The sequence below is a fragment of the Lytechinus variegatus genome, chromosome 6 (assembly GCF_018143015.1).
Source record: "Lytechinus variegatus isolate NC3 chromosome 6, Lvar_3.0, whole genome shotgun sequence".
Lineage (NCBI taxonomy): Eukaryota > Metazoa > Echinodermata > Echinoidea > Temnopleuroida > Toxopneustidae > Lytechinus > Lytechinus variegatus.
Window position 1 is genome coordinate 40,905,430 of NC_054745.1, and position 72,089 is coordinate 40,977,518.

At 36.2% G+C, this 72,089-nt stretch overlaps 5 protein-coding genes across 5 annotated transcripts in view; 3 read left to right on the forward strand and 2 right to left on the reverse strand.

The window, feature by feature from the left end:
* Positions 1–2,796: 2,796 nt before the first annotated feature.
* Positions 2,797–18,059, forward strand: LOC121417493 (brevican core protein-like). The gene is made up of 5 exons (XM_041611214.1): positions 2,797–2,913; positions 3,715–3,873; positions 7,086–7,193; positions 11,223–11,504; positions 17,822–18,059. The coding sequence occupies exons 1-5, from the start codon at positions 2,802–2,804 to the stop codon at positions 17,974–17,976; spliced, it is 816 nt and encodes a 271-aa protein (XP_041467148.1). The 5' UTR covers positions 2,797–2,801; the 3' UTR covers positions 17,977–18,059.
* Positions 18,060–25,973: 7,914 nt separating this feature from the next.
* Positions 25,974–27,852, forward strand: LOC121417825. The gene is made up of 2 exons (XM_041611559.1): positions 25,974–27,162; positions 27,439–27,852. Exons 1-2 carry the CDS (start codon positions 26,059–26,061, stop codon positions 27,850–27,852), a joined length of 1,518 nt encoding a protein of 505 aa, XP_041467493.1. The 5' UTR covers positions 25,974–26,058.
* Positions 27,853–40,046: 12,194 nt separating this feature from the next.
* Positions 40,047–56,645, forward strand: LOC121417495 (splicing factor 3A subunit 2-like). The gene is made up of 7 exons (XM_041611217.1): positions 40,047–40,199; positions 41,475–41,593; positions 42,722–42,831; positions 43,889–43,938; positions 51,936–52,076; positions 53,576–53,644; positions 55,427–56,645. Exons 1-7 carry the CDS (start codon positions 40,074–40,076, stop codon positions 56,000–56,002), a joined length of 1,191 nt encoding a protein of 396 aa, XP_041467151.1. The 5' UTR covers positions 40,047–40,073; the 3' UTR covers positions 56,003–56,645.
* On the reverse strand, positions 44,953–51,171 carry LOC121417494. The gene is made up of 3 exons (XM_041611216.1): positions 50,887–51,171; positions 45,946–49,933; positions 44,953–44,992 (listed from the first exon to the last, which is right to left on the reverse strand). The coding sequence occupies exon 2, from the start codon at positions 49,792–49,794 to the stop codon at positions 46,636–46,638; it is 3,159 nt and encodes a 1,052-aa protein (XP_041467150.1). The 5' UTR covers positions 49,795–49,933; positions 50,887–51,171; the 3' UTR covers positions 44,953–44,992; positions 45,946–46,635.
* A 9,140-nt stretch (positions 56,646–65,785) lies between the features above and the next one.
* Positions 65,786–72,089, reverse strand: part of LOC121417496 (proton-coupled folate transporter-like) — a 12,326-nt gene continuing 6,022 nt past the window's right edge. Inside the window, exons 4-9 of the mRNA XM_041611218.1 lie at positions 71,982–72,089; positions 69,958–70,288; positions 69,333–69,464; positions 68,566–68,649; positions 67,632–67,788; positions 65,786–66,330 (exon numbers count right to left, since the gene is read on the reverse strand). The exon at positions 71,982–72,089 is cut by the window's right edge and continues 71 nt beyond it. Of these exons, the coding sequence (XP_041467152.1) occupies positions 66,207–66,330; positions 67,632–67,788; positions 68,566–68,649; positions 69,333–69,464; positions 69,958–70,288; positions 71,982–72,089 (936 nt within the window). The 3' untranslated portion in view covers positions 65,786–66,206. The remainder of the gene's footprint in view (positions 66,331–67,631; positions 67,789–68,565; positions 68,650–69,332; positions 69,465–69,957; positions 70,289–71,981) is intronic.

Here is a 72,089-nt window from a genome sequence, read left to right on the forward strand (position 1 = left end):
TTAAATATACTCGGTTGTGCGACGATGTATCTTATTGAAATATTTATAAATCTTGATTTGTATGTTTTTATGAAGATTGTGGTAAATAAAGTTTCAATTTCAATCATGTCATGTAAATTTCTTAAGTATCATGTCATGTCATGTAATGTAAGTTTCCTAAGAATATCATGTCATGTAAGCTATCATCAGGACGCCGTTTCATAAAGCGGTTCGTAAGTTAAAGAGCGACTTTAAGAACGACTGGTAAACCCTTCGTACGCGCTAAACCATCGCCAATTCAATATACCATTTACCACAAGAAAGGATCACCAGTTGTTCTTAAAATCGCTCTTAACTTACGAACAGCTTTATGAAACACCCACCGGGTCATGTAAGTTTCCTAAGTATATCATGTCATGTAAGTTTCCTAAGTATATCATGTCATGTAAGTTTCCTAAGTATGTCATGTCATGTAAGTTTCTTAAGTATGTCATGTCATGTAGGTTTCCTAAGTATATCATGTCATGGATCTCAGAATACCACCCCAGATCAATACATTCTATTCATTTATAATATATAATTTTTTTGTCCTGCAATTCGTATTCATTCTTTCAATATTTAAAATAATGCAAGCGCATGTATGCATTTCAGAAGCTGGTAATATTTTGTCAAAAACGTTAACATGGGGTTTTAATCACTTCGTAAAATCACACGCACCACGTGCACTGTTTAGCAGAACATACTACGGTTTGAACCAGTTCTTAAATACCGTGTTTACACTTAATCAGCTTTTGCATCGGCTTGCGGTTCTGAACCGCAAGCCGATGCAGCATCGACTTTTTCATAGCGGGTAAACGCGATTAACTTGCATCGGTTCGCGGTTCAGAACCGGCAATTCGCACCACCAAAGTAGTAGGTTCTGAACCGCGAGCCTATGCAGAATCGACTTTTTTACTACGTGTAAACAGAAAGCCGATTCTGCATCGGCAATTTGTGCGCATTTCATTTATTTTACATTGTGATGCCCAGAAGGAAAAACCAGTTAGACCAGTAATTTTTTTTACTGGTTTCCAGTATAATTATACTGGTTTCCAGTATATTTTTACTGGGCCAGTTGATTTTTAACTGGACCAGTACAAATCAACTGGAGACCAGTTCCAACAATTGCATTCTAGTTGAAGCAATTAGTAATACCAGTTAAATTGTTTTTCATTAAGCTGGTGTTACTGGTCCAAAAAATGGTTTCCAGTATATGTTTACTGGACCAGTTGATTTTTAACTGGACCAGTAAAAATGAACTGGAGACCAATTCAGACAATTGCATTCTGGTTACTGGTCCAATAAATAATGACTTTAAAGTCAGATCATTTAACAAATTATGAAAAATGAATCTTATAATTCAGAGAAAGTTATGATCGTTATCACTGTTATCATCATTGCTCTTATGATTATCACTATTATTATGATCATTCTTGTAATCATTGTTATTACTGTTATTTTTGATATTGTAATTATCATTATTAATATTATCATAATTATCAATTATTGATATTATAATTAAAATAATCATTTCCTCTAATTGTCATTAAGATCAAAGCAAGATGTATTCCTCTGATATATAGTCAACTGGTCTAAAGTAATTCAATGTTTGAAATTAAACTGGTCAAGACCAGTAATACCAGTAATTCTGATGATGCTGATCACGTGGTTTACCTCATTTGCATATTTCCTGTTTTTTAAAGAAAAATCATAATGGAATATCTTTGCCAAAGCACTCATTGTTGTTTTTGAAAACCTTCAAAATAATTGTGTGAACTAATTCACAATGAAAATGTGTAATTTTATACATCACATTCAAAATAACAGCAGAAAGATTAATTTACTAACCATTTTTTCCATCACATTTCACTGGCCATGGTATATAACAAACCAAATTCATGTAATAAACTGATCCAGTAAGACCAGTACGAGGACCAGTTCGACCAGTTTGAGGACCAGTGAGACCAGTATGACGACCAGTGAGACCAGTATGAAGACCATTGAGACCAGTAACAACCACCAGAAACAAGACCAGTATAAAATTCCAGTACTTCAAGACCAGTTTATTTTTTAGCTGGACCAGTATGACCAGTTAGACCTGTAAACCGATGTTCCAATTTCCAGAGTTACCAGTTAGAATTATATTGGTCTAACTGGTCCAGTGGAACTGGTTTTTCCTTCTGGGTGTAATTGTAAGCGCGCTGATCCAGCGTTGTCTTTATTGTTGGTATGCGTATCATTTCAGGTTTTTGCATCGGCTCGCGGTTCTGAACCGCGCTGTAATTACGTGTAAACGCAATCCAAATGCCGATTCTGCATCGGCATTTGGATCTGAACCAAATGCCGATTAAGTGTAAACACGGAAATATTGTCAAAAAAACCCTTCATGAAAAAGCATTCTTTGTCGAAAATCGATGAATAAAAACATAAGTGTCATCCGTGACTTTGGACAAACGACAGGATATTTGCTATTTTTCGTCAGCGCAGAAATTATTTCAGGAAGATCAGCTGGCCCGTTCACCAAATTTCGACAAAGACCTCAACACCTCTTCAACGTAATTTGATGGACATTTTCAAAAGATTTACTGTGTTGTTGAATCGATCCCCTTTATAATTGCGAAAACTCGTTAATAACTGCGTATCAAACTCCCCGGCATAACACAGCAAAACGGAAACAAGACTCTCATGAATATTAACGAGGCTTCACACGACGTGTTGATGACCGATATAACTGATTTCAAATTTATAATTTGATCACATCAATCGTCACAAGTTCTACTTGAATGAAGTACCAAGCAGCTGTTCGGATTTTTCTTCTCCTTCCTCTTAAACTCAGAATGCGGGATTACTTTGTCACGGTAGCTGTATGTTACTTTTTCGTGATTCAACTTTGCGGTAAGTTTATTTTTTCCTTTTTATATGTTGTATGTTTCTGTTTGTAGTAACTCCCGTAGGAACTCGGCAGGACAGCATTTTTTTGCTGGTAAACGCCAAGCTGGCATATAACCAATTACCTATGAAACGTTTTACGTCTAGGTTAATCAGTCATAGTGGCTGACGTTATAGACGACAGATATCACTCTCTGGCCTTTTTATCAAAGTGGAGACAATGGCAGAGTTGGGATTCGAACTCACAACCTTGCGATTATGAGTCCAATGCTCTAACCACTGGACCACACGACACGTGTAAATTATGTGTAATTAACGATGTTGAGATTTATGAATATATATATATATATACATATATATAATATAGATATATATATATTTATATATATAGAACAAAGACGAATGGAGAATGAAAATAAATTAACACCGCAGGTTTTACAGTATATCACAAGGGTTAGCAATCATCCTAGAACATGTTATACGATTTGTACAATCAATCATGAAAATCAATCGTACGAATAATTACTAGCTTTTGTGTTAAGGGACCCTGACATTGATTGATGAATAAAAAAAGTCGAGATGAGCAAAATGATACCTATTTAGGCCGCAGAATAATAATTGGGAGTAGGCCTACATTGAATTCATAGGCATGTACGTCTACAAACCCAACTTGAAATATAATGGGAATGACATTAATCCGATTTTATACAGCGATTAATACATCGGTACGACTTCTCCCGTGTTTGCAGGGTATGCCCCGAGTGTGTCGGCCGTTTGAGTTTTATTTTCTCAATCTTATTGACCTAGGTGTGTACGCAGTTGGAAAATGTTCTAGCATTTCTCAAGATGTCTGTCCCTATGGAATTTCTGAGGTTGGATTCGTTCCAAAATACCTGACATGGGATCATGACGTCAGGACACCACCGGAAGCACGTGACAAAATGATGTTCTACTGTGCAAAACCAGGTGCGAAATGTTGTATTATTCATTTTATGATGAAAATAATCTTTATCAACTTCTGACCCTTACAGATCCCTGACAGAAGAAAAAATGGGTCCTTTAGATTTCTAGACATGCCCTAAAAATGCCTGGCATTACAAACAAGGTGCGATTACCGGTGACCTGATCAAAAATCTTTGACAAACATGTCCTTTTTTCTTACCTTTTCGTTTTTTTCTGCGGCCCGATGTAGGATTAAAACGTAGTAGAATTTGATGCTAATATTGAGACATGGATATCTTAAACCCCATCACACTAGAGGCGGAATGAGCCGGAATGCCGTCGGAATGAAAATTCTTGGTACATTCCTCGATATTCGAAGCGCATTCTAAAAATTCTAGTGCATTCCAGACATTCAGGTCCATTCTTGTGACCGGCCTGAATGTTTTGCTCATGTTCAAAACTTTCGAAGTGCATTCGAAGTGGAGAAATATCGAACGACATTCGAAGTGCATTCTTACTGCTCTCTGACTGCATTCTAAATGTTCTTACGACATTCTATGAGCATTCGAGGCATTTCGATCGTATTCATGGGAGAATCGAATCGCATAAAAGCACAGCTAGCTGTTGCTGCAACGTTAGTCAGCAATGAAGTCGTCGAACGACATTTTTACAAATTTAGATCAATTCGAAATTCCTCCCGAATGTGGCTCGAATTTTGAAATATTTTCATTCCGGCTGGTTCTGCTCGATTCCTGCTGATTCCGAATAAGTGTGACGGGGGTATAGTGTGCAATGTTCTAAATTATTGTACAAATACCTACATTCAAATCTGTGACTATGCTATAATCCTTATTAGTATAAAAGCAACTTTTGATAACAGTCGTAATGACGTCATTCCAATCGAACTATTGGCTAAGATTTAAAAATTATTTGGCCTTTCCTAAAAAAAAAGGTGTAAAGGCTTGCAATCATCCAAAATTGATATACATGTAGTAGTACACTGCAAAAACCCCGGTGTTGATTTAACACCAGAGAAGTATTGAAACAACGCCAGGTTGGAATCAAACCGATGCTGTTATAGAACTACTTGTGTTGTATAAAGACCTTTCTGGGGTTAGACTAATACCAAACCGGTGTTGTTTTACACTTCTATGCAATGATAATAAGAATGAACATAGTGTTTTTGCTTCTTGCATGGCAATAATAATGGGTGATAATAATGACAATGTTAAAATATTTGACAGTTTCTAGGGAGTAAATCAAAGAATAAGAATAAAGAAAGTTTGAGAAAAATCGGACAAATAATGAGAAAGTTATGAGCATTTGAATATTGCAATCACTAATGCTATGGAGATCCTCCCATTGGCAATGCGACAAGGATGTGTGATGTCACTGATGAACAACTTTCCCTTTGGTGGACTATAAAATACCCTCAAAATGTCTCTTTTTGCTTTTTCTTACGATGATACAAACTCTTTATCCATTATGTATTCTTAAAAAATATGTATTACATGCCCTCATGTAGAAAGAACACATGATCTATGGATAGATGTAATAAAAGAGGCAATTCAAGTGAAATATATACTAAAGTAATGGGGAGAGTTGTTCATCAGTGACATCACACATCTTTGTCGCATTGCCAATTTGCTATCTCCATAGCAATAGTGATCGCAATATTCAAATGCTCATAACTTTCTCATTATTTGTCCGATTTTTCTCAAACTTTTGTTGATCTGTTTCTTTGATTTTTCTGTTTTCACACAAGCTATCTTGTTCCAGTGGTTTCATTCTCCTTTAACTTACAGTTAAATGACCATTGTTAAATGTTTTGTATTGTGTCATGAGTCACCATTCTTAAAGGGGAAGTTCACCCTGAAGAAAACTTTGTTGTAAAAATAGCAGAAAAAGTAGTAAAAAATATTGGTGAAGGTTTCAGGAAAATCCGTTAAAGAGTAAGAAAGTTATTAGAGTTCAAAGTTTTGGATTTGTGACGTCATAAACGAGCAGTTGCCCCATGTATTATGTAATATAAAATGCATGAATTTCAAATTTTGTATGGTTCCTGATGACTTAATTTTGTTTTCTATTCATGATCGGGTGTGAAATGATTTTTCTATTGATATACAAAAAGTACAGTGAAAACCTTTTTAAATTTTCTGAGAAAATGACATTTCATTGATTTTTTACCATTCGCTATGTAGGAATGCTGCTCGCATATGACGTCACAAATCAAATAACTGAAATTCTAATAACTTTTTAATTATTTGATGAATTTTTCTCAAACCTTCGGCAATATTTTTTATTATTTTTTCTGCTATTTTTACCATAAACTTTTTGTCAGGGTGAACTTCCCCTTTAAGCCTACCTCTTATTTACTTACCAGTTTCCACTTCTTGCTTTCCCTTTTCTTTTGACTTACTCTATTTGCGTCCCCTCATCTTTTTCCTCTCCTTTCTCCTCTTTCATCCTAAATCTTTCATTCCCCCTCTTCATTATTGACACCATTATGATATGCCTTATGATACATTTCGTTTTCATCTGCATAAATCTGTATTGTATTTTATATTTATGCAGGGCCTATAATATTTACTTTATATTTTTAAATATAAGCAGTCGCGCATTTCAGTCATTGCCTGCTTGTGATTGTATAGTTTAATTGCAATAAAATCCAATATATATATTTAATTCAAAGTAAAATAGTTCTGACCTCAACTGATATAGTCTCTCACTAAATATACGTTGAAAAAAAACCTAACTAGTCTCGAATTATACCTTTTGGGATAACACCGAGAATAGTTAGCCTAGTTCAGTTTGTATAAAACTGAACGGTTTTTGGTCGAAATTTACTCGTTCGCATGTTTCTTTGGACCGATTCCATACATTTACGTTTACAGTCTCTTACCCGAGTGCTTGCGCAATAAAAAATGTTTTGTCAATGATAAAGTCAAAGCAGGTAGTAGTGTGTAAAACTGACAACCAACAAAAATGTTCGAGTACGAATTTAAGGTGAAAACGTTGTGTGTCATACGGGACTCAGATTTGTCCCGTACAACACGCAACATTTTCACCCCTAAAACCTCAACGGAAACATATTTTGATGGCTGTCATTATTTTATATGACTACCCAGTAGTACAACCAAACGATTTGAAGTTCCTAGTTTGTTTGGACAGCAGGTTGAAAAGTCTTGTCAAAATGGCTGATATTTCAAGCATGTACAATCGCCCTTTGTTTACAGCTTGCTATTCATCCCCTTGTTTAAATGGAGGGTCGTGCACGGAAGAACACTATGGATACATTTGTTCTTGTCAAGGAGGATATGCGGGAGAACGCTGTCAGCGCCAGGGTAAGTATAAAGGAGAGAAGGTATAAACAAATGGTATCGTGAAGTTGGAATAAATACATGCTGTTCACACATTTTAAGAAAAAAAAAGTAATCGTGAATTTGTTATACATTGCATGCGTCTTTATTATTAACTGCTTTTTTTTCTTTACAACTAACTTTTCTTCACTAGCCCCAGACAACTGAAAAATTTTGTACTTCAAAATTTGCCATTTTCACATCACCATTTGGCCTACAATACTTAAAAAAAGCACTGTTAAAGTATTAAACTGAGGGTGCCATAAATGCAATACAGCTTCCATAAAAGGGACTTTCCACTAATTAGTTAATTACGAATCAAATCTTGTCTGATCGAGTAGCCAAGCCTCATTTTTACATTATTGTCAACGACTGAGTCTCATCATTGCCGTCAACATGCGGAGGACAAGGGTGCAATTTGAAAAACAGGGGGAGCATCATCATCCTCACATGTGCACGCACCCCCCCCCCACACACACACTCACAAACACACACTCGGAAGTATGTTTATCCTCTCAATTTATCTGCTCTTTGAAAGAAAAAAAACGATCGAATTATTAAGATACCATGAAATATGCACAAATTGCATTATTTCAAGCCCCCCCCCCAAAAAAAATACAAAGAATCTCAACACCGCAGAATGAGGACACCTGTACGCCGCTCCCCCCCCCCACACACACACACCCGAACTTGCTCGGACTTAGTCACTTTGTTCTCGTCGTTAAAAGTCAAGTCGACCCCAGAAAAATGTTTATTTGAGTGAATAGAGAAAAATCAAACTACCAAAATATTGGAAGTTTTATCAAAATCGGATCTAAAATAAGAAAGTTATGACATTTTACAGATTTGCTTATGTTTCACAAAACAGTGATATGCACAACTAAAGTGAAACAGTCGATGATGTCCCTCACTCACTATTTCTTTTGTCTTTTTATTGTCTGAATTATACAATATTTCATTTTTTATTGATTTGACGATAAGGACCAACTTAAGTGAATCATATAGTATCAAACAATGCTCATTCCACATGTTCAAGGAGGAATTAATCGTTGTTTCACTTGGCAAAGAAGAGAAAAATAGAATATTCCATATTTCATATAATAAAATACAAAAGAAATAGTGAGTCGATGACGTCATCAGTCTCACCATTTGCATACCCACCAGGATGTGCATATAACTGTTTTGTGTAATCAAGCAAAACTTTGAAATGTCATAACTTTCTTATTTTACATCCGATTTTGATTATTTTTTAATGTTATACTTGTTGGATCAAATCAACATTTTTCTTAGAGGGGGGTGGACTTGTCCTTTAATGTTTCCACCCCACTTTCCAGATCCGGTTGACGCCTTTGGGTCTAATCCCGTTACCATAAACGTCCTAAAACTAATTTAGTGCAAACTATTTTAGTGGCAACTAGTTTTACGTGTAATGAGAAAGTGGTCTTCCAAACTGGTTCGTAAAACCACATCCCGATAGAGTTTCAAGATCGCATCGCCGCGTTATACTGGTTTTAGCGTGAGTGGGGACGGCAACCGTTTTTTCAGGAAGCGATCTTCGCACATTAGCGCGCTAATGTACACTCGCTGCGGTTTTAAATTTCAGTTCGCACCAACATTTCACCCCCCCCCCCTCCCTCTCCCCCAAGAGCGTTCCCTTAGCAACGCTTGACGTGAAGTGGGTTTAGAAACCCACTTTTGGGTGAACAAAATAAAATTAATGTGAACTAGTTCTAGGATTGTAATGAGAACGTTGCTTACGTTTTTGTTTTGGAAGAATCTGTCGGACGTGTCCATGCACGGCTGTAAAGATGTCTGGTCTCCAGCGATTCTCTGCAAATGATATTAACGACCGTTTTAATGGGAAATTTAATAGTAGAAAGTTCGATGCGATATAGGTCCACAAATATTGTTCGCTTTCCTCATTCAAGTGAGATAATAAATATAATCACAAGATATAATAGGACAGAATTTAGCATTATTTTTCTGTTTATCATAACGCACAGTACAATGAACTACACTTTTTTCTAGGCAGATGACATCTGAGACCCGTTTCATAAAACTTATTGTGATAACAAATTGGCAATAACAGTTAAAGGCAACTGAAATCATTCAATCTGATTGGCTGATAGTACATTTATTGTAGGGTTTGTGAATATAACAACTTTATGAAATAAGTATCTGGTGCCCATACCATACAGCGTTAATGAAGGTGATGGGTGAACTATCACTTAGGAGGCAAGCTGGATGTTGACATCTCTTTTTTTTCAATCTGAAAATGACTGGCCGAGGTTTCTTCCAAGAAAGTTATGCATTCTTCTAAACATATTTTGAGATTTTGGGCACATTTACTCAAGAGAATATAAAGTACATTATGAACTATTTTTAAAAGTGAAATTAGAAAAGAGAATTATGATTAATCTTAAGTTAAATTGTTAGGTGCGCAGACATGGGATCCCCTTCACAATCTTCTAGTTCAAGCTCAAGTTTATTTATTCAAAACAAAAACATCACATCATAATCAAAATAGATGTACATACAACGTAAATGAGTACATAAACATATATACACCAATTAGACTATAGCATATACGAATTGGTTTTAGGACCCCTTTAAAAGCAAAGCTTGTCAGTAGGGCCCTGGAATACTTATAATTATTAACATAAAAAATAGGATATACTAATCTACAAGATACAAAGGAAAGAGAAAAAAATGTATAATAAGGTTAAGATGCTAAAAATAGAATGGAAAATTAGTACAAACATATATATACACACACGCACACAACCACACATGAACATACTAAACATAGATTCTGAGTAGGTCATCAACTTAAATGCAAATGCATCAACTTAGAATACATCTTGAAGGAAAATAATCATAATCTGTCAAGAAAGTAAGTTTTGGATAATCTTTTGAACATGTAAACTATTGAAAAATTCGGACGATGATATGCGCACTCATATATTTTTTTTTACTGGGTATATATTTCTTATGGAGTTACCATAAAAAAATTCCGGTGTTTGTTCTTAACAAGACACTCCAAATATGGTTCAGAACTGTGATGTAAACAAAAACAAAATAATTAGTTTTTACAGATGCTCGAGTAGTGGCTTACACACGTCCTTCTTTACAGTTACAGGGAAGTTACCATATGCATATTAAAGGGGAAGTTCACCCTGGCAAAAAGTTCGTTGTTAAAATAGCAGGAAAAATATCAACAAATATTTCCGAAGGTTTGAGAAAAATTCATCAAAGAATTAAAAAGTTATTAGAATTTCAATTATTTTATTTATGACGTCATACGCAAGCAGCATTCCTACATTGCGAGTGGTAAAAAATTAATGAAATCTCATTTTCTCAGAAAATTGAAAATGGTTTTTACTGTACCTTTTGTATATCAATGTACAAATCATGTCACATCCGATCATGAATAGAAAACAAAATTAAGTAATCAGGAACCATACAAAATTTGAAATTCATGCATTTCATATTTCATAACATATGGGGCAGCTGCTCGTTTATGACGTCACAAATCCAAAACTTTGAATTCTAATAACTTTCTTAATCTTTAACGGATTTTTCTCAAACCTTCGGCAATACTTTTTTATTATTTTTTTCTGCTATTTTCACAACAAACTTTTCTTTAGGTTGAACTTCCCCTTTAATGGAATAGCGGAAACGGTACCCACTTGCATTCAAATTACCATTATGATAACTTTGCCATGATTCTGATTGGCTGTTGACCATCGTTACCATGGTAGTTCAAAGTTACCATAACACTTTTATGGAACGGGACCTTCCGACAGTCTCTTACCGCCAAAAAAAAATAGAATTAGGACATGTGGGATGACCATTTTGACCGTAAATTTTACTGATCAGCATTATAGTGCTAAGCTCGACCACTCTCCAACCGTTTAATGCTAACACCGTGCACTAAGAATATGCATGCATATTAAATCATGTTAAGCCTGACAAGGATTTAATTGAGTACATCTTTGTCATCTTACGTTAAAGTCTGCCCCGATGGATGGCGGTACGGAGGAACAAAGTGTTTTCTGATCTTGGACAAGCTCCTGAACTGGTATTCCTCTCTGAATTACTGTCATGATCTCGGTGGGGTAACCCTGGCGAACGGCGACGTTGTTGAAACGTCTCTTGTCGTCGTGGAGAGCCATGAAGAGTATGAATTTCTCAAGCATTACATAGGACCTACAGGCAAGATATGGCTGAACTGTGACGCATATGGAACCACGTGTGTTTGCTTCACTGAGCAGGAAAGAATCGTTGAATTCGAACGTAAGTAGCAACATAACAAGCATCGCTATGGGGAGGGGAGCAGTGGCGTCACCAAGGAGGGATTGACCATCAGTAAAGATCCCCCCTCCTCCCTCCAGAAGTTTTGAAAACTGAAAAAAAAAATATTGTAAATGCTGTAATAAGCATCCTACTCAAGGTGCAAAGTTAAATATTAGTCACTAACGTAAATCTGTTAGGACTATACATAAAATTCAATTATTGGCTCACGCTTCGCGATCGCAGTGGCTGTTGATCGAGAAAGTTAAGCAATCGGTAAAATAAGATAACATGAGGTAAAACAATCCAGTGTTCAATTCAATATGCACACATTATTCTTCTCACGATTCGAGTTTTCATTCATGATTTGTTTTAGCGAGATACGCATCTTGTGTGTTCATTATTTGAAAAGAAAATGCTTGTAACAAACAGATTCACGTCGTGTTACACGCTAGCATCAATTGCTAATAGATACCCATCCTGTTTGGTTACAAAAAGTGCACAAGGTAGGCTCTCTATCATCATAACTTGTCGCATACTCCGATCATGGAACCTACACAGCAAAAACTGTGGTGTTAACCGGTGTACATAGAGGACCACACCAGTTATTTTACACCGGTGTTAAATTGGTGGTGTTAGTTTTACACCTATAGGTGTTATTACAACACCTATGGTTGTTACATTTTTTTCATTTCATTTCATTCGTTTATTTCCATTTTCAACAATTACAGTTTCTTCTGTACATGTTGACATATATAAATAACAAAACATATTTCAATTATTCCTGTACAGAAAATTATATTCAAGATTATTACAAATCAGGTTGAAAATGGAGGAGGCTGCTAAAAAGCGGAGCTTGTAGAGTGCAGCCTCCTAATAAATATTCTTGCAGTTGTTTAGCATATAAAAAAAATAAGGTACCAACTTGAGCATGACCAGTTGAATTAAAAAGAAAAATTGGAAATAAAAATAGAAAAGGAAATAAGAAAAAAAGAGATTAAAGGTCTCCAGAATCCAGCCCCAGCACTCACAGACGGACCTCGCCGATCAATAGGAAAACGAAAGAGATGTATAAGTGTACGTGACATAATAAACATGTTTGATTAAAAAAATACCAGAGCTTGAGTGATGAAGAGTTAAATTCAATGGTTATCTTGAAGAAATTTTTTGAACTTATATTTGAAAGAATTAAGGCTTGGAGATTCTTTGATGTTACTATTGATAGTTCCCCAGAGTCTAGGGCCTTCAAAAGTAAAAATTGATTTTGCAAGGATGGTGCGGGGTAGTGGTAAATGAAATTCATCGGATTGACGTGTGGGATATTTGTGAAGGGTTTTGTTTTTGTTAAATGAAAAATTAAATATGGGTGGTAACATATTATTGTTTAACTGATACATGAATTGACCTAAATTATATTGGTACAGTGTTTTTATTTTTAGAATGTTATTGTTTAAAAACAACTCATCTGTGTGAGATCTCCAGGACAAGTTGAAAATAACACGCAATGCCTTCTTTTGTAAAAGCAATATTCTATCTAGGTAGGTTGAGTGTGTGTTTCCCCAAACAATTGCTCCATAATTTAGATATGGTAAAATTAATGTTGAATAAAGCATTTTTAGGGAGGAAGTTGGAAGAAAAAACTTAACTTTGTTGATAACACCAATATTGCGTGAAATTGTGCGACATATAGAGTCAATATGCGATTTCCAAGATAATTTGTTGTCTATTATGAGGCCTAAAAATTTAGTTGTAGTAACAACTTCAATGTCTACATTGTCTAATTTGATATTAAATGGCAATTGTTCTAAAGAATTGCTAAAAAGCATGCATTTCGTTTTTTGAACATTTATTGACAATTTGTTAGCCTTAATCCATTGTACCAATTTATCCAGTTCAGTGTTCAGTACATTAATTAAAATATTGGGGTTAGGATGAGAGTAGAGTACATTTGAATCATCTGCAAAAAGGACATAAGATAATATTTCAGAGGAGTTCTGGATGTCATTTATATAGATAATAAATAAAAGAGGGCCCAGGAGGCTACCTTGGGGAACACCCCAGTTAACATTTTGTAGAGAAGAATTTTGTTCATTTATGCTTACGAATTGTTTGCGATTTACAAGGTAGTTTCTGAACCACTCCAAGGCCTTCCCACGAACTCCATAATTTTCAAGTTTGTAGAGCAGTATCTCATGATTTATGGTGTCGAAGGCCTTGGAGAGGTCCAGAAAAACACCTATTGTATGTTCAAAGTTGTCAATAGCTTTTGTGATTTTGTCAATAAATGAGAGAGTGGCATGAGATGTACTATGTTTTTGTCGAAATCCAAATTGAAAATCGGAAATTATATCATATTTATTCAAAAATTTTAATAATCTTGTGTAGATTACCTTTTCCATAACTTTTGACAAAGTAGGTAATAAGGCTATTGGTCTATAGTTACATACATTAATCTTTTCTCCTTTTTTGTGCACTGGTATTATTTTTGATATTTTCATACTGTCAGGCACTACGCCATTACTTAAAGAAAGGTTGAATATGTATACTAATGGGTCAACAATGTATTCTATAACATTTTTTAATAAAATATTGTCAATACCATCGTGACCACAGCTTTTTTTGTTTTTTAAGTTGTTCACCATATCTATTATTTCATTTCTATGTACAGGTACTAAAAATAAAGAATTTGGATTTGGTTGGTGAATGAAATCCGTATATTTCTTTTGGGTTAAAGGTATATTATCTGCAAGACTTTTTCCAATTTGTGTGAAGTATTGATTGAATATATCAGCTATACGAAAAGAATCGTGTATTTCAACATTATTGTGCTTTATTGTTTTTATGCGTTCTTTTGTGCTTTGTTTATTTATGGCAGTGTTTATTGTTTTCCATGTTTTATTGATGTCGTGTTTGAAACGAATTAATTGATTTGTGAAATATTTTCGTTTTTCACTCCGCAATAGTTTAGTGAGGGTATTTTTATATGTAGTATATTTACGATGTGACTTTTCTGAGCGACTGATTTTATCAGCATAGTACAAGTTATTTTTGCGATTTATTGATCGTAGTATTGATTTCGATATCCATGGAAGTCTTGGACTCTTTTTATAATTATTACATTTACTAACCAATGGTACATGTCTATCTAAATGTGAAGTAAAAATTTTCATAAATATATTATATGCTGCATTAGTATCTTGAGAACTGAACACCTCAGACCAATCCGCGTCTTCAAGACCATCTTTCAAGCTCTGTAAATTATTTGGTGTTAGTCGTCGGAATTTATGTTGCTGGGTATCTTTTTTTGCTAACCTAAAGGGAGTTCTTGAAAATATCGGGAAGTGGTCAGAGATATCAGATAAAATTATTCCAGACTCGGGTAAAGGAGAGACATTACTAAAAATATTATCAATAAGGGTTGCAGATTGGTTAGTAACCCGAGTGGGTTTTGTTATCAATGGTAAAAATGATGATGTAAGCATGATATCCAAAAATTCATGCGATCTATTGTGGTTAGATTTAGATATGTCTATATTAAAGTCACCTACCACATAACAGTCTTTATTATAAAAAACCGGATTTTGTAGAAACTCTTGCAAGTATTCAAAAAAATAATTTGTGTTGGAGTTAGGAGGTCTATAAAATACTGCAATCAGTATGTTTTTAGAGTTAGGTACCCGAATTTCAATGATAAGAGACTCTACAATTTCATTCATACAACTAAGATCATTGTGAGTAAAATATTCTAGCTGTTCATTGATATAGATACCTACCCCTCCTCCCCGTCTATTACCCCTATGGTTGTCTACAAACGTATAACCAGAAAGTGAATATAAACCATCAGATTCCTGAGATAACCATGTCTCAGTTAGCGCGATTATGGACATTTTATTATGTGAAGATGAATCGGATAAAAGGCGTAAATTGTCGAAATTAGAGCTCAAACTCCTTATATTCATGTGCATTATTGAAAGTGTATGTGTAGATTTATCAAGTGAATTAAATTGATTTATTGTAAAGTAATTTGAACTTGGATAATTATTGTCGTTAATTTCATTTAAATCAGTAGCTAAATTCATCTCCATTGATACGAGATTTTCAAACGAAGAATTGCAGTTAGTATCTTGGGTTTCGTTGTTCGGCCTAAACAAATTGAAAAACTCATCATCATTCAACGCTGAAAAGGGGAAATTTTCAATCACTGGGAATTGAAAGAGAAAAACACGAAATGCAAAAAATTCGTTTCCTGTAGAGATCGACGAGACCGCGTGATCGTGTCAGCAAGGCAAAGACCTGGAGAGAATAATAATTAGATAAAGAAAAACTGGTTATACACATTCCTATGAAGAAAAGGAACACAAACACATGAGAAGTCATCAGATAATCATTGGCAATTGTATTATACGATGTCAATTGCATTGTAAATATTTTGTACTAAAATAAGCATAAAAGGGTTGGGTGAGCTCCCGTGAATAAAACAAGCTGGGAAGCCTCCCCTGTATAGAATAGGATAAGGGATAACACAAATTCAAATTATTCAGGGCATGCTTCCCCGAAAACTGAATGAAGGTGGAAAGGCATTCGAATGTAGTTATGGTGTTCGTACATTTAAATATAACTTGAACTCTTACACCTGGTATAACAATTTGTTTGCCTTGTTCGAAATACCGTTGAATTAATGAATAAAAAGAATAATCATCTGAGATCCAGACTATGTTCACACTGTACATTAATCATTGTTGATTTGTCAAAAACATTAATTTTACTAAAGCTATCTGTTTTTTTTAGGTAGAATGGTTGCTGCTTTTACAAAAAAATATGTCTTCTATACGTCCTCAGTGAACAGAATAAACCTACATGACAATTACAAAGTTCTTTCCTCTTTTTACCTTACAGAGCAATGTACACTTATGATTATGATTAATAATTATTTGTTTTCCTTCTTTTTTCTTATTCTCCAAAACAAAAAAAAGTCTTTATAAATAATGGACAAGCATGGCGTGTACGCAAAGGTTAAAACAAGATAGTCATTGAATCCAAAATTTCAAAATAACTCCAATATGAGCAGTTTACAGGATAATTTAGGATTCATCAAAATCACAGGGTTTTTTTTTTAATATAAGATATTCCTTTTTTTTTTACTCCGAAACGAACCGAGAGATTTTATTTTAAGTCCACCGGCAAAATGTTAATCTTGTTTATGTGTATACATTTCCGGAGAAATGAATAAAAGGAATATTTTACTGAGATCTAGGTCATGTTCACATTTACACTCTTTGGTGTTATGTTCAATCTCTAGGGTGTTATTTTGACACCTCAGGGTGTGGTCCTCTTTTAACACCAACTGGTGTCAGTTTTAACACCACAGTTTTTTTTACAGTGTATAGGCCTTTTCTCATACTCCAATAATCTTGTTTATTATAGGGGGGTGTACTAAAGTTTTTGATGGTTGAATGCACTGACGAATAGATAGGGGTCATGGACTCCCAAAAATTTCCAGGACCAACAGAAAGGCGAAAAGAGGAAAACAGAAGGGATGCGGATTCAAATATTACATTTTGAATATTACGTAAAATCTCTTACAAAGACAAGTCCACCCCAACAAAAAAGTTGATTTTAATGAAAAAAAGAGATAACAATCGAACACGCATAACACTGAAAAATTCATCAAAATTGGATGTAAAATATATATAAAAAAAAAGTTATGACGTTTTAAATTTTCGCTTAATTTCACAAAACATTAATATATACATCCTGGTCGGTATGCAAATGAGGAGACTGATGACGCCATCCACTTAGTATTTGTTTTGTTACAGTATTTTTGTATTATATGAAATATTATAATTAACTCCTCATTGTCAAGTAAAACAACGATTAATTTCTTCTTGAACATGTGGAATTAGCATTGTTTAATACTATATTATTCAGTCAAGTTGGTCCTCACTGTCAAATCTGATAAAAAAGAAATATTGTATAATTCAAACAATAAAAATCAAAAGAAAGTTTGAGTGATGGGCATCAGCGACTCAGCATGTCACTGAGTTGTGCATTGTTCACTTTTTTTTCGAAAAATAAGCGAAACTTTAAAAAGCCATGGCATAACTTTATGAAATTGTCAGCACTATGCTAATTTGACTTTTCTCTATTTATTATAATCAACAGTTTAATTCTGGGGTAGACTTGACCGTTAAATTTCTGTGTTAAAAAGGACATCAGCAGATTCGCTCGCTCGCTTCTCTCGCTCGTAGCTCCTTCGAACTTTCAATATTTCTGACTCATACCGCGACTGGTGGAATGTCCTTATTTTTTTCTTTCGACAGATTGGTGTCATGATTCAGAGTTCTACTTCAATTCCTCATCCAACACTAGTGACGATTGTGTGTACGCAAGGATGCACGATGGCTCGTGGTTGATGCAGCCATGTAGGACGTCATGTTTAGGTTCCCATACCGTGTGCCAAGCCCGCATAGCCTAGCCAACGTATCTGCCAAGAAGTTCAAAATTTATTAGAGGCGTTTACATGTTCCCGGACAAGGGTGGAATCAGCATAGGCGGCGAAAGCGGGGGGGACGGGGGGACAGGTCCCCCCTAAACTTGAGGTAGGGGGAAGCCCCCCCATCCCTAAATTTTTAGTTGATGACCTTTTTTTTTTTACTTGTCAAATTTTTTTTACATGTGTCCATCACAAAATTTCAGGTGGACCCCCCTTAAATTTTTTGGCTTCCGCCGCCAATGGGAATCAGGGGATCGTGACTCAAAGTTTAAAGGTCAATTCCACCCCATAAAATATTGATTTTAATCAAAAGAGAAAAATCAAACAAGCATAACGCTTAAAATTTCATCTCATCTGGATGTAAAATAAGAAAATTACAACAATTTAAAGTTTCACTTTTTTCCCAAAACATTTATATGCACAACTCAGGGACATGCAAAATTCGATGATGTTCCTCACTCACTGTTTCTTTTGTTTTTTATCGTTTGAATGATTCAATATTTTCATCTAGTACGATACAAAATAAAAAGTGAGTGAGTGATGTCATCAGTCCCCTCATTTGCATACCAATCAGGGTTTGAATATAACTGTTTTGTAAAATTAAGCAAACTTAAAATTTCATAACCTTCTTATTTTACATCTGATTTTTATGAAAATTTCAATGTTATGCTTGTTGAATTTTTCTTCTTTTATTCAAATCAACTTTTGTTGGGGTGGACTTGTCATCATCGTAGAACATTTTATACGATTGATTGCATTGACTACAATGGATAATCAATCGTAAAAATCAAGCGTACAATTAATCGCTAACCTTTGTGTTACTTACGTGGAGCGTTGTGGCCCAGTGGATTAGTCTTCGGACTTTGAAACAGAGGGTCGTGGGTTCGAATCCCAGCCATGGCGTAATTTCCTTCAGCAAGAAACTGATCCATAATGTGCTGCACTCAACCCAGGTGAGGTAAATGGGTACCGGTAGGAAGTAATTCCTTAAAAAGCTGTGTGCGCTATGAACGCCTAGCTGAGCCGGGTACTATAGGAGCGCCTTGAGCACCTAACAAGGTGGATATGTGCGCAATATAAATATCCTATATTATTATTACGGGACCCTGGAAATCGATTTTTTTTTAATCCCCATTCTCCAATCTATTTTGGCGTTTAGTTATTTGGGTCTAAAGACATGAATATTTCATCAACTCTCGCGGTTCAGATCGCTTTTTTATAGCTTGCCACTTTGTCAGCAAAATCACGATGATTTGCTGATTGTGTGTTAAAGTGATTGGTTAACATTTGTTTGACTTTTAAAAAATCTGAGCTAGAAGGTCACACTTGTCACCTGTGTCTAGGATATGTTACAAAACTGAAGCCCAGAAAAAATTGCGTTCGAAAATAATTATTTAGTGCTTCAAAAATTGAAATATAAAGTGACCGGAAACACCATCTTAATTTCATCCCATACCCTTATGTGTACTATTTAGGCGTCTATAAGACGCCTATTTACAAAAATCGGGGTTTGCCTTGTAGTTTTAGCTTTTCATTCTCAATAATGGTTGTTTTCAAGGTTTATTAGTTCCGATACATGCACTGGTACACATGTTTCATCTTGGTTTGAGAATTTTTTTAAATCGGCTGCTCACAAAGTTAAACAATACCTTTAATTTTTGTTCGATATCTCCCGATATACTTCACATTATTATTAACCATTATTGCCTATCGATGCGTAATACAAGTACATGGCAAGTGGGTTTCTTCATCTTCATTAAGTTTCAGTTATCATGAATTAAAAGTATCATTATCATTAAGTTTCCTGAAAGTATCATGTCAAGTCAGGTCATGTTAGTCATGTTAGTTAATATTTTAAGAATCATTTATGCATTTATTCATTAAGTTATTTGATTATTTATTCATTCATTTCAAATCGTTCATAGGGCCCTGTTAATTATCATGTCATGTAAGTTTCCTAAGTATCATCATGTAAGTTTCTTAATTATCATGTCATGTAAGTTTCCTAAGTATCATAATGTAAGTTTCTTAATTATCATGTCATGTAAGTTTCCTAAGTATCATCATGTAAGTTTCTCAATTATCATGTCATGTAAGTTTCCTAAGTATCATCATGTAAGTTTCTTAAATATCTTGTCATGTAAGCTTCTTAAATATCTTGTCATTTAAGTTTCTTAATTATCATGTCATGTAAGTTTCCTAAGTATCATCATGTAAGTTTCTTAATTATCATGTCATGTAAGTTTCCTAAGTATCATCATGTAAGTTTCTTAAATATCTTGTCATGTAAGTTTCTTAATTATCATGTCATGTAAGTTTCCTAAGTATTATCATGTAAGTTTCTTAAATATCTTGTCATGTAAGTTTCCTAAGTATCATCATGTAAGTTTCTTAATTATCATGTCATGTAAGTTTCCTAAGTATCATCATGTAAGTTTCTTAAATATCTTGTCATGTAAGTTTCTTAAATATTTTGTCAGGTAAGTTTCTTAATTATCATGTCATGTAAGTTTCCTAAGTATCATCATGTAAGTTTCTTAAATATTATATCATATAAGTTTCTTATTTATCACGACTTATAAGATACCTAAGTATCATCATGTAAGTTTCTTAAATATCTTGTCATGTAAGCTTCTTAATTATTTTGTCAGGTAAGTTTCTTAAATATCATGTCATGTAAGTTTCTTAAATATAATATCATGTAAGTTTCAAATATTATTAATTTGAATATTAAACAGTACAAAACCCTTCAAAGCTTTAAAAGACACTCAAAAATATTATATTTAATGCAGAAAGTCTAATAGTAATACTAGATATAGATACAATTGCATACATATTTTGTTTGTTTGTTCTGTATTTCCTGACTGCATTTGTGTTTTTTTCATTGTGTTGTTTTGTATTAATTTTAGGATCACTAATTATAAGTTACTTTTCAGCGATCCTTCCACTATTCTTGAATATACTCAGTTGTGCGATAATGTATTTTATTGAAATATTTGTAATTCTTGATTTGTATGTTTTTTAACGAAGATTGTGGTAAATAAAGTTACAATTTCAATCATGTCATGTAAATTTTTTAAGTATCATGTCATGTAAGTTTCCTAAATATATCATGTCATGTAAGTTTCCTAAGTATATCATGTCATGTAAGTTTCCTAAGTATATCATGTCATGTAAGTTTCTTAAATATCAAGATGTCGTTTTATAAAGCTGTTCGTAAATTAAAGAGCGACTTTAAGAACGACTGGTGAGCCCTTCTTATATGCGCTAAACCATTGCCAATTCAATATACCATTTACCACAAGAAAGGATCACCAGTCGCTCTTAAAATCGCTCTTAAATTACGAACAGCTTTATGAAACACCCACCGGGTCATGTAAGTTTCCTAAGTATATCATGTCTGTAGGTTTCCTAAGTATATCATGTCATGTAAGTTTCCTAAGTATATCATGTCATGTAAGTTTCCTAAGTATATCATATCGTGTAAGTTTATTAAGTATCATGTCAAGCAAGTTTCTTAAGTCTCATGTCATGTAAGTTTCTTAAGTCTCATGTCGTGTGAGTTACTTAAGTGTTACAATATCTCCCGGGGGGCCACTTACATTGACGAGTGGATACCATGCGCGACCAAAAAAACACGTAAAAAGGATGTCTTTTTCACGATAGGGCACGTTACGTACGTAACGTGATGAGGGTGTCAAAAACACAAAAATAATAAAAAAAGGGTATCTATTTCACAAAGAAAATTACGTGTTTAGGGTCGAATTTGCGGGGATGATAAAACAAAATTAAAATGTTTTATAAAGGATGTCCTTTTTGCCCCAACACTTCGTGTTTAGAGTCCGATTTGCGCGAGGTGTAGAAGGTGGGGTCATACTAAACCAAATAAGGTAAGGCCGACGACCGAAGGACCAGTAACAATAAAACATTCCTGTACTTGTTTAGGGGTTCATTTCAGGGAATATTTGCCAAGAATATCGTTTTGTTTCCAATACTTGTTAAGGGTAGGGTTTCACACGCTAATACTTGTTAAGGGGTGCATTTTCAGAATATGGAAATTACGTGTTTGGGGTGCTTGTCGAGACCCCTTGGTCGCGCATGGTATCCACTCGTGAATGGAAGTGCCCCCCCCCCCGGGCAATATCTTCATGTTTATGAGATTTGAGGGGCATGTAATGATCCTGCCAAAGATGGCGCCACAAAAACGTTTAGTACTTATTTAGTACTATTCTTAATACTATGGATGTATTGGTTGCTTCATTTTTTTTCCTGTTTTGTTTTGTTTATTTGTTCAAATACAGATGCAGTTGCACCAGAGCAGGATGTTTCGTTTATGGGTGAACGTGTGTAGATGGATGTGTGAGTTTTGTGACGTGGAGGGGGGCGGAGTTGTGGTTGTTGGTGAGTTTTGAAGTGAGCTTGTGTGAGTGTCTGGGGAGAGAGATGAGGGGGGGGGGGGCGTGGGGTAAGGTTATGAGTGTGTAGGGACGTTTTTAGGGTAATAACCTTCCTCTAATTAATCTTTAAAATGTTCAATTTTTGGTGTGTGTGTCTTGTACAATTATGTGCAAAAAGATTATTTCTATTCTGTCCAGGATAAAAAGTCACCTTTTACAATTTTTTTTATTATTTATTTTTGTCGATTGATTTTTTTTCTTCTCTCGCTTCTCGCTCGCATATTGCTGATTTAGATCTGCCAATCCTGTTGAAAAGTACAAAAAGCTGCTTAGAACGTCCCGCCTTTAAAGGGATGGTCTGGACTGAAAGTATTTATATCTTAATACATGGAGTAGAATTCACTAAGCAAAATACCGAAAATTTCATCAAAATCGGATAACAAATTTATTGAATTCTAAAGTTTAGCAATATTTTGTGAAAACGGTTGTCATGAATATTCATTAGGTGGGCTGATGCTGTCACATTCCCACTTGTTCTTTTTTTATCATATGAAATTAGGTTTATTCAAATCTTTTCCTCCAAGAACAAGAAAATTGGACTGACAACTGATTTAGTGCATTAGATATTTATTGCTGTAACTTGTTTCATTATAAGGGAGACATATTACTCACGCAAGTATGAAATGATGAAAAATTTATAAATTTCTGTAATAACATAAGAAAACGGAAATTGGGAAATGACTTCATCAGCCCACCTAATGAATATTCATGACGAGTATTTTCACAAAATATTGCTAAACTTTAACCGTCAATAACTTAATTATTTGTTTTCCGATTTTGATGAAACTTTCGGGATTTTTTTCAGAGAATTCTACCCTATGTATTAAGATATAAATATTTTCAGCCCGGACAATCCCTTTGAGCTAATTGCCAGAAAATTTAGCTTGCGCTCATACAGAGGCCATATTTGTGCATTATTCATAATTTGCTTAAATAAGCTGTCCATTTTTTTTTTGGTCGAAATATGCCCTATGTCAGTCACCTCTTGATTTTTTTGCAGGATTTTCTGCATTAATTGGAATAATATACAAAACAAATTTACAATGCTTGAGACACAATCATAATATAGCACAAAGTACATAACCAAGTGACTATCTTATATGTAGTGACTGGAGAAAGACATGAATACAATATATTTAAAAATATATATTTAATGAGTAAAATGCAGAGGCAAACTATATAAGCAAATATATGCTTGAATCATAGCAGCTGGGATCGTTTAGTTAGATACTCATCCTGATCATATATGGTACCAAAACAAATGCAGAAAAAGGGATCAGCTCGTGTATTATTACAAGGTTGGTGAGATAATATATTCTCCTCATGAACCACCGCAAACCATTTTAAACATGCACCTTTTCAGGTCAGTAGGCCTACATTACAAATTTTAGCTCGCGCTTTAAGTAGCTTGCATCTGAGAATATCATGTGGCCCTGTGGATTAGTCTCCAGACTTTGAAACAGAGGGTAGTGGGTTCGAATCCCAGCCGTGGCGTAATTTCCTTCAGCAAGAAATGTATCCACATATTGTGCAGCAATCAACCCAGGTGAGGTGAATGGCTGCGGGACCAAAGCCAGGGTAATAATATCCAAGTGAGTTAAGCGCATATGTGCTATACAAGAACTGACTACACTCTTAAAATTGACTAGACCAGTAGTCAGCTGGGTGCAATTAACTGATATGGCAATCACTGATAGTCACATTTCTGACATATATTCTAGTCAGAAATAACTCTGTTCTAGTAAAATACGACTAGAAAATCGTCAAATATGACTAGAATAATAGTTGCACCCAGCTGACCTACTAGTTATTTTTGACTGACTTGTTTTTAGAGTGTATTATTATTATTATTATGTTCGTAAGAAGGTGAAAAAAAGTAGTTTGAACCTTAGCTTAGATATGGGCCCAGATTAAAAAAAAACGATCTTGAAACCATGACGTGGGACTCACATACTTGAACCCATCTATGGTTATCTATCCCTTAATATGGTACCTAGATGGTCTTCATGGGGCCAATCATGATGATGCATGTTCCATGGCACGCATGTAACCCGCATAAACCCGGGGCCGATTGCTCGAAAGGGTCTTTGCAAGGACCGTCTTTCGTGTCGCCCATCTTTTATGATGCGCCATGTGAAAAGCATTTTAAATAAACTACCTGCAAACATGTTTTCTTCATCCGGTGAAGTAAACAAAATATTTGTATATGATATGATGTGATATATCATGAAATCGTATACAAATTGATGTAGATACTAGCTATTGAATTTTATTTGTTTATCATACATTTCAGAAATACCCCGCACACAGCTTAACATAAAAGATGGGCGACACGAAAGATGGTCCATGCAAAGACCCTTTCGTGTAATCGGCCCCTGGTATCCATGGGCCAAATATTTTTTTTGCTACCTGTATATACCTGCTGATATCCGAACTGTAGAGGAATTGATACGAGAGAGAGAGAGGGAGCATGTCGATTGAACCCATGATTTGGGGTTCAAAATTGAACCCTGCGGTTGGGGTTCATTTTTGCAACCTGCGTGTTCAAAACTGCACCCATAGGGGTTTAATTTAAATTTAGAGGTGCAGTTTTTAACCCGCAGGGTGCAAAAATGAACACCAAACAGCATGGATTGATTTTTGAACCCCAAATTAGGGGTTACATTTTTTAACCCATAGGGTGCTGATTTTGCATCAACCTTTTGGGGTTCAATTTTGAACCTTTATTTTTTAGTGTGTGAGTTCATTGTATCTTTACAACTTAATAAAGAACAATTAAATATCTTATATTAAAAAAATGCATGCATTTGTTTTTTGGGTGGAATAAATCTGTTTCAACTTGAAAGCAGCTGAACAATTATTAAAATAGATCATGAACATGACAGTTAAGTATTGAACTATTATCAGTTTATTCTGTCCTGTAAAGTACCAAGAGGGAAAAGGAGTTTTTTGAAGTATAACTTGTATATTTGAAAACAAATATGCGTGCATTTTGGATGATTAATTATTTCAACTTGACAACTTTAAATAATTATTGACGACATTATTTCATTAAATTGTTATTTTCTTCAATTAAATTATGACAGCAAAGATCGTACATACTATATGAACGGTGAAATTAGCTTTAGGTTATCATGATTACATCAATCAAAGTCATCTTTCTTGATTGACATTATAACTTTTCTACACATGTTCTTCGGCTATCTTAAATACTTTATCCCCTGAAAGACTTAACAAAGCAAACAATAGCTTTTGAATCACACTTACATGGCGACATATCAAAGACGCTTATTTACAAAGGCCAGGATGGTTTAATCATGGAGCTAACAGAGATGGTTTAATGACTTTTTTATTGCGTGACAACAGTAATGCTCGAACAATAAGCCTGTGATGAGAAAAAAGTAATGACAATGGGAAAGTAAAGTATAACCATGGAGCTAACTGTTAATAGCTCTATGGTATAACGTGTAACAGTGAAATTGACATGAATTATATCAGTATTACTTGATAATTCGTCACGCTTGGAAGCTATATTTTCGTCACGGTCGTTTCCTATTTTTTCGGAATTCAAGTTATTTTTTTCGCTAGGTCTGTACCAAGTACTATCATGTCTCGTATGACAACTGTCTCTAAACAAAATGCACAGACTTGGGCAAATCTACTTTCTAGATTAATGTCGTCTCCCTTTGACTATTCTCATCTGTTTCCAGAGCGTGTTCGGAACTTTTTTAAAGATCACGCACTCGCGATCAGTACTTGCGAAGGTTATTTAGTGGACAGTGTTCTGGCAACTTCAGCATATCTCATCTCTGAGAAGTCATCCATCGAATACAATGGAATGTCTACAAAGGCCAACATCTACTTGCTCTTCGTAGGACCCCCCTCAACTGGAAAGTCGCAAGCCATACAAGTTAGAACAACGGATCCTCTTCATGCAATAGATACGGCACGAGACAACGCTATATCTCTTTCCATTGGGAAGTCAACTTCCGCCGGACTGTTTTCGAGACTTGCTGAACATGCTGAAGGAGATGGGATGATGGTATCTAGCGAGATACATGATATTCTTCTCAAAATGGCCAAGAATGATGGAGAAAACGCAAGTGGGGACGTTGCAACTTTGTGCCATTTGTTTAGTGGCGAGAAAGTGTCGACGACGTACGCTACCCAAAACAAGAAGGAAATAGAGTCTGGGCGTGCTTTCTCCATTTTAGGTGCCACCCAACCCGGACCAGCCGCACATCTCCTCACAGCTCTTGACACTGGAAACGGGATGATTGAGCGACTACTGATTCATTTCCCAGACTGCTTGCGGCCCTTCCCCAAGGATACAAGACAAGCACGCCGGCGTCTACTGGAGTCAGGGTCGCCAAGTATCACACATGTCCTACAGGTGGTTGAAAATCTTCACGAAAAGGGAGTAAAATATTCCTTTTCAGAAGATTGCGAGGAGGAACTAGACAAACAAAATGAACTGTACATCGAGGCGATTAACCAAGCCATAGTCGACGGAATTTCTCCACCTCAGACGAAAAAGATTGATCTTCTAATTCGACTTGCGGCACCCATTCACGTCCTCAACTCTGTTGTAGAAGACCTGCTGATGGGACGTCAACCAGATGCACCAAACCAACTAATTGGACTGGAGAGTCTAGTGGCAGCCCAAAAGCTGTTGGAACATGTGGAAGGACAGAAAGAGACTTTCTTAACCGTAAGTATATCAATAATTTTTTTAATATTCAATCCCAAAAATGTAAAGAAAGTGCATGTTATATTAATGATTAATTATTTAGTTTTATGTATTTTTTTTCATTTTGTCTCTGAAGAGAAGAAATTATTTTGTATTACTCCATTTGTATTTTAATCCTAGAAGAAAATATAGATGTAGTTTTATTTACTTCGAAATGCTAGTTTATCCAATATTTAATAATGTTAATTATTGCATAAAACCTGTACCTTATCATTTTTTTTTCAATTAATTTTGCAGGAACTTCGAGATATGACAACCCAAGTGACCACTCCAGTGAAGGATCAACCAACACCAATCACTGTGGCCGCTGCCGTCGTCAGGACTCCGGGAAGTGTGTTGACGTACCGGTCTTTCAAGTCAACTTGCGTGAAGTCGATGAGGAGCGTAAGCAGTGTGGAGTTTTCTAGGGCTCTCAATGATCTGAAAGATGTTGGAGAGGCGTCTTCCATCCGCAGTGGAGCTAACAGCAGGACCTCAGTTGTGTTTGTGAAAAAGGACCCCGATATGATCGACTGGGACTCCTTCGGTATTGTTAGTCGAGAGATATACACCGCAGCCTACCTAAAGAATGTGCCTAGCTGTGTCTCAAAGAACATGAGGAATGCACTTATCCAAAGCGGAAAATGTAATGACATGATTTTGAGCGAGTAATTTTGGACTCATATGGAACAGTGGAACTCCTGAACTTGTACCATTCTGCAGTGTTTATATACGCGTTATCATTATTTGTTTGCTTTTACCATACTGTGTTTGAAGTTGACAGGAATTCTTTAAAATTCTTTAGACTCTGTTATATTAAAGTGGAGTAAGCAACAACAACACCAAGAGGTATTTAAAACTGAAAGGAACAGATAAATTTTCTCTTGCCTATGGACAATAATAGAATTTTATACTCAGTGTCTTTCTGAAAAGTTTTGAGGGAACTGCTCGTATAATATGTTATGAAACATAGACAAGTCATGAACCACATGTTAAGGAAGCAATTTCGAAGTGGATGGATCAATGGATCTTGATATTGGACTCTCTTACCTGTAATGACACAATTTAATGACACAATTTGCATTATGTTATTTGATACTAAGTGGTGCTCTTTAAAATGTGAAATATAATGTAGTTTATCAATAAAACTGTTAACCAATAATTAGGATCTGTAAGCATTATGGAATAGTTACATTATACAGTGCGTGTCAAAAAAAAAATTTACACTTTGAAAAAGCCCTGGGAAATAAAAATATACAACATGTGGGTAATTTTTTCACATATAATCTTGGGTTTGGGTCTCATCTATCAAATGAAAGTAAAAGTGTTGACGGAATGTTACACTTGAGTGAGCACTGTCCATAGTTGTAAAGCTCGCAGAAATCTGTTTGCGCAGAAATACTCGTTTTCACGCTGTGTCAAGGGGAACGAGCGAAATCAAACTTACCCTGCGAAAATTTTCATGCATTTCTCTTGCGCTTTTACTCAATTTAGATAAAAATGGATACATTCAAGAATTTTGTAACAATTTTGCCACCCAAATTGAAATGTCAACACTAAGTTTATATCATTTAAAGTGGGTTTACATTTCATTTTTCATTTAATGCTTGTTTCTCCACACTTTTCCCAATTAGCGTTACGATGATTAACAAAATGAAAATCAAGCCTAAGCCATTTTATGTAAATCACAGCTCAGCAAATGTCGTCTTGATGGCCTCGGTTTGTGGGGGAGTGGGGTGGGGCCCAGTGCACTCTTTGAAGTGTTTTAGGCAAGGAAACAAGTTAGAAAAGGTAACTGATATCTTCAAATCAATTTTACCAGCTAAATTTCCCATGTTCTTCATAATTAAGGTGTAATTTTATTCGCATAACTATTTCAAAGTTCTGCGCAAATCATTTTTCACTAACTTTTTAAAAGTAAGTGGTGCTCACTCAAGCGGAAATATTTTTCGTCATATGCTTAAATGGATCTGTACCAATGTAAAAATTTGGAAAAGTCTTCAGGACATTACAAATATATGATTTTACAGGATTTTTTCAAAGTGTAAACTTTTTTTTGATACGCACTATATAAAGTTTTTGGTTACACATTTTTGGCACTCATGCTTAATTTCCTGCTGTAAAGTTAGATGGTGCTTTCCAAAATGTGTTTCATTGCTGTGAATTAAGATGTAAAATGAAGGACTAATTCGATATTATTTTTTTTTTTTTTTACAAATGAGAATCCTTATTGCTATCTTCATTTCCTTCCTTTTACATATGTAGGGGTGTCTTTTGAAAAAAATAGTAAATCAGCCCAAATGTGTTAAAAATGAATGATAAATTCGATGTAGGTTTCAAAATACGATTGAATTACATGTATTTCGTAAAATAATTAATTTTCCTCGCCTTTATTTGGTTTTGAAATGCAAATGAAAAGAAAGTGGGATGGGGGCTGGGGCTGAAGCTATAGCTTCAGCCCACCCCCACTTTCTTTTAAAACCATGTCCAAAAAATACCCAGCCCCTCGCTTCCGCGGCCCCTGAGTATACGGTTAGAGAAGAGGGCCTATGCCCTATAGTCATGAAAGAAATTAGTTTTTAAAATATGTAATCATTAACAAAATCGCATAAAATTTACTAAAATGAGAAAAAAGATAAATGATAAGAAAGAAGAAATGAAATGGCAATGTCTTCATACTTTATTTCTTAATCTTTATTGCATTTACCTGAAACCTTGAAGAATATCAGTTATTATGCCTAATGCTTTTTATATTATTTTAACATATTATTTGTTAAAGCAAAATCAATATTTATATATCATCTCAATCCAATGTAAATATTGGATGGAAACATATTACATTTCCATGGTTGCACTTGTATGATACTAATCACACTTTTTTTGTTGCTCATAGCGAAAAAAAAATTATCTTTCAATAAATCATAATTATATATGTCATAAAAATAAATTAATGTGCAGAAAAAAATGATACAATAACATCAAAGTTTAACGGACAAAAGGACGAATCTGATTACTTATTTTATCTTTGCTCTCTTATTTCTACTTTCGGTGCCTTTTTTATTTGTTGTTTATCTTTTGTTTGATATGTTTATCTTATTATCGTTTCAATCTTTTTTCTTCATTTCCTTGTTAGTACGCCTTGTATCATATTATAAATCTGCAAGTTACCCTTTCTTTAATAATCACAGTCACAAAATAAACGATTAGAGTTTAAGTTGATCCTACAGAATTTATTAGTAAGAATTGCCTAAACAAAAGAAAAAACCCATCGAATTGTAATAACTTTGATGATCTATGATTGTTCCTCAAACCTTCAACACTATCTTATTTCATATATGACCTATTGTTTCTATTAAAGGTCAAGTCCACCTCAGAAATATGTTGATTTGAATCAATAGAGAAAAATCAGACAAGCACAGTGATGAAAATTTCATCAAAATCGGATGTAAGATAAGAAAGTTATGACATTTCAAAGTTTCGCTTATTTTCAACAAAATAGTTATATGAACGAGCCAGTTACATCCAAATCAGAGAGTCGATAATGTCACTCACAATTTCTATTGTTTTTTATTGTTTGAATAATAATAATAATAAAACATTGCTTATATAGCGCATATAACGATGATAAAATAATGTCTCTATGCGCTTAGAAAGAAGAATAGAAAGAATGGAGAAGAAAGAAAAGCCTATTCACAGAGGAGCAAATAAATAATTAATGAATGGGTACATGTATATCTTATTTAACGAAATGGAATGTCTTCAAAGGAGACTTAAAGGATCCTACATTATTAGCTTGTTTAATTATACAATATTTCAATTTTTACGAATTTGATGATAAGGACCTCCTTGCCTGAAGCACAAAATGTTAAAATAATGGAATTCCACGTGTCCAGGGAGGAATAGAACTTCGTTTGACATGACAATGACGAAAAAATATTTCATATAAAATACGCAAGAAATGAGTGAGTGATGTCACCAGTTCCCTCATTTGCATACCGACCGAGTTGTGCATATCACTGTTTTGTGAAATGAAGCGAAACTTGAAAATGTCATAACTTTCTTATTTTACATCGATTTTGATGAAATTTTCAATGTTATGCTTGTTGAATTTTTATCTTTTAATTCAAATCAAGTTTTTGTTGGGGTTGACTTGTCCTTTAATGAAAACATAATTGTTGTCAGTGTAATATTCCAATTGATGAAAAATCACACAAATATTTTCAATAAACGCACAGATAGGAAAGAAAGGTGAAAAACAAAATACGAAATATTTTTTTTCAGACGGAGAAGGGACATGTTTGTTATTTCTTATCAAAATTACAGGTTCAACAATTCAAATGTAATTTCATGCTCGCATGTTTATAGTAATAATTATATAAAATGATTTTTTAAGTTGTAATAAATTCTACAAAATAGTGAAACAATAATTTTCATGGTTTGTTATGAGGTCATGTCTTCCCTATCACTAAAAATAATAAACGAAATGTCCTTTATGAAACTGTTTTTATATGAGACAATTTATAAAGAAAAAACATTTGACTTCTGCTGGATTAAAAGTCAGTAAAAGGTTTCATTATTATGTATTACAAGATTAAACTTCAACGTTTTCTATAACTTAATAATATGGGAAAGGTACAACATAAAGACATAAAAAACAAACCATGGGTATTACATTCATAATATACGAGGTCATCATTATTTTGAAGCAATCCCAGCAAATAACATACGCTTACGTCTTAGTTATGATGCTGGAGCTCCTGCATTTTTTGTTTGTTCGTGAAGTAATTAATTTTAATTTTAAATATTTTGGATAGGCATAGCTGTATCCGGGAGCTGTCAGAAGAGTGTGTGTAGGCCTATATATACCTCTACTATACGTAGCGGTAAATATTTTATATATATATATTTACTTTTACATTATATTATTCTTGTTCTCTTCTTCTTCCAATCCACCTTCCCATTCCTCTTCTTTACCTTTATTCTTCTCCCAACGCCGACTGGGAAAAAAACGATACGAAAAGTCTGAAATATGTACTACGCAGCGGAGGGCGCCTCTGATCTATATTGTGCACATATATTTGCTCAATATAGTAGGCACATCGTAGGTCGTTGGCTCGCCAACGGTATATGCGCGCGAGAGTACGAGTACAAGCATGCGTGTATTCATTCGTGTGGCTCGGAAGTACGGGCCATGTCGTAGAAACTGTCATGAGATATCGAGTCCATCGTGATCACGTCAAAATTGATTCTGATTCTCACATCTCAGGTCGTTGGCTCGCCAACGTTGAGGTAATGATATGTGCGGGGTATTCTGAAGTAGCCCATGTATCTAATCGATTTTTTTTTAACAAGTGACATTAAACTAGAAAGATAGAAACTAAACTTTAATTTTACGTGTCTCTAATATATTTTGAGATCACCGTCTAATTATTTTTCCATGATTTGTTTTAGTACTGAAGGACACCATAATAGTACCGAAATAACCTCTAATTGCGTGATGTTTGCGTCCAAAATCGGGTAGGTTGATCAAAATAACTCTACACCTTCAGTTCAAGCCGTAACGCACGCCGGATTACGATTTAGAATTGTCAACGCGACTAAAAAGTAAGTTTACTGATATGTTTGAGAGTAATTTTAGTGTTTTGGCATGAAAAATATGTTTGCTTGAATCTGTTTAGATGTCTGTCAAAAATCTAGGAATGTGGGCAAGATCTTTACACGGATAGGCTGTAAAGTGTAAGATGCAGTGAAGATTTAGTGAGGATGGCTTTAATTACAGTCCCACGTATTGATATGTGTGTTTTCGTTTAGGGCAAGTCCAAGAATTCGCGCGCGTTACGTGTGGAACATTTCAGAGGCTTCAATGACCTGAAAAATAGTGTCAATTGACTTTGATTAGATTGAATACCCTCATGATGGTAGACATCTAGGAGAAGAATAATCATGGAAAAAATGGTGGCATATGACCTCGACCTTGACCTTTTAGAGAGAAAAGATGGGCCGTTACGTATGCGTATGGGACGCAGAAAAAAGACAATTTTTAAAACAATTTTTTCAAGTTGAGAATTCTCTGAAGTATTTCATTTGACAACTTGTAACTTAGTGTGATAGAAGTCACAATACTCTAGTATATCTAAGGCAAGTTTCATGTCATAAGCCAAATCCCTCTAATTACAGACTCTAAAAACAAATTAATGACATGTTACGTATGGGACAGTTACATATGGGACATTTTGTCCCCATAGAGAACATACACAATTTCCCCCATAATTCAACAAATTGAAATAATTTAAAATATGGAAATAACAAAAGAGTTTCTATCTTTTAAAATGTTCTATTGAGACATATTTGATATGACTGAAAAGGAAATTAGCCATTTCAATTTTTTTTCCTTGTTTTTCATGGTTTCATGAATTTCTTATGTATTTCTGTTGTTTTTATTTTATTCATATTTTTCCATTTTCACAATTTTTTCGCTTCAATTGTTTTCATTAATCAGTATTCATAACAAATCAGTCTTTAAAAACTAAAGAAAAGGTAAATAATCACTTTTTAGAGCACTCTTAGATTTTTTTTCCTCCATTCACTTTGTACACAAATCTCCCCATTGGCATTGTGTGTAAATGTCCCATACGTAACAATTTTTTAATTAACTTTTAATTAAAAAGTAAACTCTATTTTTGAAACTTTTTGGGTATAACATTTTCATACTTTATAAATTAGAACTTCCCAGAGATGCAACAATGCAAGTATTGTATTATGAGAAATAACTTAAAAAAAACATCCTCAAAATGTTACGTATGGGACATTCCATCCTTGGACAAGACCTAATTAGCATAATTAATTAGATGACACCACTTTTTTCCCCTCAAAAGTAATAAGATGTTAGGGGGTCCATGTCCCACCTATGACTAAATCTCAGAAGTTTTGTTTTTATTTTCTATGAGTTTTTATAATTGTCCCATACGTAACGCCCATTTTACCAATTATGCAAATTAGGTGCCCCAAATTAGCATAAATATGCATATTATCAGATTTTTCTTAATGAAATTTTAAAATTTAACATTTGGGCTTTCTTACCCTACCAAAGATAACTTCTTAAATAAAAGATGAAATTTTGCCTTCTCGGGTGACCTTTTCTTGGACTTGCCCTTTTTCATAGGTTGGGTGTCGACTAACCCAGGGAACTCCCGCCCGCGTAGCGGGTGGGAGCCCAGGCCAGGACCGTACATGCAATTTGGCATACTCACCTGACAAGCGTGAAGTAGGCCTATGGTCAAAATAATTCTCAGAATAAATAGTTAAAACAGAAATCAAGCACTTACCACGATTAGAGTCTATATGGATGATGGTCTAACGAGTGGCAGTTTTTCTGACATCTGGGGCCTGCTGGGCACAGACTGGAACCTCAAAAAACGAAAAGTTCTCTCCTACCCCCGTCTCGATCGGCCATTTTGTTACAATTCATGACAAAAATGGACGATCGAGACGGGGGTAGAAGGAGAGAACTTTTCGTTTTTTGAGGTTCCAGTCTGTGCCCAGATGTCAGAAAAACTGCCACTTGTTAGACCATCATCCATATAATCGTGGTAAGTGCTTGATTTCTGTTTTAACAATTTATTCAGAGAATTATTTTGACCATACTTCACGCTTGTCAGGTGAGTATGCCAAATTGCACGTACGATCCTGGGCTCCCGCCGCGTAGCGGGCGCGAGTTCCCTGGGTTAGGTGTCGACGTGTTAAATAGGTGATTTCAACTCCAAGTACACTCAGTGGTAGCCAGGCGGTTTCAATGAAGCCAGGTATTCCTTCCCATTCATGTGAGTGTACATGGGCGCCAGTATAAATGCAGTTTCGCACCGGCCGATTACCAGCACACCTAATCACCAATACCGGTACTTGTTCCCAAATGTCATGACAAGTCTCTCAGTCACATTTCGATGTCAATATATCCACCACTTTTCAAAATATCGTGATCGGGAATGGCTGTATTTCGGCTTCGATCTCAACGTCGTTGATCGACACGGCGTAGACATCGCTTCGCGGATCGCTGGGATTCACCGTGCACTGAAATGTTGATATGAACTGAAGTTAGCAACCAAATCATGCGAACATATTGCGAACAAACTGCCAGCATGCTGCATGCGAATCTATGTTCGCATGATTTGGTTGCTAACTTCAGTTCAACATTACGGTGCAAGGTGAATCCTAACCCAGGGAGCGGGCGGGCGGGATGTCTACGTAGAGCAACGACGTTGAGATCGAAGCCGAAATACAGCCATTCCCGATCACGATATTTTGAAAAGTGGTGGATATATTGACATCGAAATGTGACTGAGAGACTTGTCATGACATTTGGGAACAAATATTGGTGATGAGGTATGCTGGTAACCGGTCGGTGCGAAACTGCATTAGCACCGTGTACATGTACCGCCCAAAAACTGACTTTCGCCCCCGAAATTTCTACTTTACTTCTAAGTAAATCTAAGATCTAGGCCTAAATCATTTGATTTTTCTACGCCATCGATTTTATTTTTAAACAAGAATTCATTAAAAAAATGAGAAAAATATCATGACAAGACGGAAGAGACTTGCCAGATGTTTACGCCGCCATCTTGTTACCTATTGTTCTTCGCCATGTTACAGCAGTAGAGGCGCACGGCCAATATAGGAGACTCTCTCCAATAGGGGAGACAATCTCCCATATTGGAGACTTGCTTTGCAAAAGAACAAAAGAAACAACACCAACAAAAGCGTATTTTTTCCAACCAAAATTTGGTCTCACTAAGGTCAGAAGCCCATTTGTTTTGTGTGTGGATGACAACAAATATCCCCGGAGGGGCCACTTACATTGACGAGTGGATACCATGCGCGACCAAAAAAACACGCAAAAAGGATGTCTTTTTCACGGTAGGGCACGTTAGGTACGTAACGTGATAAGGGTGTCAAAAACACAAAAATAATGAAAAAAGGGTATCTATTTCACTAGGAAAATTACGTGTTTAGGGTAGAATTTGCGGGGGTGATAAAACAAAATTAAAATGTTTTATAAAGGATGTCCTTTTTGCCCCAACACTTCGTGTTTAGAGTCCGATTTGCGCGAGGTGTAGAAGGTGGGTCGTAGTAAACCAAATAAGGTAAAGCCGACGACCGAAGGACCCGTAACAATAAAACATTCCTGTACTTGTTTAGGGGTTCATTTCAGGGAATATTTGCCAAGAGTATCGTTTTGTTTCCAATACTTGTTAAGGGTAGGGTTTCACACGCCAATACTTGTTAAGGGGTGCATTTTCAGAATATAGAAATTACGTGTTTAGGGTGCTTTTCGAGACCCAATGGTCGCGCATGGTATCCACTCATGAATGGAAGTGGCCCCCCCAGGCAAATATCCCTATCATATCAAAACAAAAGTAGACGGTGAAAAGGGGTAATTTTACATGAGAAATCTGCCTATTACATTTTATTTGCTGCCAAGGTAATCCTTTTGCAGCAAATGTAAACAAAGGCAATTGGTCTCCCAAACTGGAGACTCTGAAATTGGAAACCCAAATTATTTACAAAAGTCTCTGATATTGGAGATAATCTCTCTCTTGGGAGATAGTCTCCCATATTGGCCGTGCACCTCTACTGTACATACGCGTGCATCGGGTAACGTTGGCGAAGAACAATAGGATATCCTCATAAACCAAGACAAACCCTGTCTTGATAAATTGAGACTGTCCTTGAAATTAAGGGGACGTTTTTTCACTTCCCCCTGCGGGACAAAGAAATGTAGCAATTACGGAAATTGAGACTAGTTAGTCAGTGCTAAAAATATATTCAGTGACCTCAATTCTCCCCAGTTCACCATCTATTTTTCATGACTTGCCATCTTCTAATAATCTTGTTATGAAACCTGATGGCCCGAATTCACAAAACCCACGGTTGAGTCCATGATTTATGCATATTTCCAGTATAAATTACGCTTAATTATTTAGCGCGTATTGGGCGCGTGTATGAAACATGTCCAATGCTGATGCGCGCATTTGTCACTTTGTGCCAAATTGACGTCTGTTACCATGGTTAGATACGCTATTTTATTCATGAGTCCACTGGGCTCAACCGTGGGTTTTCAAAACCACCTTTGTGAATTCGGGCCGATATGTTTACATTGAGGAGTGTGTGCACTTGACAGGTGAATGAACTTTCCTAGATTTCTTGTGTGGAGAAATCTTTGAAAACTGAGCCAGTCCCTGTAAACTAGGATGATCCCAATTTTCTATTATACATCTAGGCTTACTCCCCATGAAACCTGGGGCGGGATACCATTGGCTCACACGCACCAACGAATTGGGTAACAATAATAATGCGCCAAACTGCTAGTTATCTTTAGAATGTGATGTTAACACTTATGTCAATGGGCGATAATATTGGTTGGCAACGCTTGGCAAAAAAATATTAGTGTTTTTTATAGAATGATGCTTAAAAGAATTGAAATTATTAAAAGTAGAAGAGCGTTTTACTTGCATGTTATTGACGCCATATTGTCTACTTTGTGATTGCATCCTAGCGACGCGACGCGTCTATAGAGGGGGGCAAAATCTGGATGATATTTTATTACTGGATAGAATAGACACAAACTACAGTATCTCCTATGCAGCTTGACAGAATCAATGGTGGAGGTATATGTATCTCTCTCACTACCTCTCTGCTATCTGTCGACAAAGAAAAAGAGGCAAGCCTGAATGGTCCCCTGCTGTTCAAGCTGCCTACAACCGGGCTCAAAGAGCCTGGAGAGATTGGCGTTCTGAAAACAGACCTAAACTAAAACAGGCCATTGTTACCGGAAACATCTACAAAGCAAAAACCCCTTCCGGAGTTGCTTGCGGCAGGCTATTTACCGACACCAGGGATTGGGAAAATCCTGACTTCAAGTAGGAGTGGGCTATACATGGGTCAAAAATACTTTTTTTTAATTTCAATATGGGAACAGTTTTTTTTTTATTCCTTGTAATGTATCTCAACATGAAATGACAATATTTTTTTCTTGGGTCCGAGAAAAAAGTGTGCTGGGCCAAAATCCAAAATGGCCGCCAAAACCACCCAAAATCACAGTTTTGGCCACAACTTCTTTAGTTGGTGGTCTTTTTCTCTGGTTTTGGTGTCTATTCATACATGTATGTTTTAGGGGGCAGGCAGTTTGTTTTTCCTATAATAAGTAATTTTAAACCATTATTTGTAGGGTTAAAAGGTAATTGTACCTAATTTTTCAAATTTTTATAGCCTTTTTTCAGCCAAAAAGTAGGTTTTATAGTCCTGGGGTTCTTGGATATTAGATGGTACGAGGTCAACAATAGCAAGCAGCTTCATAGAGCTATATCGCTTTTATTCCTCTACTATGGGTTTACGGATATTTGTGAAATATATCTTATTAAATAAAAAAAATGTTAATTATCCATAGGGCTATACAGTATACAATGTAATGTACATGCTGCACTGCATAAATGCACTGGCCACCATGACAAGGCCTTTATAAACTATAGTGTTATTCATGTAGAAATGAGCTAAATAATTGAAGATATGTTTTGTCCCAGAAACTGAGGACATGTTTTGTTAAATACATGTATGCTAATTCAGGGGGCGGAGAAATGTAATTAACCCCACATCATGGCATTTACACTGTAGCTATTCTGGGCCCCGTTGCATAAAAATTTACATTATGTTAACTTAACTTAATGGTAACTTGCATGGACTCCTTGGTTCTGATTAGCTGTTGATCAACATTACCATGATAGTTACCTGACCCTATAAACATAGGCCAGTTTGACACAACCAGGTAAAAAAAGCCTCCAAATGAAGAAGATATGGCTACATGTAGATATGTGATGTACGTATATGATATGTGATATTTTATGTGCAATTTACGTTGCTGGTTTCATCATGTACATCAGCTGACAAGCAATCAAATTCACTATTCACAATCTAATTTTAAACCTTAAGAGCTTATTCTATGACACTATAGTTTATATACAGGCCTTGTCATATGTCATGGTGGTCAATGCATGGAAATATGCAGTGTACAGTAACAGTACATTGTATACTGTATTGCCCCTACGGATAATTAACATTTTTTTATTTAATAAGATATATTTCACAAATATCCGTAAAACCCATAGTAGAGGAATAAAAGCAATATAGCTCTATGAAGCTGCTTGCTATTGTTGACCTCGTACCATCTAATATCCAAGAACTCCAGGACGATAAAACCTACATTTGGCTGAAAAAAGGCTATAAAAATTGAAAAATTTAGGTATAATTACCTTTTAACTCTACAAATAATGGTTTAAAAGTGCTAATTATAGGAAAAACAAACTGCCTGCCCCCTAAAACATATGAATAGACACCAAAACCAGAGAAAAAGACCACCAAATAAAGAAGTTGTGGCCAAAATTGTGATTTTGGGGGGTTTTGGCGGCCATTTTGGATTTTGGCCCGGCACACTTTTTTCTCGGACCTGAGACAAAAAATATTGTCATTTCATGTTGAGATAAGGTTAAAGGAACACAAAAAAACTGTTCCCACATTAAAACAAAAAATCACCTATTCATAGCCCACTCCTACTTCAAGTTCGGTGTTGGTGTTCGTTTCTGTATATTACTGTGGTACTATGTATTGTTGCAATGTATTGTATCCGTTTTATGATTGGACATGCTTCACTTTTTTATCAATGAAAGGTAATTTATTTGAAAAAATCTAAAGAAAATTATGATAAATTGACATTTGGCCCTGCATGCATGTAAAAAATATGGTAATGATGCTCAAAGACAGACACTGTTCTGATATTCCTTGAAGTGTTTATATTTTTTTTGTCTTAAACTTTAGCATTCCAAAGGTCTCATTGGCTGTGAGTCAGCATGGACTTCCAAAACCGCGCTGGAGGGAAAACGGGCGGAGGGGGCGTGGCCTCCCAGTCAGAGTCTAACCGCGACAGGAGAGAGAGGCTGAGACAGCTTGCCTTGGAAACCATTGATCTCAATAAGGTTAGTTAAACTCTATGATAAATACCAGTTGTGACGTTCCCAAAATGAGTTTGAACCTTCTTCTTCTTCTTCTTAGTTGTACTTCCCCCGGTATTCGAGGATCAGCGGCTATCCGCAGGTTGGTTGTTGAGTAGAAGTAGTTTCTCTACACGAATATGATGAATTTTAAGAATGTATCTGAGGCAGTGGGTCATAACATTGGCAGCAAGAGTGATAGATAGGTGCGAGGAGGGTAATGAGATATTAGTGGCAAGGATGAGGGGATGAACTGGTATACACATATATTCTCTTATTTCAATTTGAAGGGCATGGGTTTCATGGAAGACCAGCGTGACTGTGCCAGTCAAGCTGAATATGGGCTGTCCACCATATAATTATGCTTTTAATACGGAAATAAATACTACTACTATAAACAGAATCCAATCATATTACCAACCAATTGTTTGTGCATGGAGTCTTATGTATACATGTTGATATCTAAAAAAAAAAATATCTGCCAAATTGAGTAAGAGTAAGCACAAACTTCCATCAAATGTCAGTTAGTTTTCCTACCAATATTTATACACTATCCCACATATGCTTTGCTGTCCTAGTGATTATCAGTTTTGAGCTAAGGTTTCATGAGTTTACAAATTTGATTTTACTTCACACACCAGATCTATATGCATGGTGACAATTAAACTTGATTTATTAAGTTTTCTTATGAAATATTTTTGCTACTTTCTTTTACCTTTTAATAGTCATACTTTATTACCTTATTTTACCATATTTATTGGGAAAAATGCAGTTTCTGCAGTCAACTTCCAGTTCTACCTTGTAGGCTGTACTTGGATAAATTCCTATTCTTTATTGATTGCATTTCAAAACTGTTTCCTAAACAAAGCACTTCTGAACAAGGCTTTCCATTTATTGTAATGATTTGTTTTCACACCCCCTCCCCCTTTCTCTCTCTTAGACTGATTTGTAATTATGTTATGATTATGATTATATTTTTAGTGTTAATTTTACATGTATTAATATGATTTATTCTTACAATGGGTGATTTCAAGTACGGTGTGGCTGGTGTTGGTGTTGTCACAGCACCAACACCAGATTTCAACACCGTACTTGAAATCACCCAATGGGGCCAATTTATAAAAGCAGTTGTAGGTTCTCTGACCCTCCAAATGTAATATCTCTTAATGTCAATGATTTGCATATATGTATATTTTTAACTGTGGAAATAGATTTGAATTTGAATAATTTTACCATTCTTGGGCTTATCAACGTTTTCAGGATCCTTACTTTATGAGGAATCATTTGGGATCTTATGAATGCAAGCTTTGTTTGACGTTACACAACAACGAAGGCAGTTACTTGGCGCATACGCAGGGCAAGAAGCATCAGTCTAATCTGTAAGTGTGTTTATTTTGGTATATTATTATCATTTATTTATTTGTTTATTTCTTAATTTATTGTTTGTCTGTTTGTGAGTTTCTTTTACCATGGTAGCCCCTTCAATTTACAAGAGGGCCCTGGGTATGTTGGGACCTTCCTCCAACACTGATAATAAATTAGTTTTAATATGACCAACAATATTAAAGAAAAAATTTATAGTGCCACTTCAGTGAAAACAAGACTGGTTTTCCAGCGGCCCTGGTATTAGTTTTACCTCAGCTTTAGCTCGGCTACATGTACCTAGGCTAGGCGCTCAAGCATTGGAATTTTTTCCCCCCTGGATACCCATTCACTTCCCACGGGGAGAGTGCCGCACAATGTGGGTAAATTTCTTGCAGAAGGAAAACATGCCATGTCTGGGAATTGAACCCACGTCCCTCAGATTGAAAGACGAGTTTTAACCACTAGACCACGACACCCCCTCTTAAAACATTGGTGAAGGGTTGATGAACATCATTAAGGAGGGACTTTAATAGCTTTTGATTTATGACGTCATCTGCGAGCAACTCCACCATATATCACGATATATGAATTCCACAAAGTGCATATTCTTAATGAAACATGATGAAGAGAAATTAGCCACACCTTCAATTGATATTGTATTTGTGTGCCCAACAGCTTTGTGCTGTAGTTTAACAATGCCTAAAATGGAGTGAGGATGGATATCCGAGAGGGGGGAGGGTACTTAGCTTTGGTTTGGATGGGGGTGTGTGGCTGAAGGTTCAAAACCCGTACCCATATTTACAGGTCATTTTGGCAAAATAGGTACCCATTATTAGGGATTTATTAAAAATTGACGAGCCCACCTCAAAAAAAGAAAGCAAAGGTTCTCACCCAAAATTGGAGGAGAATACGGACCCATGTTTAAAGCCATTATCTAACAATTTGGGCCATGTTAAGGGATTTTCCAGCATGAAACCATATCCAATGTTAAGGGATTTCTTCCAAAAAAAGCAACCCAATCCATCCCCATAGGTGTTATTTCGTGAGTACCCCCCCCCCCCCCCTGGATGGATTGCGCAATGTGCATACATTATTTGTATACCATTGTATTGGAAGAAAGATTTTGTTGTTTTGGTTTTCAGAGCTCGTCGAGCAGCGAAGGAAGCCAAGGATGCACCCGCCCAGCCAGCGCCGGAGAAGTCTCGGGTCGAGATCAGAAAATTTGTCAAGATTGGGAGGCCAGGATATAAAGGTAATGTTCAATGACCATGAATAATGGCAATATTTTGTTTTTAAGAAAAAATAGAGATCCTCCTGAAATTAATTTATCGTGGGTCTGGCAGCTGCTGGGCAGTGCCAGATTAATGTTGCTCTATCCTTCCAATCGTTGAATGCCAATTTTGGGTAGAAACCAGAAATAGAAATTCTGCAAAATTCTCCAATTAATTTTCCAATTAATCACGGGTCTGGGGGGGCATTCTGACCAGTCTCATAAGTTCCTCATTTCATGGATCACTAATGGACATCCAAGTTAATATTCAGAAAACTATTAGCGCTCCATTAACTCCCTATAGACCATACCCCTACTGAACAGAACTGGGCAATCAAATGCGCTCTTACACAGTAAAATTTCCGTGCAGTACTAGTGTCTCTTCGCTTTGTTGGCTTGAAGAAATTAGAAAACATGCAGAAATTCCCCCGAAAATTAATCTTTCCCAATTGATTGTGAGTCTGGCAACCACTGAGCAGCACCCGATCAACGAGGCTCTATCCTTGAACGCCAATTAGGGTAGCAACAAGCCAACAACCCCCAGCTTTTAACATCTTTTGATTGATTTGACATGGCAGGAGCTTGAACCTCCATCTCCCGGTTGTGAGACAGATGCCCTACGAACTGAACCACACCGGCTATCCTGCCTTTCATAATACATGCGCATGTGACATCCCTGTTGATTATCCCTTCACGTTAAAGATAAATGCCAGTTGTGGTAACGATTACAAAATGAGTTTGTATAAAATTTCATTTTAAAATTTACCACCTAAGTGTGTACATGAATAAAACATATTAGCTAAAGGATGAAATGAAATGCTTATTTTGCCAATTCTTCAGCAGTTACATACATTTTTTTTACCAGAATCATTGCTTTGAATATTGGGTTAAGTCACTATATATGTTCTGATATGAGATGGATTTTTAAACAATTTTATGGTCGTTTTGCTGTACTGTGGATGTAGTTTGAACTTTTTAGTTTTTATTATTCTTATATGAGATTGGAAATAACTATTTGTTTTATTTTTTTTCTTTTCAGTTACGAAACAGAAAGACCCTGATAATGACCAGCAAAGCTTATTATTCCAGGTGGGTATTATTCCAAATGCCTGTATCGTATATAACAATGATGTAAATTTCTCCATTGGTAAATTGCCGGTGACACAACATGCATGTAGGCTCCTGCGACATTTGCTCTGGCGACAATTGCTCCGGGCTTTATTCGTATAAGATTCAGGGTGAGGGTTGCAATAGGGTGCTATGTTAGGTTTAGGGTTGCAATAGGGTGCTGTATTAGGTTTAGGGTTGCAATAGGGTGCTGTGTTAGGTTTAGGGTTGCAATAGGGTGCTGTGTTAGGTTTAGGGTTGCAATAGGGTGCTATGTTAGGTTTAGGGTTGCAATAGGGTGCTATGTTAGGTTTAGGGTTGCAATAGGGTGCTGTGTTAGGTTTAGGGTTGCAATAGGGTGCTGTGTTAGGTTTAGGGTTGCAATAGGGTGCTATGTTAGGTTTAGGGTTGCAATAGGGTGCTATGTTAGGTTTAGGGTTGCAATAGGGTGCTGTGTTAGGTTTAGGGTTGCAATAGGGTGCTGTGTTAGGTTTAGGGTTGCAATAGGGTGCTGTGTTAGGTTTAGGGTTGCAATAGGGTGCTGTGTTAGGTTTAGGGTTGCAATAGGGTGCTGTGTTAGGTTTAGGGTTGCAATAGGGTACTATGTTAGGTTTAGGGTTGCAATAGGGTGCTGTGTTAGGTTTAGGGTTGCAATAGGGTGCTGTGTTAGGTTTAGGGTTGCAATAGGGTGCTGTGTTAGGTTTAGGGTTGCAATTGGGTGCTGTGTTAGGTTTAGGGTTGCAATAGGGTGCTGTGTTAGGTTTAGGGTTGCAATAGGGTGCTGTGTTAGGTTTAGGGTTGCAATTGGGTGCTGTGTTAGGTTTAGGGTTGCCATAGGGTGCTGTGTTAGGTTTAGGGTTGCAATAGGGTGCTGTGTTAGGTTTAGGATTGCAATAGGGTGCTGTGTTAGGTTTAGGGTTGCAATAGGGTGCTGTGTGTTAGGTTTAGGGGTGCTGGATAGTCGAAAGAAGGAACACAAACCGTCACATCCCGCCGTACCGATATATAACGTCGTTAAACGTATATTTTATTCGATCTGTTTGAACAAAATATATAAAACAATAATAAGTCTTTGTTTACATAACTGATGTTCAGTTAATAGCATGTTAATAAATAAGATTGTTTTATCACACTGCATCTTGTTTCACGTGTAATTATTTCATTGTTTTTATACACGAACACTCATTGTCTATTGTCCTTTAAAACAGTATAATCATGATTATCAAACCGAATTGTTATCGAAATTATTATAATTTACTGTCTGTTTGATCAAACATGTCGAAAGAACAGAAGCAATATCTGTAAAATTCTTGTAGCTTTGAATAATCACAACTTTCTTCAACTTTGTCAATTTCTTTTAGCTATGCACACGTTGATTTAAAATAACTTTGCTTATCTTGCATATACTTAAATCATAACTAGTCAAGGCTTATATGCATTTGTTTCTAATTCTTTTCACAAACAGTAACAAGTGGCTATACTACATTAAATAATTCTTTTGCCAGCAATTAAAATACGACATGTACTTTTAGAGTAATAGCCAAATACTTTCTTAGTATACATCAATGAAGTTAAACATTCACTTGATTCTGAAATGATTTGATTTCAGATCAAAACTTGTTTTGATTTAGTATCCATTATGTTTATCTGTTTATGTGAATAATAATCTTCTCTGTTATATCAAAATCATAATATCATTATTTTCCTTTTCATTAATTTCGCAAATAAGTTCTTAATACAAACATACAATTTTCACTTTCGTGGATCAACTCTTTCAATTGGCATAATTTATAATGAATCTAGACAAAAAACTGACAACCGGAAATCCGAAACCAGAACCGGGAACCGGGCCGAAAACCGGGTCAAAAACCTACACGCCCTGCTCTCATTCCTAAACCGGGCAAATCGAGACACTACAAATTGACTTTATTTAATTTATCTGACATATATGGAAAACATAAAGGATCTAATGAATTCAAAAACACTTACTCTTTTCTGGCGGGACATAAAACCACGTTTAAATCACATTAAACAACAGAAAGTTTCCCCCAAACTGCGGAGGCCGATACTGGCGTCTGACTCCTGAACCTTTCAAAAATGGAGTGACACGTCAACGTACCTATGCACCGAACTCCACTAAGTGGACTTAATTTGCATAACAAAAATATCGTATGTCATTCTATACGGTGTCCTAAATAAATGAAGGGAAATAAATTCAAATAATCAAACGCTTTCAATATTGATATATAAATTCAAACAATCTTTTCGCTGGGCGAAACATCCTCCCCGCCCTATGAGGAATGTCTTGTTTCCTCATAACAACACATATTACCTGTCCTTAACTTTCAAAGTCAATATTGAATTAAAGTTACATAGTAAATATCAAATTACAAAGTTACATGCTTACTTTCTCTTATTTAGTTAAACTTGCATTGCAATTATCGTCACCATGGTTACATTCAGTGTTGTATTTAACATTATGGTTAGTCTCTTCATTTTGTTAGACTTTGTCACGATTAGTTCGAGATGTTTTAGATATTGTTAGTCTCATGAGTCATACATTACATTAAACGTTACTATTCTTTGTTTTCTTCATCTTCTTTCTTCACCTTTCATCTTCTGATTCTTCTTTTCTTTGAGTTTAGTCTTCATTTCTTCCGCAGGACATATCAGTCCAATTTACGTTATTGGTCGGGGATATTCTGCATTTAATGTCTTTACGTTCACATTGCGAATTTTACCATCTTGTCCTGGATACGCTTGAACGACACGCGCGATTGTCCATTTTCCACGCACTGCGTTGGAGTTTGTCATCATAACCACGTCACCCACGCGAATGTTCTGACGATCCCTGTTCCATTTCCGTCCGGATGTTAGTAGTGGCAGAATAACTATGGTCCATCGACGCCAGAATGAGTCAACAATCCGTTGTACCAGTTCGACGCAATGTCTTTCTCGTTGAGCTACATCAATTGAAGCTCGTCCTAACAGCATGTCATTAGGACTTAAGTAGATCCCCTCATCAGGCTCTATGGGTATTCTGCAAATTGGCCTCTGGTAATTGCAAGATGAGTATTGGAATGGCAGTGGATGCGACTGCAGCCTTCCTCTCTGCAGCTCCGCCATCCCCTGTGATTCTAGTTTGTGTTCAAAAGTTCTGCAAGCTGCACATCCGAACTTTACCTTCTTGACCAGATCATGTGCTTTCAAGATCCAGTACTTTCTCCTGGCCTTTGCTGTAGTCGTACCAACATCGTCATGACCATCATCACGAACATGCCTAATAATCGAGGTTGAGATCCAGTGTTCGCAAGGGAGTAAAGGTGGATGCTTCATTGTAAATGGCTTGTCAGCACTATCTACTTTCCCTCGAACTCGGATAACTCCCGCTTCATCCCTATACGGATTGAGTGCCTTTAGCTCTCCTTTGTCTACTTTGGGCTTCAAAGATACATGAGCACGCTTTATCAAATGGTCCTCTCCTTTCTGCATGTCAGTTGGTGTCAGGTTACCATTGGCGACTTCGACGTCCTCATCTACTATTCTCTTGGACTTTGACTTCAACTTTCCAATAAACTTCAGGACGTATGAAGTCACCCTCACAAGTTTCCTCCAGTTAGAAAATTGCTGACAGTCGATTCTATGTTGGGATTTTGATTCTTGTACAGTCAAAACTGGTCTCTCCATTCGCAATTCCCTGTCTACCTCAGGAAGCTTTTCCTCTAGCTTTGCTTCTGCGGGCCGTTCTGTCACTGTTTTACAAAGAAAGTCAAGACCTTCCATCTCCCTGTCATTCAGCTTGTCCAGGCTAACACATCTGCTGACTTCATCTGCGACATTCACATTCTGGGGAATATGCCGCGACTGGTCTTTCCGCCGAGGATATTGGTCGAGCCATTGCTTTTCCATCTTCTCACATGAAGAACTGATGACTCGAAACTCCTCATCTTCTTGTTCAGTCATCCTACTGTGCTGACATCTCTGTGGATCATTACATACTTTCATTCCTTCTGTTGTCAAGGATTTTCGGAGATCTAAAGGGCTGTTTATCGTGACATGGAGAACTGCTCCTTCTGGGTATCCTTCTGTAGTACTTCCGAAAATGACCCAGCCTAACGGCGAGCGACGGGCCACGAGATTCCCTTGTATTTTCGTGTACCCTACATGCATTTTGGAATGGTCAATTCCTATGAGGATATCAATTGGCCCACTTCCTCTGTGAATTTCATCTTTCCTCAGGTTGAACATCCGTCCCAGTTCTTCAACACTAACTCGGGTAATGCCGTTATTAATTACATCAAGTCCTACCGCAGAAATAGTGTAACTCTGATGACCATTAATCCCTTGAACTTTCACCTTGTACAGCATAGTGTTGTATTCCTCTGTTTCATTTCCGACCTTGGTAACATTCGCGACAATAGGATTCCCTTTCAGTCCTAACTCTTCTGCTACTGCGTTCCTTACGAGACTCATCTGAGATCCCGAGTCTAGGAGACAATTTCCTTCGCAATTTCCATTCGGGCCCGCCATCTTTATCTTAAGTACAGGCAGAAGCACAGGTGTTCCTGTAATACTGGCAACACCCACACTCCCTGTCTCAATCTGCTTATGGAGTAAAGGGTGGTGGTAGGATGAACACTGCTCACCAGTATTGATCACCTCATTACATCTTTTCCTGCGCTTGCATGTCCCCATGTTGTGATCCTTACCAGCTCTCTTGAGACAGCTGAAGCACGCCCTGTTGTCTTTCATCAGTTGAAATCGCTCTTCTTGGGTTTTCGAAAGCACTTTCTTGCACTGATCGATCCAATGATCAGACGTCTCACATAACCAGCATTTAAAATCGGGCTTTCTTTCATTGCTTCCGTCATCCTGAGAGATATGGCCAATCGTAGAACTTCTACTATCACGAAGTGGAGCAGATGCCCTTATTCTAGTCTTCAATTCCAGTTCCATCCAATAAAGTAATGCATGGAGTGATGCATCTGTTCGCTCTCGGTCAATGAATCTCAGCCATAGCTTTCTATCATCACTGCTTAATTTTCTCTCTATCAAAGAAATCATATGATTGTTGTCCATATCATTCGCCCTACCTACTTCTTGCAGTGAGTTGTAACTTCTCCTGATAAGATGAACAAGGTCACAGAATCGGCCATCCTCTCCATCCTTGAGAGGTCGGAACTTCCCCAAGTCATATACGATAGCATCAGCTACCAATCTCGGGTCTCCGTAAATGTTGTCAAGATGAGACCATGCCGAGTCGTAATCGTTCCCCAAACCACGTATGAGATCAAGAGGTTTTCCCACTAGAGAGGATCTCAGAATTGTGATAGCATCTCTCTTGCTATACCTCGATTCGATTAGATGCTTAAAATCCGATTTAAATGTCATGTAGTCTCGTACGTCTCCAGTAAATCGAGGCAGCTTTGGTCGCTCTACCTGAACCTTGCATGACGAAACCTCTTCCGATTTACTGGTAGTAACTTCGGGAGTAGCCGTGTTTACAACTGAATCCTCCGTTGACCTGTCAGACTTAACCTTAGTCTTGCTATAGTCCTTAACCTTTCTCTGCATGTCAAGGAATGATGTCTGACACTCAGACAGCCAGGCATCCTCTGTCATGAATACCTCATCATCTACGATTGTCTCACAATACCTTTCGTGCCTGTCCTCCAATTCCTGATAAGCAACATTCAAATCCTTAAACATATCAGTTACCTCATCAAGATCCCTGTCATCATCCAGTAAATGTTGCAAACCATTCGACAGCCGAGTTAGTTTTGCCTTTGCCGTTCTCCGCTTGATCTTGAGATCCCTAGATGCTTGCTCGGTTGCCATTGTTTCCGGAATTCCCTCTATCTTCTAACCCAGATCAGGAAAAAGAATCGAATGCGATGGATAGTCGAAAGAAGGAACACAAACCGTCACATCCCGCCGTACCGATATATAACGTCGTTAAACGTATATTTTATTCGATCTGTTTGAACAAAATATATAAAACAATAATAAGTCTTTGTTTACATAACTGATGTTCAGTTAATAGCATGTTAATAAATAAGATTGTTTTATCACACTGCATCTTGTTTCACGTGTAATTATTTCATTGTTTTTATACACGAACACTCATTGTCTGTTGTCTTTTAAAACAGTATAATCATGATTATCAAACCGAATTGTTATCGAAATTATTATAATTTACTGTCTGTTTGATCAAACATGTCGAAAGAACAGAAGCAATATTTGTAAAATTCTTGTAGCTTTGAATAATCACAACTTTCTTTAACTTTGTCAATTTCTTTTAGCTATGCACACGTTGATTTAAAATAACTTTGCTTATCTTGCATATACTTAAATCATAACTAGTCAAGGCTTATATGCATTTGTTTCTAATTCTTTTCACAAACAGTAACAAGTGGCTATACTACATTAAATAATTCCTTTGCCAGCAATTAAATTACGACACGTACTTGTAGAGTAATAGCCAAATACTTTCTTAGTATACATCAATGAAGTTAAACATTCACTTGATTCTGAAATGATTTGATTTCAGATCAAAACTTGTTTTGATTTAGTATCCATTATGTTTATCTGTTTATGTGAATAATATTCTTCTCTGTTATATCAAAATCATAATATCATTATTTTCCTTTTCATTAATTTCGCAAATAAGTTCTTAATACAAACATACAATTTTCACTTTCGTGGATCAACTCTTTCAATTGGCATAATTTATAATGAATCTAGACAAAAAACTGACAACCGGAAATCCGAAACCAGAACCGGGAACCGGGCCGAAAACCGGGTCAAAAACCTACACGCCCTGCTCTCATTCCTAAACCGGGCAAATCGAGACACTACAAATTGACTTTATTTATTTTATCTGACATATATGGAAAACATAAAGGATCTAATGAATTCAAAAACACTTACTCTTTTCTGGCGGGACATAAAACCACGTTTAAATCACATTAAACAACAGAAAGTTTCCCCCAAACTGCGGAGGCCGATACTGGCGTCTGACTCCTGAACCTTTCAAAAATGGAGTGACACGTCAACGTACCTATGCACCGAACTCCACTAAGTGGACGTAATTTGCATAACAAAAATATCGTAGGTCATTCTATACGGTGTCCTAAATAAATGAAGGGAAATAAATTCAAATAATCAAACGCTTTCAATATTGATATATAAATTCAAACAATCTTTTCGCTGGGCGAAACAGGTGCAATAGGGTGTTATGTTAGGTTTAGAGTTGCAATAGGGTGCTGTTTTAGGTTTAGGGTGAGGTTGAGGATACGGTATAGTGTTCAATCCAGGGTTGAAGTTGGTCATTCCATTAAAGTATGGAATTTGCACAGTCAGGGTTTGTAACCAGGGTTAGAGATAGGATTGTAAAAACGTTATTTGTTTCAGAATTATGTAGAGATAAGAATTAGGGTTTACTTAGTATTGGAGAAGAAGAAGGCGAAGAAAGGAGAGGATGAAGAGGAAGGAGGAGGAGAAAAAGAAGAATAAGATATGTATGATAATGATCATTTTGACAATGATAATGTTATTATAAGAATGTAGTAACAATACTTGTGATAATAGATAAACTCTCTCTATATACAGATTGATTATCATGAGATATCAGAAGTTACCTGTGATAATAATCATCAAAATGATAATTAAAATACTAATTCTATGATAATAGTGATAATAGATAATCTCTCTCTCTCTCTTGCACTCCATATAGATTGATTATCCCGAGATATCAGAAGTTACCTGTGATAATAATCATCAAAATGATAATTAAAATACTAATTCTATGATAATAATGATAATAGATAATCTCTCTCTCTTGCTCTCCATATAGATTTATTATCCTGAGATATCAGAAGTTACCTGTGATAATAATCATCAAAATGATAATTAAAATACTAATTCTACGATAATAATGATAATAGATAATCTCTTTCTCTCTCTTGCACTCCATATAGATCGATTATCCCGAGATATCAGAAGGAACCTACCCCCGCCATCGCTTCATGTCGGCTTACGAGCAGAGGATAGAACCCCCAGATAAGAAGTGGCAATATCTCCTCTTTGCCGCCGAGCCGTATGAAACCATTTCATTCAAGGTATTATGCTGTATAGCATCTTTAGGGGAGGTGGTTAGGAAGGGAGATATGCCCCTCCCCTTCCACGAGAAAGAAAGTCTTTTGTAAAAAGTAAAAAAGCTGTATATTTTCCGTTTCAGACCGCACTATACTCACTACTAGTTTTGTAATATTGTAGCGTAGCGGTTATACACTGGTATATCATGGAGTGTTGGCTCAGTTGGTAGAGCATCCGTCTTACAACCAGGAGGTTGGGAGTTCAAACCCAGGCTGCATCAGACCAAAAGAGGGGAGAGCGGCGTTCAACATTAAGGGATAGAACCTCGTCGATCTGACACTGCGTAGTGACTGTTGGGGCCCACAATCAATTGGGCAAAATTAATTTACGGAATAATAAAATAATAATAATATGAACATTTGTAATATGCCAGTAACCATCATAAAAAGATGCTCACGGCGCAATATTTCTATTTCGAACAATAAAATATGGATTTTCACTTTCATTCAATTCATCCTGAAACTAGAAAGTCAACAGGGCGGTTAAGTTGGGTTCCATAAGATTTGCTCCCATGGAAAATTTATATGTTAAAACAAGCCTATAACCTACATGTAACCTCCAAAAATAAATGCACCCTTCTCATGTTTGCATTTTTCGTAACCAAAAACTGTATTACAATCCCATCTCTAACCCTCTGCTCTTTGAGATATTAAAACCGAAGCAAATGTGATGTCACCCAGTTGTATCCCACCACCACCCCAAAAACAAAACAATTAGTCACCAGGGAAGGTTCTTTCTTAACAGCCAATTATAAATGTGGTCTTCGTAAAGTAAAAATTGGATTTAATTAATAGGATTCAGTGCATTGATGGAGGTAAGTAACTTTATTGCTTGTTCAATTTTGCTCAAAGTTTTGTTGATCTTATTTGATTTTTCTGCTTTTACACAAGCTAACTTGCTCCAAGGTTTTCACATAGGCTATTAATGAAGACCTGGGGGCCGTTTCATAAAGCTGTTCGTAAGTTAAGAGCGACTTTAAGAACGACTGGTGAACTTTTTTTACGCGCTACCCCATCACCAATGGTGTATAGCATTTACCAAAAGAAAGGATCACCAGTCGTTCTTAAAGTCGCTCTTAACTTACGAACAGCTTTATGAAACACCCACCAGGGTCCCATCTTACAAAGAGTAACGATTGATCCGATCATTTACTCTATGGAAATCCATTAGTGTCATAATTTTTTTTACGAAAAATATGCACAATGTCCTTTGTATGCAGAGAGAAGCACAGTGAATTTTCAAGAAAACAATGGCTGCATGAATATACATCGTAGTTAGAAAATATTTTGAACAAAGATTCATAATAGATGTTGACGTTGCTGGCCGTCCATAGTTGCAATTGATCAGATCAATCATAACTCTTTGTAAGACCTGAACACATGATTGGCATACATATTCACTCTATTAAAGACACATTCAGTTGTCAAAATGTTACAAAGTCCTTCCTTTTTTCACATCATAGGTTCCTAGTAGAGAAGTAGACAAGAGTGAGAACAAGTTCTGGACATCATGGAACAAGGAAACGAAACAGGTATCAATTCTTTTCTTTTCAGAAATATGTTTGCAGGCGGGGGGGTTCAGACCTGCCAACCTGTACGTTTTAGGCATATTTACATGTAGTATGCATCACAGAATGGAGACCATGGCTAGGATCACGAAATCGGGGTAGATAAAAATTGAGATGGAGTGACGAGCTCACAAAATTCATTGGTATAAATTGGATTGCGTCAGCACAAGACAAGCACCTTTGGCACCAACTTGAGGAGGCCTTCGCCCTGCAGTGGGCTGATCATGGCTGATGATGATGATGATGACATGTAGTATGTTTTTGCAACCCAAATACGGCAGTACATTTTTTTTATAGTAATTCATTGAGAAAAATCATATCTATATGTCTCTATTTCATAAAATGTACACAAATATGGTTATTAGATCAATGTAATTTCAGGTAACTTGATTTTTTTTCAAGCATGTTGTTAAAACCAGGGTGAGATATACACATGTTTCAATGTTTTTTTCATCTGCGAGAGCAGTGCGCATTTCATTTCAGTTATTTCACATTAAAAACCATTACACACAATTACATAAGAACGAAAAAGTAATTACTCCATGTATATATAAAAGAGATAGAAAAAAAAACATACAGCAAAATTAAAAGACGATGGTAAATAAAGTGACCGGGGCTAGAAAAAGCAGAGCTTGTCGAGTCTAGCCCGGCAGAAATGGAGAATACGAGAAGAAGAAAGGAGAGGCCCACCCTGAGAGCAGGTACGGTCAGAGGCGTTAGGCACTCTGACCGTGACTAAGCTCCTGGAGTAGCTCTTTCCTCCTTTCAGCTTGCATGCAGCTTGAGCACCACGATGAGCGAGTGCGCCAAGCATTTCATTATGAAATACATGTACCGGTACACTTTTTGGGGGTAAAATACATTTTTTTTTCTATCACAGAATACAATTTTTCATTCCCAGGTGTTGGCAGGTCTTGGTTATTCCCATCAATGGGTGGAAAGAACTACTACGCGTTCTTATGACGTACAAAGAAAAAAAAGCACTCCAAAAGGTTAAGTGCGCAAAAAGTTACACACTTTTGTCTATTCCCTATGTGTGTGTGTGCGTTCTTGGAGTACTTTACATGTTATTGTGGCCCCATATACTCATAATTGTGTCATGGAGTACTTCTCAACATGTCAACATGAACTCATTTTTTGTTTCATTATGAAAGAATGAATGAAGTACATAATATTTCCAACAATAAAAGTGTCAATATGTTTTATGAACTTGAACAAAACAATGGAGGTAGCAACTTAAAAAGCACAGCTTGTGATGAGTGCACCGTGAAGAAAACAATAAATGCATAGAACATGAAAGAAAACTTATCTTAACAGAGTACAATACAAAACAAAGGGGGCAGGGCAACGTTATATAAAACTATTATGAGGGTCAAAACCCTTTTTTTCTGTTTTGTTAAGGTTTATATGAACATTTCTATATGAAAATTCATCTTGAAAATGATTTTAAAGGGTAATCAATTATATTTGGAAGGAGGGGTAGTTGCATTAGAATTAGAACTTTGATACTGTGAAACAACTAACAAAAAAACAAAAATCGTTGTCTTTATTGACATGTTACCAATTTAGTGTCACTAGTGCAATTTATGGCTGAGATCTATGACATTGACATTAGAACTAACCTGTATATGACATACTGTATTTAAGATTCATATTGACAAATTTTTTTCTGTCATATTCTTATCCTAAGTAATTTGTTTTTAATTGTTAATTTGATCTTGTGATCTTTTGTTTTCTCTTTTACAGTTTTTCCTACAGTTTCATTTCAAGATGGAGATCAAACCAATGGTTCCTCCCCCACCCACCCCCAGTGCCCTTAAAGGAGCCCCTCATATTGGAGAGAAGCCCCCTGTCCCCCCGACACCCCCAGCTGGTATGCCTCCACCGGGCATGCCCCCGGGTCCACCCGGAATGCCACGCCTTCCTCCACCCCCCAACATGCCCATGCCCCCACCCCCTCCCTTCCCCATGCCCCATGGCATGATGCCGCCCCGCCCAATCCCTCCCCCGAACTCCATGCCCCTCCCGCCACCCCCGGTTCCCCCGCCCAGCGCCGGAGGCAGCGGCCCCATGCCGCGGTTGCACCCCCCTCCTCCCCCTCCACCCAACATGCCCCTCCCTCCCCCGAACATGGGGGGCAACCTTCCCCTACCCATCCCCCCTCCACCCCGTCCCCCAAGCGCCGTCTCATCAGGCGGGGTGCCTAACTTCCTTCCGCCCCCTCCGGCCCCTCCCCCGATGCCCCCTCCTCCCAGCATGGATCTACCAACATCGACATCAGAAGACAAGACTTCAACCAGCGAAACCCCATCATCCTCATAGTTTAAAGTTTTTAATTAGTAATGCTTATTCTGTAGAATACCTGTTTTCGTAAGTTAATTCATTGTCACATAAATTTTAAGAGTTTATTGTACACCTCTTACTGTGTGAAATTTATGGGTGAAATTTCAAATTAAAATGTCCACATTTAAATCAGGATTGTTACAAAATTACAAAATGAAATATTTTATGTTTATTTTGGGGATATTATAACCACTTCTTGGGCATGAGATGGTAACAAACTTCGGGATATAACCTTTGTGAAGCAATTTCTGATTTGTACTTTCTTTATTTGTGAGGTTTAGTGATGAAACTTGAAGGACCTTTATTGAAGAAAATCTTTACTAATAATAATAATATAGGATATTTATATTGCGCACATTTCCACCTTGTTAGGTGCTCAAGGTGCTCCTATATTACCCGGCTAAGCTAGGCGTTAATAGCGCACACAGCTTCTTAAGGAATTACTTCCTACCAGTACCCATTTACCTCACCTGGGTCGAGTGCAGCACATTGTGGATCAGTTTCTTGCTGAAGGAAATTACTACTACCCAGAGAGGATGCTTATTCTTTCAGGGAAAAAATCATATACCAAAATTTAAACTGAAATGAAAAAGAAGAATTTTGTTTTTGAAATTATATTTCAGTCGTAAACCCCCAAAAGATCAAGCTCGTATGTTTTTGTCACTTTCAATATGTATATTAAACCCTGATGATATCGTTTCCTGAATATGTTTCTTTCTCGTCATACATACAGGATTTGGAATGGTAGTCGGTCACTAATGGCCAGTGACGTAACATTTTTCAATTTTGGGACATTTTGTCTTTATGTTGTACATTGCATTTCTTTGTTTTTGTTTTTAATTATTAAGCCGCTTTGTAAATAATCTGTATAGGGATCAATAATTGTTTGAAATGGAGGGCTAGATCCAATTAGTCTACTCTTACATATCAAGTTATACATACAGAAGGCCTTAACTAAAAGAAAAATTAATTTGAGATCAGGGCCCTGTCTTACAAAGAGTTACGATTGATCCATTCAACCACAACTGTAAAGCCAGCGACGTCAATATCTAAACTATACTGTATTTTTGTTTAGAATATTTTTTTAGATCTATGTTCATATATTCATATTTTTCTTGAAAGTTCAGTGTGATTCTCTCTGTTTTCAAGGGACATTGTGCTTATTTCCTGAAGAAAAAATGATGACGTTGCTCGATTTCCATGGAATCGAGGTTGATCGTATCATTCGTAACTCTTTGTAAGACAAGGCCCAGAAATGTTTTATCATTTCCGACCATGCAAGTCTTTGAAGTAGTGAAATTTTTGCTTCACATCGTAAACTCTCAGGCCTGGGGTTTAATTGCATTTTGGCATCGCAGATTTCAGAATGTGTATACAAGTTACTGACTTGATTGGAACTGTAAGGACGGCATGGATCTGTTTTTCATTCTGGCAACAATTTGACTCATTTGTATTTGCTCACAATTTGCATGGTCTGATCCCCATGGGTTATCGATCAGTGGCTAAGCAAAATAGTTAGAGATTTAAATCACTTCTCGGAGGTGGACTTATTGCACGGTCTACTACATGTATATACTGGCGTATACATTCATAATTCCGAAGGTTCGTTAATCCGAAAGCGAAATAAGGTTTGTTGTTCCGAAGGTTCGACAATCCGAAAACGAAATGAGGCTCGTTGTTCCGAAGGTTTGTTAATCCAAAAAAATGAAATAAGGTTCTTGTTCCGAAGGTCTGTTTATCCGAAAAACGAAATGAGGTTCGTTGTTCATTTCGTTTTCGGACTAACGAACCTTCGGAATTACGAACCTCATTTCATTTTCGGATTAATGAACCTTCGAAATTACGAACCTCTTCGGTTTCGGACTAACGAACCTTCAGAATTATGACTCTCATTTCCTTTTCGGGTTAACGAACGTTCGGAATTACGCCACAAATGTTCGGATTAATGAACCCTTTTTCGGATTAACGAACATCGAGGTAAAGGCAATTTGTTTCGGAATTACGTACTTTCGGAATAAAGAACCTTCGGAATTACGAAGTGTAACCATATACTGGTACTATAAGCTCAAAATGAGTTTTAGGTTTCTCACCACTCAATTTAGTGTGCACATTCTGAATTAAGAAGCTACATCTACAGAGTACCAAAGTCAAAGTGTGATGTCATCAATTTTCACTTTTTGCATTTCAGTGTTTTTTATACCATATCTTGGTAGAGTATGATGAAAAACCCCCACTTACAAAATATGTTGGGAATCGGTCTGTGGGGTCCCAAGATACAACCTCATGAATACATAATTAGCCTCATTGAAGTCAATGTATTATTCTAAATGTTAGGAACCAGGCCAGTAATACATTGACTTCAATGAGGCTAATTATGTATTCACAAGGTTATATCTCGGGTCCTTATTGACCGATTGTCACCAAATTTTGGAAGTAGTTGTTTTTTTCTTCATGCTCTACCAGAATATGGTATCAAAAATGCTGAAATGTAAAAAGAAAAAAATTATGACTTCATAGCTTCGGTACTCTATATTCCCCAGTTTTCACTGGTTATGTATAGTACATTGTAAATCTATTAATATTGGTGAACTTGCATAATAAATCCGTTTTTTATGAAGTTATACAATTGTTCGTATATTTGCCATATTCTATTTCTAAGTGTAGTAGTAGTATGGTAATAGTGTGTTGCTAAACCTCAAGTCTCGAGTTTCAAAGATTTCATTGGAATTGGTCATTAAAGACCCTCACTTTTGATTGCTTTTAAGCTGCCATTATCTACGTATTAGCGAAATCATTCTGTCATGCACGAAAAACACTTTTACTCTGATGCCTGCCGCTAAAATCTTCTAATGACATAAAAGGAAATGATATATTGCAAGCCTGTGATTCCTTTGTAAGAAATTGATGGGGGCAAAATATGCTTACCTTTTCTCAGATAATCGAAGCGAGCTTTGCAGTAGAAAATTATTGAACTTCTCGATTGAACGATTATAAAATAGATGTGCAGTTACAGGCTGGAGAGTGGAAGTATGCAGCCTCTCGCGATTAATATAGAAATTATGCCCAAAAACAGTATGAATAGATTTAATAAAAAAAACAAGGCTCTATAATGACATAAACACAATCGTGAAATACATGTTTCTACCATCAGTAGGAGAAATCATTTTGATTGCTTTGTAAAAAAGAAAGTCAAGGTCTATCTACTACTCTCAACAAAGTTTAAGAAATCAGATGAGAAAGGCGAAACTCAAATTTTTACGAACTTTTGACAATAAATTTTATCGATTTGTAAATAAAATGTCAAAGCCTAACTACTACTATAAATAAAATCTTACAATTCAAATGAGAAAGGCGAGACTCAAATTTTTCAGAAATTCCAATTAAATTTTTGAAACTCGAGACTGGAAGTTTAGCAACACACATGGTAATATCTCTCTCCCTCCCCCTCTCTCGCTCTCGTTATTTTTTCCCCTCCCCTCTTTTGTCTGTCTCTCCCTCTCTCTGGCCCATGTAATGATAAAGTTTTACAAGAAGCTTTTTAATGAATGTAAGAACAACACAAATATTACTCTTTGCAAAGTTTAATAAGCCCTTATTAAACCGGGGCGGATCAATGTGACCCCCCCCCCCCCCGAACAAATTTCGTCACTACGCAGTCATGCAAAGGTTTTTACCCCGCCGCTCGCTGTTTAATTTCAAGTCTTGCGCATCTTTTGAGACCAAATTTGCGACGCGGTTCCGAAATTACGCAGCATTTTGTAAGTGCATGTCAGACCCAAAATTGCTCAAAAACATGATTCCGTGGACAAAGTCAGTGCAAATTTTGTTTTTCAACCAGAAATCATAAATGTATGATTATTTTTACTTTTGTTGGTTTAAATGGATTCATTTTATGCTATTTATGATCGCAAAAGGATCCCGACAAATTTCATCAGAAAAAACAGAGGTTTAAAAAAAACAGACACACTGTACGTATGAATTAAAAAAACAATAAAATACATAAGATTAATTATATATTTGCAGTTTTGTTTTAGATGTTTCTTACAAATGTAAAAAATTGAAACTCTCACGAAAAAAATTAGCATTCTACTAGCTACATGTATATAAATTGAGTTAAAGGCAAAAACATACACAAAAAAATTATGGAAAATTTCAAATGCTTATTTGCATAATAAAAAAATATAAACAATTATTGTTTTAAATTAATTTTTCCTATATGGTCTTGAAGTTTACATTCGGCTCTACATTCCCCTCCCCCCCCCCCCCCCCATTCTCACAGCCTTTAGCTCACTCCCAAAAGATAATATACACAATATTACAGAATGCTGGACATAAGACTTTCATTGTGTTTTTTTTATTATTATTAACAATGCATTATTGCTGTCCAATTAAATAGATTGCATAAAACAAGAGTTGCATTTACATTTTCTTCTCCTTTGCTCATAAAAAGAGAAAACAAATATGAATAAGTATACCCTGCAGATAACATACATAACTCTGAACAACAGAAAGAGGGTTTATGTGTTTCAAATTCAAGCCATGACGTAATTCAGCAAGAAATAGATTCACATTTTGCAGCACTCAACCCAGGTGAGGTGAATAAGTTCTTGGCAGAATACGAAAAAGGTCAACCATCCATTCGAAACCATCAAGATTGAATTTTTATAACATACTTTTATGTTTTTCTTGAAATGAAAATACTGCTCTAACAACAACAAAAATGTAATCATAATGATCAGCTGCCATTCGTTTTTGGTTTTTCTTTTTACATCAAATTATGATTATGTACCAATGATGGGCCAATTGCATATATATAATACTTAAACAGAGGAGTGCGGGCCGAGTGCAGGGGCATTTCATGAAAAACTTGTCTGTGATTTTCAATGCACACTTAGCATTCAGCCAAACATGTATTATAAAGAGAGAGGTGGATATCTTCAAAATTTCGACGTGAAACAAAAAAGGAAAACTTAGCTGGCAAGAAGAACTTGCTAAAAAAAGGAAAAGGTCTTAGAAAACAAAGAGGCACAATACGAAAATGGAGGGGGGGGGGAATACAAAGAGTTATTGTAAGTGCGAATAACTGATGTACATTAATGCCAATGTGCATATGGGTTATAATGCATTATCTCACTGATGACTAAGCAGTATTACATGTGTCTTATAAAATATGGCCATAAAAAGATGATATTTCATGTACATCATGCAGATGAAAACTTGATGCTAAAGCATACATGTAGCAGCAAATGATGACATGAGAAAGTTTCAAATTAATCACATCATATTGACTATTAAAGGTAAATGCCAGTTTTGGTAACAATCTCAAAATGACTTTTTACAGAATCCAATATAATGACCACCAAAGTGTCTGTTTACCATATATGAATAAAAAATATGTGCCGAAGGATTCTGGAAGAAATTGTGTAATTGCTGAGTGCCCGGATTTGGGCACTTCCGTCGGGTCTTTATTCCAGCAATATAATATACACTGTCTCATGTGTGCCTATCTGTGTTGGCGATCTTCAGTGTGATTGTTTTTCAGCTTTGATCCTATGATTTCACAAAGTTCAGTTTATGTAACTGTACCAGATCTAGATCGACGATGATATAGTAATACTTAAACTTGGTTTAACAGACTTTCTCACGAAATCAGTGTTTTACTGCAAGTACTGTAATTTAGCTTTAACCATCTCATCATAAATGTAGATCGGGGGGGGGGGCACTTCCATTGACAAGTGGATACCTTGCGCGACCATGGGGTCTCGAAAAGCACCCTAAACATGTATTTTCCATATTCTGAAAATGCACCCCTTAACAAGTGTGAAACCCTACCCTTAACAAGCATTGGAAACAAAACAATACTTTTGCCATGTATTCACTGAAATGACCCCCTAAACAAGTGCAGCAATATTTCTATTGTAATGTCCGAACTTCGGTTTTTACCTTCCAACATCATTGGGTTTAGTATAAACCCACCTCCCACATCTCGCGCAAATCGTACTCTAGACACGCAGTGTTGACTCTTGGGGCAGAAAGTACATCCTTTATAAAACATTTTAGTCTTAGTTTTTTACACCCTCGAAATTTGACCCTAAACATGTAGCTTTCCTAGCGAAAATAGGTACCCTTTTTTATTATTTTAGTGTTTTTGACACCCTTATTACGTTACATACATAACATGCCCTATCTTGAAATAGACATCCTTTTTCTGTGTTTTTTGGTCGCGCATGGTATCCACTCGTCAATGTTAGTGCCCCCCCCCCCCCCCCCCCCGATGTAGATTTGGGTCCCATATGATAATATAAAGGTTAGTGATTAATCATACCCTTGAGTTTCACAATTTATCATACACTTTAGTCAATGCAATTAATCGTAAACTGATTTTCTACAATGACTGCTATACTTTGTTACAGGCCCAAGGTTTATAATTCACATGAAAAACTCTTAACTGGAGATTGCAAACACTGATAAGCATATGTGGGACCGTGTATTATCACTGCTAGAAAAAGGACCGAACATGATAATTGACAGAATTAAAAGGATTTGAGGAGGCTTTCCACAACAAAATTATGATTTCTTTAATCTCATTGCACAAAATATAAATTAGTTTTTACAATTTAAAGTTCTTAAGATATGTTTGGTATTTCATTCCTTTTATATCCGAATATATACACAATATTTAAAACATGAGTTATACAAAATAGAGCTTTATACTTGTACATATAAACACCTGAATAAATACAAATTACATATGAAATAAGATATAGGGCAGGGGTGGTAGTCTGAGATGACATTTTATCTCTGAGATAAAAGTTGACATTTTATCTGCGATAAATTTTATCTTGCAAATCTAAAGATGATACGCGACAGAGTATAGTGCCTACGCAGAGATATACAATGCATATCTAAGCATTGCAACACAGATGATATTTTGTTTGGGCTTCTTAAAATTATCATACTCTTATATTCCTTACTATTAGATATGCTTACATTGATTTACTGTGTTTATCTCCATATTGGCAGATTAGATAATAATAATGATAATAATAGGCATTTATATAGCGCCATCTATCTAGAAATATTCTATTCCGAGGCGCGTTGGTATTATTATTATTATCCCGGCTTTAGCTCGAGCTGCCTCTCAGCACTCATGCATTCAAGGAAGGATTCCTGCCGGGTACCCATTTACCTCACGTGGGTCGAGTGCAGCACAATGTGGATACATTTCTTGCTGAAGGAAATTACGCCATGGCTGGGATTCGAACCCACGACCTTCTGTTCCAAGGGTCAGAAGACTTATCCACTAGGCCACAACGCTCCACAAATCAAAATAGTAATACAATACTCATCATCGTTTCTTTTTCACCAGTCTACTTATTATGACCAATAGACTACCTCTCTGACTATTACTTTCAATCATTCTCTAGTTGTATGTTAACATCAATCAGCTTCTGCATTCCAGTATTATTTTATAGAAATATCGCCAAACATCGGGCTAGATCATTTTATGTGCAATTTGTTTTATAAGTTGATTTGTATGCAGTGCTCCATTTGGGGGGGTGATATGCTTCAGAGCAACAGCTATTTATTATGCTTTTATCACCCCTGACCAGCATGTAGCACTGCTCCATTCTGCATTGTTTCTTATTACCATGTATAATGTCATCTATTCTTGTATCATGATTTGGTCAAATAAATAATAATAATGATATGCTAGTGCTCATGTTTACTTTGAATGAAAATTAAAATAAACTTAAAATAGGGTGGGGTTATTCTATCTCCAGGGCTCCGTAACACAAAGATTAGCGATCAATCGCTAAATGAACTGACCAATCAAGATCAATGTTACACGCGCATTAGGTTTAAAATACTGGCCAGGGACCCATCAGTGCGGTTCATTCATATTTACAATTCATCGCAAACCTTTGTGTTACGGAGCCCAGGGCGTTCATTTCAGCTTTATTGCTAGGTGAATGCTGAAATGAAAATGAAGAAAAATTATATTGTTATTGAGAGTAACTCCTTAACATTATTCCTGTAGAATTGTGAATTACTTCATGAACCTTTTCTTGATTTTATTTGTCTTTGAAATGATGCTTGTAATGATGCAAAAAGAGATGATTGAAAAAGAGATGGAGTATTGTCATTTGTTTTAAAAGAAATCTATGTAAAGACGCGCTAGCGTATAGTGCAAGCGCATAATTCAATAAATTGACGGGATCTCGCTCCTTTGCCACACCTGGCGGAATGGATTTTCCTTAGTTGAGTAAGACGAGTGAGCTATTATAAAACCACGCTTCTCATTGGATATTGCTTCAAAACTAGGTGTGTCTTACAGAGATAAAAATGAAGACAAGTGGAGCGCCTCTGGCAGTCTCACCTGCATCCCACGATTCAATGTAGCACCAGTGCTGACTTTAAAAACTACTATTAAATAATTATTCACAAAAAACACCATTCATACACATTTCATAACCTTCGGTTAAGATTTGGTGTTGACGCCACCACCGTCAGAAAAGTGGCACCTAAAGTCTCACTCTGCTTCGCAGGTGAGACAATAAAATGGTTCTCAGAATATCTCACTGATTTTAACGGAGATAAAATATTTTATTTTATCTGAAATATAATGGATCTCAGAATACCACCCCAGGTCTTCAAAATAAAATTTTTTGTCCAACAAACTTTTTTGCTCAGAATAGTCCCACCTTTCAGCCAAAAGGCACATTTTTATAATGAATACTCTCAAATTAATGTTAAAAAAATATACAAATGAAATAACAAATTTTAAGGTAAACATAAGCATTGACTTAGCTCTAATGAATGAGTACATATATTGCAAAATATTGCATGAATAGACTGTTACAAAAATACGTAAAATACCCTTCGCTTGTGCATTTAGCGCTCAAAATTGTGAATTCTGTGAAAAGTAAAAATTTGTGAAATAAGTGGTGTTGCGATGCTTATTAACCTGTTCCTTATTTTGTGAAATAATAGAAGTTTTAAAATTTGTTGACATTATCTCTGTGTTCTTTCCTGAAATTTCAAAAGAAGGGGGGTGGGGTGGGGGGAGGGGAGGTGGTGGCATGTTCCCCCTCCCCTGGTCCATTTAGGGCTAAGGGTTTAGCTGGGGCCTGTTTCATGAAGCTGTTCGTAAGTTAAGAGCAACTTTAAGAAGGACTGGTGATCCTTTTTTGTGGTAAATGACATTCACCATTATATCTTGGTGATTAATTAGCGCATAAGAAAGGACAACCAGTCGTTCTTAAAGGGGAAGTTTACCCAGACAAAAAGTTTATTGTAAAAATACCAGAAAAAATGATAAAAAATATTGACGAAGGTTTGAGAAAAATTCATCAAATAATTAAAAAGTTATTAGAATTTCAATTATTTGATTTGTGACGTCATATGCGAGCAGCATTCCTACATAGCGAATGGTAAAAAAATCAATGAAATGTCATTTTCTCAGAAAATTCGAAATGGTTTTCACTGTACCTTTCGAATATCAATAGACAAATCATTTCACGTCCGATCATGAATAGAAAACATAATTAAGTCATCAGGAACCATAAAAAAATTGAAATTCATGCATTTTATATTACATAACACATGGGGCAGCTGCTTGTTTATGACGTCACAAATCCAAAACTTTGAACTCTAATAACTTTCTTATTCTTTAACGGATTTTCCTCAAACCTTCACCAATAATTTTTACTATTTTTTCTGCTATTTTTACAACAAAGTTTTTAGAAGGGTGAACTTCCCCTTTAAAGTCACTCTTAACTTACGAACAGCTTTATGAAACACCCACCAGGTCCACTACTTGATAAACAGATGTTTATGTCACAGTTGGCCTTCCATAGTAACACCACAACCTTGAACCAGAGCTTGAAGAGAACCTAAGTTCAGAATACAGTTCATCTAGTCTGCAGTCACAGACCCTGGTGGAAATTTTGATCGACGAGAGGGTCTTCACACGAGACTAGCACATACAAAACTCGCTTTTTCAATTTCCCCGATTTACAACTTTGATCGACAAGAGGGGTCTTCACAAAGGATTAGCGCATATAAAACTTGCTGTTTCAATTTCTGAGCGAGGGGGCCTTCAGTACACATTGTAGGCTGCACATTCAGACCCCTTAATTCAAAGATGGGGTGTGCGGAGCTGACTGGGGTTCACCCCCCGCTACGTTGGAACCGATCTGTAATTACGAGGTCGTCCTGTTAAAAGACTACGGCTACCTGGATTGATGGTTGACGGGTCCGAAAGGAGTAAGAATGAGGACTCCTGCCTTTTAACTTGTAAAACACTGTGAGAGACAGAAAATGATATTGGGAATATATTAAAGGTCAAGTCCACCCAGAAAAATGTTAACATGAATAAATAGAGAAAAATCAACAGCAAAACGCTGAAAATTTTATCAAAATCGGATGTAAAATAAGAAAGTTATGACACAAAACAGTGAATTATGCACAACTCAAATGAGAAAGTTGATGATGTCCCTCACTATTTCTTTTTGTTTTTTATTGTTCGAATTTTACAATATTTCATTTTTTATAGATTTGACAATAAGGCCCGACTTGACAGAATCACATAGTATTAGACAATAATCATTCCATATGTTCAGGGAGCAAAATCGTTTTTTCACTTGACAATGAGGAGAAAAATAGAATATTTCATATAATAAAATACAAAAGAAATAGTGAGTGAGTGATGTCATCAGTCTCTTCATTTGCATACCCACCGGGATGTGCATATAAGTGCTCTGTGAAATTAAGCAAAACATTAAATGTCATAACTTTCTTATTTTACATCCGATTTTGATGAATTTTTCAGTGTTATGCTTGTTGGATTTTTCTCTTTTTGTTCAAATCAACACTTTGTTGGAGTGGACCTTTCCTTTAAAGCATATCTTTATATTTTGTATGAAAAATCCCAGAAAAAGGCATGCCACAATTTCAATTCATTACTAGCTTATGTGTGTCATAGAATAAAGGTTTATTGACCTGATGGATATACAATAAAATTATGTTTATGAAAAGAATTTACTGATTTTATATTAAAAGTTCATTTTGATATAATAAATTATCTGCATATTTTTGTTCAGGTTTATATCACACATCTTCTAATGCATGGAATATGTTGAAAATTTTAGGATATAATCTTTGGCTCTAGCAGTCTTACATCCAATTGCTTTATATATAAAGTATGTACGTGCTCTAGGAGCTGTTTTAAACAACAATCAAAATGTTTTGCTAACATAAGGGGGAAAAAACATGTATAACATCTCTGATGATATCCACCACACCAATAAAGTTACTTTCAATTTTCTGAGAAAATGGCCATACATTTTACACATATATCAAACAACAATGTATGGATGAAATGCTCGTTTGTGAAAAAGACTCATTAACTCCATTATTCCTCCACCGATTTTTAGCAAAACTTCACCAATATTTCTCCCTAAATTTCTCTGCCATTATTAATAATAATAATGATAAGGATAATACTTCTACTAATAATAATAATTATAATAATTTAAATGATATAAAATATTTAAATCGGGGTGAACGTCCTCTTTAAATAGATTTTTTTTAAACTTTTACTCACATTGAAAGAAGACTAGCGATGACGAGAAAAGCAGCCATGACATAGAATACAAGTCCTCTAAGAATATGTAACGTTGCGTTATAGAGAGTATTGAAAATGAGCGGTGATACCACCATGGCTAAACTTTGTAAACATCCTATACAGGCAAACATTACACCTGAAAGAAAAAAAATAAGGAATAAAAGTCATCAAACCCTTTGCTTTCATTAATAAATCTGTTTTGCTCCTCAAATCAGCAACAATACTTTATTTTCTATTCATTTTTATGTAGTTTTGTTTTTTAATCCTCAAATTGGCCATAATTATCCATTTTTATTCATATGAATAGACCCCATGCAGTACACAGATTTCATAAGTTCTAAATTATTCCTTTTTTTTGCTCCTCAAATCAGCAACAACACTTTATTTTTGATTGATTTTCATATGCGGTTTTGTTTTTTATCCTCAAATTGGCCATAATTATTAATTTTCTATTCATATTAATAGAACCCATGCCGTGCACAGATTTTACAAGTTCTAAATTAATCTTTTTTTCACTCCTCAAATCAGCAACAACACTTTATTTTTATTAATTTTTGTATGTAGTTTTGTTTTTCCTCCTCGAATTGGCCATAATTATTAGTTTTCTATTCATATGAATAGAACCCATGCAGAACACATATTTCATAAGTTAAAAATCAATCCTTTTTTTTGCTCCTCAAATCAGCAGCAACACTTTATTTTTTGTTAATTTCCATATGTTCATATGAATATAGAATCCATAACGTACACATATTTCATAAGTTCAAAATAACTCTTATTTTGATCCTCAAATTGGCAACCATTATTAATTTTCTATTCATATGTTCATATGAACAGAACCCATGCAGTAGACAGATTTCTGATAAATGTATAAAAATTATGAAATAAAATAATAGTGACTTAGTTCACTAACCTTGTTCTGACGGGTAAACCAGTTTTGACATGATCGTTCTCAGCATTGGAAGAGATAACGCTCGGAATAATCCAACCACTGGAACTAAAGAGATGAATTAGGAGAGTGGATGAGAATAATCCATGAGTTAACATGAATTTATTTATTTATTTCCCAAAACCTTTCAAATGATAATGTTCCTTACATTATTATGAGTAAGTGTACCAAATATCTCAAATATTTTTAAAGATATATATATATGATTTTCTTGGAAAAAACCTCAGGTGGTCATTTTCAGATTAAAGCCAAAAATGGTACCCCATGTCTGCGCACCCATTGACTTAAGTTGCCCGCGATTCGGGGATATTGATGAAAAAGGCTGCATTTTGAGGCCTTCAAATGAAATGCCCGAAATTCATTATTTTCCCACCATTTTGAGTCAGATTTTTTAATGAATGTCTTTCCATGTATTGCATGTGTACAGGCTGTGGTTGTCGCGTACCTTCTTTTTAGAATCGCGCAGATACGCGTATGCACAGACAAGGGGGGTTGCGCTGTCTTTTGCGCAGACTTGGGGGAACTTGCCATACAGTGAGATTATGACTTTACATAAGGTATTTTCCATTGGCAATACACAACATCTAATAGTCATAGATCTTGATCTACCACGATTTGACCATGCATGATATACATCTGAATAGTGCCAAATTCCCCATAAAAATAGAGGAAATCTCTTTAAGTTGAACTGATTTTTGTTGTCCCAAGAGATACGACTTATTAACACTTACCAGCATAAAGATAAGGATTACTTGGTGCTACACCTGTTAACACGATGCATAAAATTGAAGAAATTAATCCAACTTGAACAAGGCTTGCATCCCGTAGGTATCGACTGAGAAGCTTCCCACCAATTATCATACCTACAGAGGGTTACAAAAAAAGAAATTCCATTCTTTGAGATTCATCAAATTCTAGCATAAATTTCATTTGTTATCTTGCACTCCGTTGTCAAAGGCCACAGATTATAGCCATTTACTTTTGATAATCGATTGTCTCGAATCAAATGGCGCACATTCGATTAGTGTAAAAGTAGTACTCAGTCGTTGATTGTTGGTAGTCTGATGGGATACATCAATTTATTTTTTTTTACTTCCAGGTTAAACCATCATCAGCATAATGATCACCATCATCATCATCATCATCAGCACCATCATCATCTTCATCATCATCATCATCATCATCATCACCATCATCATCATCATCAGCACCATCATCATCTTCATCATCATCATCATCATCATCATCATCACCATCATCACCATCATCATCATCATCATCATCATCACCACCACCATCATCATCATCATCACCACCATGATCACCATCATCATCAAAATCATCATCGCTACATACCTATTGCTCCCGACACATACTGCATTGCACTGAATATCCCAATGATCACCGAATCCCAGCAAAATGGGTGCCCCATTCCGTAGAGCAATGTCAACGATGGCAACGAGAAAAACACCAGAACCCTGAGAAGCATGACAGACGTGGCGATAAAGAGAGGGAGACGCCGTTGGTGGGTGTTGCTCTGGACAAGGTTCAGTATTTTCCTGATGGCGTCTCCGACGTTTATCATGGCGGGGTGAGCTTGCGGATGTGTATCGGGCACGAGGAAGATGACGTAGATCGTTGTGAGTGAGACACAACCAAGGATGAAAATGTACGGCGCTTCGAATCCCTGGAAAATAAAAACACAAGGAATCGAAGACATATACAAGCAAATTCTTGTACTATAAAAAGGGCAATAATATTCCACATTTTACCCTAATAGTCCCAGTATATTTCAATTCTTTTAGAGGTAAATGCCAGTTGTGGTAACAATATCAAAATGAGTTTGTACAGAATTCAATAAAATGACCACCAAAGTGTGTTTGTATAAATAAAAATTATGTGCCAAAGGATTCTGTAAGAAATTGTGTAATTGCTGAGAAATTAGCAAATAAGCACAGGATTTGGGTCAAGCGTTGGGCCGACGTTCAGAGCAATAATAATACACTGTCCCACGTGCCCTTTTCTGTGTTGGTGATCTTCAGTTTGAACATTTTTCAGCGTAGATTTCAAGATTTCACAAAGTTCAGTTTATGTTACTGTACCAGAACTAGATCCTCGATGATATACTGACAATTAAACCTGGTTTTACAGACTTTCTCATGAAATCAGTGTTTACTGCAATTACTGGAATTTCTCTTTAAGAACTGACAGAGGGGGACATCATCCCCCCTTAAGATCTTTGTTGCAGATCGCCTGAATGCGATGGATTTTGCATAATGGTAGTCACTCTGACTCTCACGGGTAAATGTACCTTTCAATGAAAGATTATGTGTTTGAATAACAACCTTGGAGTTAATTTCCTTCAGCAAGGAAATCAACCACAATCAGTCCTGCCAACCTCTGGGAATGAAAACTGTATTGTGATAAAAAAAATGTACTTTTCCCAAAAAAGTGTATTTCATAATAAAATGCTTGGCGCACTCGCTCATCGCAGCGCTCAGGCTACATGCCAGCTAAAATGTGCCCTGCTCTTGCAGATGAAAAAAAAAACATTGAAAAATGTGTATATCTCACCCTGGTTTTAACAAAATGATTGGAAAAAAACAAATTACCTAAAAATTACATTGATCTAATAACCATATTTCGGTATGTTTTATGAAATAGCGACATACAGAGATGATTTTTCTCAATAAATTATGATTTTCTATTTTTTTTTTACAAAAAACATATTCTTTAAAGAAAAAACGTATTGCCGTATTTTGGTTGCAAAAACGTACTAAATATGCCTAAAACGTACTGGTTGGCAGGTCTGAACAATGTGCTGCACTCAGTAAATAGAGGCCTGGTAGCATTCATTCCTTCAAATACGTGCACACTGCTTTGACTGAAAACAGTATCCGGGCTAAAGCCAGAGTAACAATAATAATAATAACAATAGCCAATTTTTATAAAGCGCTTTTCCCAGAATGGCCCAAAGTGCATTACAGCATATTATTACCCCGGTCATTGGATTTATTTCAATCAAGCACGAAAAGTGCACAATTTCCACTCCCTGGGGAGCATTCCTTGCATTCATTGCAGCCACATTATGGCGCTGGCAAACTCAAACATACAATATCTTTCGCATCCTACCGGGTACCCATTTAGCACCTGGGTCGAGAGTGGCAAAATGTGGATTAATGCCTTGCCAAAGGACGCTAGACCGCGGTGGGATTCGAACACACGACCCTCTGTTTACAAGGCGAGAGTCAGAACCACTACACCATAGCTCTTCCACACAATATTTAATTCCTTTAGAAAAAATATGTACATACTGTAATATCATGTGATTTGTACTTTACAAGAGCTGTGCATTATCATTATACAGAGTGGCCATGTACCTGAGTTTTTATCCAGAAACCTACTCCAACTTGAGCAATTCCCGCAGCAGTAAAGCTCAGGCAATCAAGGAGAATGATTCGCAGAGCCCTCTCCTTCTTTGTGGTAAT

Excerpts from the sequence above, each read along its gene's own strand:
- LOC121417493 (XM_041611214.1), top strand. The coding sequence starts at position 2,802 with ATGAAGTACCAAGCAGCTGTTCGGATTTTTCTTCTCCTTCCTCTTAAA. Across the intron at positions 3,874-7,085 it reads GTTCTACTGTGCAAAACCAG|CTTGCTATTCATCCCCTTGT; the intron begins GTGCGAAATGTT and ends CTTTGTTTACAG. Across the intron at positions 7,194-11,222 it reads AGAACGCTGTCAGCGCCAGG|TCTGCCCCGATGGATGGCGG; the intron begins GTAAGTATAAAG and ends CTTACGTTAAAG.
- LOC121417825 (XM_041611559.1), top strand. The coding sequence starts at position 26,059 with ATGTCTCGTATGACAACTGTCTCTAAACAAAATGCACAGACTTGGGCA. Across the intron at positions 27,163-27,438 it reads AGAAAGAGACTTTCTTAACC|GAACTTCGAGATATGACAAC; the intron begins GTAAGTATATCA and ends TTAATTTTGCAG.
- LOC121417495 (XM_041611217.1), top strand. The coding sequence starts at position 40,074 with ATGGACTTCCAAAACCGCGCTGGAGGGAAAACGGGCGGAGGGGGCGTG. Across the intron at positions 40,200-41,474 it reads AAACCATTGATCTCAATAAG|GATCCTTACTTTATGAGGAA; the intron begins GTTAGTTAAACT and ends CAACGTTTTCAG. Across the intron at positions 53,645-55,426 it reads GGAACAAGGAAACGAAACAG|TTTTTCCTACAGTTTCATTT; the intron begins GTATCAATTCTT and ends TCTCTTTTACAG.
- LOC121417494 (XM_041611216.1), bottom strand. The coding sequence starts at position 49,794 with ATGGCAACCGAGCAAGCATCTAGGGATCTCAAGATCAAGCGGAGAACG.